This window comes from Ambystoma mexicanum, chromosome 6q (genome assembly GCF_040938575.1).
Source record: "Ambystoma mexicanum isolate Mex_15411 chromosome 6q, UKY_AmexF1_1, whole genome shotgun sequence".
NCBI classification, from domain to species: Eukaryota; Metazoa; Chordata; class Amphibia; order Caudata; family Ambystomatidae; genus Ambystoma; species Ambystoma mexicanum.
In genome coordinates, this window is record NC_090937.1 from 107,363,760 (window position 1) to 107,435,848 (window position 72,089).

Genomic DNA, 72,089 nt, shown 5'->3' on the forward strand with positions numbered 1-72,089 from the left:
ATTCTTCCTGTCTAGATTTGGCAATGGCTAGTGTACACAGTTCTCTCTAAATATGGCACTGGTTAATATTTAGAATGTCTAGATGTGAGGCGAGCTGATATTCACAATCCTATCAAGATATGACAGGATTTAATATTCACAATCCTGTCTAGATGTGGCAATGGCTAGCATTCACAGTTCTCTCTAAATACGGCACTGGTTAACATTTAGAATCCTGTCTAGGTGTGAGGTGAGCTAATATTCACAATCCTGTCAAGATGTGGCAATGGCTAGTATTCACAGTTTTCTCTAAATGTGGCACTGGCAAACATTCACAATCCTGTCTAGAGTCGACACAGGCAAACATTAAGAGTCCTGTCTAGATGTGACGCAAGCGAATGTTCACAATCCTGCCTAGATATGATGCAAGCTATATTCAAACTCTTGCCTAGATGTGGCAATGGCTAATATTCAAAGTTTTCCCTAAATGTGCCCCTGGCTACCATTCGCAATTTAGAGTTGATGCAAGCAAACATTTACAATCCTGTCTAGGGGCGACACAAGCAAACATTTACAGCCCTGCCTAGATGTGACGCAAGCTAGTATTCACAATCCTGCCTAAATGTGGCAATGGCTAATATTTGGCATTTTCTCCTCTAAATGTTAGCCTGGCTAACAGTCGCAATACTGTCAGAGGCGACACAAGCACACATTTACAGTCCTGTCTAGATGTGATGCAAGCTAGTATTCCCAAATCCTGTCTAGATGTGGCAATGGCTAATATTCACAGTTATGTGAAGTTGTTAAGCCGGTTAGTATTAGTATCCTGGTCTGATATCTTCTGGGGGTAAGTTGAGTCGCAGGACTTCCGGACAAGAGTGATTGCTCTACACCAGCCCAGGCCACACCTACCTGGATGGTTGCTGCTGGTTGGTGGTTGGCTGCTGGCCTCCCCTGCTGACACACCCTGGAGCCGCCACTGTAGGAGCCACCCTTTGCCTCTGGGCCCTTAGCCGCAGGGTCTGCCGGGCAGAGGGCTGCCCAGGTGAGGTCCAGGATAAGGAGCGTTGGGCCAAGAAGGGCCATAGGGAGGGCGCATGAGGCAGGACTGGAAGGGGGAAGCTGGCACGGGGCATCGCGGACTGCGAGGGTTGTGCCGGGTGAAAATTAAGTGGCATGCTGGTAAATGGGGCAGGAGAACCACAAAGCAAACACTTACATGATTGCCACAGTCTAAATGGCTCAGGAAGCAGGTATGCAGAGGGTTAGACCCTCCAGCACAACACAGCAAATTAACCAATAAGGGCCAGGGGAGCACCGTGAGGCAAGACTGGAAGGGGGAAGCTGGAACAATGCATTGTGGACTTAGAGGGACGCGCCGGATGAAAATTAAGCGGCATGATGGTAAATGGGGCAGGAGCACCAGAAAGCAAATGCTTACCTGATTGCCACGCTCTAAATGGCTCAGGAAGCAGGTATGCAGAGGGTTAGGCCCTCCAGCACAACACAGGCAAAATAACCAGTAAGGGCCAGGGGGAGGGCGCATGAGGCAGGTCTGGAAGGGGGAAGCTGGAACAGGGCATCGCGGACCACGTGGGTCGCACTGGGTGAAAATTAAGGGCCATGATGGTAAATGGGGCCGCAAAAAAGAAATGCTTACCTGATTTCCAAGGTCTAATTGGCTCAGGAAGCAGGTATGTAGACGGTTAGGCCCTCCAGCACAACATGGGCAAATTAACCAATAAGGGCCAGGGGGAGGGCGCGTGAAACGGTACTGTAATGGGCAATCTGCAACGGGGCATAGCTGACTGTGATCGTCGTGCAGGGTGAAAATGAAGCACCATTATGTTATATGGGGCAAGGGCACCAGAAAAGAAAAAAAAACAAAAAACGCTTACCTGATTGCCAAGGTCTGAATTATGACGTACTGCTTTGTGTTGCCCCATCTCCATAATTGACACCTCGGTCGGCTGTTTTGAAATTGTGTCAGCTTCAACAGGGGTAATCATAATGTGAAAATGTTTAGTACTTAGAATTTAAACCATTCTTTACTGAGCAATGATAGCACCATTAAGGAGAGTGGGTCAAGTTGTAATGCCCTCTTGGCATTGTCCACCAACTTAAACTCAGGTGTTTGCATTCGGGCAGGCAGAGTTTGGGGTGGAGTTGCAGCAAAGAGAGAAAGGAGGGGGCAGATCAAAATAGAAAATGACATAGGTGCCTCACGTGTACTACTAATTAATACAGCGGAATCGGGGTACGGACCCCATAAAATGAATTGGGATACAAGCAGCACAAATGAGGGAGGCACAGTTTGGCAGTCAGCGTGCGAGTTTGCAAGGAAGTTGGACAGTGGTGACAGGGGTAGAGAAAACCAAAATGCCGACGGGCGAGAGGTTAAGAAGGAGCAGTGGCACGGACAGTTAGGTGTAGCCTGACAGGGGCGGGGTGGGGGCACGACAGACTCAAGTTGACCAGGAGTGGGGCACGAGGTACCAGAATGTCTACAAGGGCAGTGCACGAAAAAAACACAGAGATGTTAAACAGGGTAAGATGACCCTGTTCCCAATTATTACATACAACATGAACTTAGAAAACAGTTTTATAGTGCAACTAATCATGCTTCAATTAATATACATGTGTATGTTGATGCTTTTATGGTACAAGCCGAAATAACGTTTTAAAGAAGAAGACATACATCCAGCTATCCCCCGCACCCCCCCCGCCCCCCGAACTCCCCCCTCCCGTAAAGCATTGCTGTGACCAGACCATCATTAAATCACACTGATGCACTTTCGGTCTTCACGAGTAGGTCAGCAAACGCCATTTTGTATTTCCATCTATATAGTCTAGTTGAACATTCTCTCATTTTAGAGTGCTTAAAGACCACGTATGAAAAAGGGTAGATACATATACCTTGAACAAACAAAGTAAGGGACAAGGCTTGGAATGTTGTATGCATGTGCAAACGTTATGTTTTGTGACAATAACGGCTTGACAAATTAATGAGGCATATTAGCATCATCATATGGTGAAATAATGTATATTGATGTGTTCAAGTGTTATATTTCCTATTTTTGTAGATTGCATGTCATCCATGTGTCTTAAAAATAGGTGTACATTGTATTATGGATTTGTATTTATTTGTGTTCAAACTATTTACACAATTCTACAAATAATCATAATGATATAAAATAAAGGTGTACATGAGAAGACACTATGAGTCTGTAATGAAATGAAGAAGTGATGCTTATTAAAAAAAATTCAATTCACCACGTTCTCTTAACTCTTTACACAATGACTGCCTGACAGACCTTCAGGGCATCTGCAGAATGAGTAAGTCCCCCACACCCCCCTTCAGTTAAATATGCTGATGAAACAATCATTGAACCCATCTTCGCACTTGTCACGAATTTCACGCCTCGGAAGGAAAAGTCACATTAGTTATGAAGACACAACATCTGTGTGACCTCTGTGGATGGTGCCCACACAGCACATCTGCTGGCGCATTAATGGAGACTTTCCATGTGCGCTGACCCAGGCCACCCACCCATAAAAGAAGCAACCCGCATGTGAAAGTGAACGCATCATAAGGTTTTACTTTTACTTCGGAGATAAACTCCTTGGACCACTGGTTAATATTTAATATCCCTGCTGCATCCCCGTGACGAAGACTTAGCAGCTCATAAGCTTCCGGAGAATTGCGATGTCTATGAAATGCTTACACACTCAACTCCTCCCATAACTTCACATTGGGGACAGCGCTTTAGAATGGGCAGCCAATTAAGTTCATGAATTTCAATAGAATGTGCACCTATTTTTATGCAATATCATCCTTTCATAACTTTCAAAACCCTCTCAGCAAGTATGTGGATTTTAGATGGGCATCCATTGCTTTTGGACTACACTGATAATAATAATGATATAAATACTATCAATAATTATAATAATACCACTACTAGTACTACTACTACTACTGGTAATAATAATGATAATAGTAGTTGATTTAAAAAAAAAAAAACATTTTAACACCTTTGTTTGGAAAGTAATGAAGTGATGGACATCCTTATGGGTCCCAGACCTACAAGTGACTGTCACTGTAGCAGGAAACAGTCCTTGCAACTTACAATGTACATAGTTTACGTTGACAGTTAGCCAGAAACAGAAAAGGTGGAGGCCTTGAGTATCAATAATAATATAAGGTTGTTTTATGGAATTGCAAATGTTGGTGAACAGGGCCGGACGTCCCAGGCTCCTCTGCGATTTAGGACAAGCCGATTGTAGAAGGAGATGTCGCAGGGGAACTAAGAGAATGTAAGGGGGAGGAGGGCACCGGAAGCAGCTGGAGTTTAGTGGAAATGCACCTGTGGGGGGAATCTCCATCTTAGAAGTTAGACGGCATCTTGAAATGGAGGCCTAGCGCCATAGTTATGTCAGTACTCTTACATCGCATCCCGATGGTTAGAAGGGTGTGTGTGTGTGTGTTTTCTGCTCACAGCCCTGACAGGCCTACAGAAGGTTCATTTCTCGAACACACACAGTTCCTTATTGTGTCTTATCGTTAGTGCATGCATCCTAGGAGGAATATGCCCTGAGAGGCCAAGAGAGGGCCTGAATGAGTCTTCCGAAGAGCTATCCATGAACAGGAGGTTAGGGCTTTAGGCCTTCTCCAAGTCCAGATCTCTAAGTTATAGTGGCCCACGACCGCTGGGCAACAGACACAAACATTTGACTGCACTGACCAGCCCAAGACCCCTGGCCATGTACCTGAAAAGTCGCTAACCGATCAAGAAGACCAGAGAGCGGTGACATGCTGCCACCACCATCAGTTCATGTAATTTGTGTTGCGAGGTTCCAGGGGAGAAGGTACCAAATTAAGCAGCAGGTGGGGAAGCTGTGGAGGCACCAGCATGACTGGGATTGGAGCCGGGGTTCACTTAGTGCTGAGAAATTATCACGATCTCAAAAGTATCTCCCTCACTCATGTCCTTTGTACCAGGTGCACTGTAGAAGTTATGAACTAATGAATGGTGCAACTGAATTTGCCAATTAGAGCCATTGTACCTGATGATGGAAGAAGATACCCACGTGGAAGAAGATGGACAGAAGATGTTGTGACCAATCGCCTGGCATCCTGCATGGAGCAGGATATATGTGTGTAGGGTCGCACCAACCAGCTACCTGGATTTGTAACCTACGTGATGTATGTCACTTGTGACGATGTATACATTTATAACCCATTGCTTATTGTGTTTTTGTCAGAGCGCTCCATGGCAGCAGAGTTCTTTTCGGTCACATACTTGTATTTTATGAGATTAAACCTTCTTCTCCTTGCAAGAGGTGTGCTGGGCCTTTTTTTCCCTAGTGGGTTGTATGTTTTCTGGTGAGAACATTGATGGGGTTATTTTACTTCAATGATATGGTATACTACTGTCCGTCTCAGTGTCACTCTAGCCATCAAGGACACTGGAACAGCTCAATAGGGTTGACTGGGATTCACAGCTCTGACCTTAACGTTGCACACAGTTAAGGAAAACAAAGCTACAGATGTACAGTTATAACAGTTACAGTTTGGTTTGGTGTCCTTAGAATGCTGAATGGAGGCTGCTCCAAAACAAAATTGCCTTTTGTAGGCCACCTTGGAGTAGCCCCCAGCAGACAGGATTAACCCCCCCAAATTCCCATGGAATAAGCCATTACAAATGGTGAAAGACCATATGGAAATCAGACTTGGTCCCACCCCAAAAAGGACAGCCCAGCCTGAACCTCTTGATCACATCCCTTCTGCACAAGTCCACAATAATCACCAGACATGTTTCGGCCTCATTGGGCCCCTAGACCCAGCATGCACGGAATGTACGGCGGGGCATACCCATCCCCATCATGGTACAATAGCTGAAATGTGTCTGGGGATGCTTGTGGTCTCGTGCAGAAGGGATGTGATCAAGCAGTTTGGGCTGGACTGTCCTTTTTGGGGTGGGAGCAAGCCTGATTTGCATATGGTCTTTCCCCTTTCTGTAATGGCTTGTCAGGCGAAGAACTATGGTCTGGAGGGTTGCCCAGAGCAATGCCAGAGGTTAGGATTCATTCTAAATCTTCCAGCCATCAACTCTTTTGTTTTGCTATACGCCAATAAAGCATGAGTGGAACCAGCAGTGCATCCCACTGTCTAGTAAGATATATGATTGCAGCTGCTCTCTAAAAACTGCAAAAACAAACCCTTTAGACCACCCTCCCTGTCTCCATCAGTCACACTGACAGATATCTTTAAGTCATTTCAAGCCAAGGAGCTGTTTCTGGCATAATGATCACATCTTTTTACCGTTAACCGCTCCATTTTCCTTAACGTGTGTGGTTGTTGTATGTTCTCATGTTTAGCATATTGTGTTACATTGAAAATCTTTCACAGTGCTTACCAGCATTTATTAAATTAACCCTGTCATGATTTTCATCATGCCTGCAATCCACAGTCTAACCTTCACCCCAAATGCAGTTCAAATGCGGACCTAGGGAAGTGGCAGTTTGTGTGGCAGACAATAGTGGTGTACCCAATGCAAGGCTCTGAAGAGAGTTGCATCTATGTGCTTAGTGCAAGAGAAACCACTTTCCCGCGTACCTGACAGGCTTTCTATTGGCCAGCAATTTAGCTGTGTATCTACGTTTAGAGTCGCTACAAACCATCGGTTAATACCGGTGCGCGAATTATAAACATTAGAAAACACGTTTATCACTTAACTAACAAGTATTTACACTTATTATATAGTGCATGTTATACTCATACGTAAAACACATTAAGAATGGCTCACTATTTTGGTTAGCATGTATGCATAGGTATTATCTTGTAGAGATAATATATGAGCATTACCAATGGTATAGCCCAACAACATACACTGTCCAATCTGAGCAATAAAGTAGTTTAATAGATTACCAGCATCTTTCTTTTCTTTCCACTTCTAACATGTTTACGTTACCTACAACGAATAAGAAATGTGCTAGTGTGGTACAGAACAAAACTAAAAACAACCACAATCATAGTGCTGTTAGGATTGGTGAGCCAGGGGACAGGTAAGGATATATATACCAACACCTGAATGACAATTACACAGGAAGAATTAAAAAACCTAGGACCAATAGATATAGGAAAAATGAATAAAAATAACTTATTTAAGCAGCTGCTAAAATAATGAAAAAGTCACGAAACGGTCCAGTTTTTGGGCCAAGCACTGTCATGACTGATGCATTGAATTAGCTGTTTACTTTCTGTTACACAGGAAGTTAAGACTTGTTGAATCAGATGGCTCCACCAAACTCAGCCTCCATCTGGTCTTCTCAGCGACAGTGCCTCTGGCTGCTTCTGGAGTTGTGTCCCTTGCTCTGTTGTTCAGGTGGTCACATAGGCCTACGCCCACGCCTTCAGGCACATTTGAAGCACCTGTTTTTCTTTGGTAGCCAATCTTCACTAGTGGGTGTAATTGATTTTATCAGTGGATTCAATTTGCTGGGCTTACATTTGAGGTTGTGTCCTATAGGAATAAAATTAGATTTGCAAAACGTGTACATTTCAAGCTGTCCTGCATCTTGGAAACACATCCAAATAACATTCCCATCCAATTTCGGCTGATATCAAGTTTTCTTCCTCTGCTGGGCCTGAATGTGGAATCCATTGCCCATTGGAATGAGATTGATTTTGCATTTATATTTCATTCACAACTTTAGATTGCAACCCGCATAACCCTTCTTTACACTTGCAGACAATTTGAAATTGCTTCTTGAGAATGATGCTGCATGACTCAGCGTTGTCTTCTTTCATGCTATCACATTTTTAAGATTCAAATATTTCCAGATTTACGATTACATGGATCATATTGAAATGGGAATTATTCAACTAACTGTCCATATTACAATAAACAAAGATTCCTTTTCCAGGAAAATGTTAACATGCTTTTCTTATAGGAAGCCATGAAACATTTCAAAATAACATGGCATTTTGAACAGACAGCCCTACGTTTTGAATCCTCTCACTCCAGTTTCATATTAAAATAAGTACAGCTGTTAACATGTGTTCTGGATGTACTCGTTTTAGCATTGAGCACAAAACAATGTTTTTAAAGGATGATGGGCATGCAACATAGGATAGACATTAACCCTTTCACATTTCTTCGTGTTCTGTGCAGTTTGCATGGAGAAAATGTATTTTAAATGTATCAAGGCTTTTTCTGGCATTGTGGCTCATTCCATGTCACTTACAGGGTAAATTGTTTTATTCAATCTTTGTCAAATGCATTGGAAAGCGGTTTAATCACATTTTGTTTTCTGTTTGTTATTTGTGTTTGCAAGCAGTCCATGTCAAATCCAATAGGTTTGAATGATGATATGTAAATATGAATCACTCTCTATGCATTTACTAAAACCTGTCAAAATCAATAGGCAGTATTGCGCATATGTTCCAGGCGTATGAAGCTTGACTTGCTTTTCAATTCACATGTATATATTTGCTCTGCAACAACCCATGTTGTGAGGCAATAGTTCTAAATGAATGATGCATCATGGCTCAAGGATCAATAGACACATTCATATCCAGTGCAGTTAAACATGAGTAATTGTAATATAAAAGTTCACCAACGGTTTAAGATGGACTAAACTTAAGAAGAGAGGTATTCAAAGAAATCAAAAGTGAGAAAGTCAAATTTGCTTAAGTCTGTCCATTGTTTCTCTTTGCCTATACTCCCTTGGGGTCAAGTGAAAGTCACTCAAAATCTGTGGCATTTTCAATTGTTCCATGCACTTCTTTCTTACCTTTGCAGAGTGGTTGCTTTGTCATTTCTTGGTCAGGGTGTTGATCTCACAAGTGGACATTTCTACTCTGCAAGGCTCAATGAACCTAAGCTCATTGATCAGAGTTGCCAAGCTGGAATGAGGTGGTACCAAACAGTCAAAGCTGTGGGAATGGTGGTACACAGGTAGCACAGTGTGTTGGCACTTTTGCACAAATTCCAGTCTAACATTGATCTTGCTTCACTGATTTCCCTTCATTGTGATTATTACTTCTTGCTTTTCTCTGCTAAACAGCAATGTTTTCAAACTCTTTTTGACTCTGTTTCTTCTCATCCACATCGGTTAATCCAGATTCTCAAATACATTCTGTCTTCTCCACCGTTAGACCTTAACTAACTTCCTAAACTTTCGGCCTCTGACTTTGCCAACTATTTCTCTTGAGAAATCTCCCTTCTTTGCACTTCAATTATTCCCTCTGAAGCATCATCTCTTTCAACTCTTTCTTCATCTTCCCACCCTGTAACGACTACTTTTAAATCTCACTATTCCTCCAAACATGCATCTATTGTCCATAACCTAAACATTCTGTCTCTTGATCCCTCTTTACCATCTAACTTTCACCCCATCTCTCTTCTTCCTTTGTTATCCAAACTACTGGTAATTATTATTCCCAGGTGTCTGGTTTGGCAAACACTCTTTCACTCTCTCTCCTTCCATCTTTCGAATCTCACTTCCATCCTCAACATTCTTCTGACACTGCCCTCCTAGCTGTGTCTGATTCTTTCTGACTGCATGCTATTCTAAACTGTACTCTCTTCTTGTTCTTCTTGACTTGTCGGGCAGCCTTTGACACGGTTGATCATACTATTCTTCTGTTGTCTGCACCAACTCGGTTTTCATGATTCTGTTCTTGAAGGGTTCCACTCGTATCTTCTAATCGCTCCTACTCGCTGGTCTTGCATGTTTTCCTTATCCTCTTTCCAAGATCTTTCTTAGGTCCTCTTCTTGTTTCTCTTTACACAAAATCTCTTGCGACTATCATCTCTTCTTTTTCTACTGCTTATCAAATATTTGCAGACAACTCCCAAAATGTGTTCTCCTTTTCATCACTCTCAGACTATATGCACTCTGCCCTAACTGCTTGTTTGCTCTCCATTCAGATCTGGATGTCAAACCACTATCTACTCCTCAATCCCTCTAAGATGGATGTTCTTTTCTTTCCTGATTCCACTATTCCTCACCTCCTTCCTCCTTCTTCCTTATCCTTTTCCCCTTCAATTATTCACATCTCTTCCTCAGCTCATAATCTCAGCATGATTTCTGATTCTTCCCTTTCTTTGTCCACTCACATTTTAACTATCTCCTGTTCCTGTCACTTTCTTCTTTTTAATATTCACAAGTCTTGTTGATTTCTCACCTTCAAGGCTGCTTAGATCCTTATTTTATTCTTTAGCTTTTTTCTGCCTTTTTGTTTCTTTTCTCTCCTTCTTGCTCTCCCCATTTATCCACTCAAACCTCTTTGTTTCATATATTGCTCGTCGGTTTGCACTGAATGTAGCCTAGCCCCTTGCGATTCCATCTCTGATTTATTATTTTCTCTCTGTTGGATCTGTTTTGAGTCTCACCTTTCCTTTTCTTTTTTCTCTGTTTTGTTTTCAGGTTTCTTTATGGTTTGGCCCCTCCCTATCAGTCTTCTGTGGTCTCTTTTTACTCTCCACCTCGGGACCTCCACTCGCAGTCCCTTTTTCTTTTGTCCACTTCTTGCCCCCCTTGTGCCTCTTCTCGTTTTTTCTCCTTTTCACTTCTGGAGCCTAAGCACTGAAATCTTCTCCCACTGCCATTGCACTCTATTTCCTCACTACCTCTTTTCAAATCTAATTTGAAAACCTACCTTCTATCTAATTATCTCATACTGCTTTTCATGTAAATGCATTGTACCATTATGACTACTCTGTAAAGCGCTATGGCGTCAAGCGCTAAAAAAGCTGAATAAAATATTAATACACTTTGCCACACTCGGCTAGTAGAAGGCTACTTAACGTGCAGGTGCATTTTGTCCTGGACCCACCTCAATCTCCTGGCTTCGCTTCAGCTGTCCACTCTTCTTAGTTTGTTATCAATATCCTGACACCTCCTCCATATCTGGCAATGATAAGGCCCTGTTCGCCATCCCACTTACTTCTCTTTCTCAGCCTCCTTCTGTCTCTTCATATGTTACTTCTCCACCAACTTTACCCTCATTTTCTCTGGTCAACCAATTTTGCGTCCCCTTCTTCTGTCCCTCTTTCCAGTTGTTGCACTTCTCTTGCCCTCCTCCATGCCTTATCTCACTTTTTTCTCCTTCCTCCTCATTACCTCTCTCCCAGCCATGTACTATGCAAATGTTATGCATCTCTCTACATCCCTGACTCCATTTGACTGTCTTCTTTGTCACGTTCCATTCTTCTGCTCCCATATTTGTTTCCAGCATCCCCCTCTCTTTATTGTACTTTTCTCTCCCCCTCTTCTGGCACTAATATCTGTATTTTATTTTCTTTGTCCTCCTACTTCAACTATTTTCTTTCAACCTACTCAGTCCTTCTCACCATCACTGCAAATGTCTTTCATTTTTCTCCCACTTCCACATTTGATCCACTTCACTTTCTTTCTCTGCATCCTCTGTTTGTGCTGCTTCCTTACATGTTTTCTCCTCCTCCTCCACTTCTCCACATTACTGTCCTTACCATTTTCATTCACAAGCTCTTTGCTGCTCATTTTCCATCTATGAACACCATCAATCAGCATAGAATGCTCTATGTTTTTATACCAGTACAGATCTATGCCAGGGCCCTGCAATCAATTTAGAATTCCCAGCTGTGCAACTTGCAGAGCTGAGCATGGGGATGTGTCCTCCTGGCTATCATCTGGTACTTTTGCTGATCCAGATTGAGATGAATGAAAATACATGTAGCAGGAGACTGGAACATCAAAAGGGCTAGCCTCAATCTTGCTTGTAAAATCTTTGTTGTTCCTGTCACCAACCATCATCAATGCATTTGCTAACAATTTTATTTATTCATTTGTATTTTTAAAGCACTCACACAGCCCGGGGGCAACAAGGCGCTTTTACAGGAATATGTTTCTTAGTTGTGTATTTATAATGCGCTTAGTACCGAGAGGTTTCTAAGGGCAGACCTGGGGATCGAACCTGTGTTGCTTTGTGTCGTCATGTTTTCAAGGCGAGCACGTTGCCACTGAGCTATTCACTTGGGATACAAGGCAAGCTGTGCATTACTTCTCCAAGCTTGCAGGCCCTCGCAGTGCAGTTGATATTTGTCATAACATTTGGTGAATCAAACCTTTGTTTTCTTGTCCTGACCTGTGGTTTTTTTACATTTCCTTGATCCCACAAAGGTTCCTTTACCATTGTCTGCAGGTCTTTGGTGCTGGCATTTATCTCAGCGCTAATTTCCTGCATCAAGAACTTAAAGAATGGTTGTTGGTTGAAAGACAGATCATCATCTGGTAACTGCCAGTGTCTAAGCAGAGCCCTATGACATTCCTTTCTTCTAGGGGCCCATCGGTCACATGCCTGGGTAGGATACATGCAGATTGGGAGATGTAAAACAGAATAGGATTGGGGAGGTGCGTAGACAACCTTTGAATTGGGTAAGGAAGACTGTTGTTAGAAGGGGCAATGCCCTTTTGGTGTAGGAGTTATGGGGTTTATGAGTAATACATTGAAAGTGTCGTAATGTGTATTTTCCTGCCTTCCTTATTTCTTGGCAAGTTGGACATCTCTTTCGTCACTACCAATCAGATGCATTCTTACACACACTGGGGAACCTCAGCTCCTGTGGTTTCCAACCCTCACAGTGTCCTGATGTAGCCCTTGTCAGGGTTCTTTAGAGATTGGTTATGTGGTACAAAGTCTAAAGCTGACGATGGACTGGAGAGCCTGGAGGATCCACCATTTAACTCTTCAGTCCCTACATCACAAAGAAGGTGGTGGCGCACTGTCCCCATGGTCATTCTAGCCCCATCACATTGCTTGAAATATGGGACTTCATTGCAGAGGCCTGTGTAGATTACACAGTAAATTACCATCCCTCTAGCATTTCAAATGACATTGAATATTCTAAAGTTGTGGCTGTAGGCAATGCTATAAAGAAGGAGGATGTCCCTTCAGAAACTGCCAAGCAGATCTGCAGGCCCATCAAGTGTTTGGAAGAAAAAGACTGGCTCAGTGGGGAAGCCTGGAGGAAGAGGCTGAACATTGACTTCAGGAACAGTGGTGTGATGCCAGTCAGAGGTAATGTACAGCACTGTCAAACCTAAGCTCAATTATTTCATCAACAAGTCACTCGTGGGAGATAAATGCTTTGGAGATATGAGCTCAAAATATCTTCGCTTGAAGGAGGCATCCTACTAAGCTCTGATTCTGTAGATACCTTTGCAAAAGAACAAACTGTAAGGGAGTGCAGTAATCTAACGGCGGTAATCTAACAATGGAGATACATTACTTTAAAAAGAGACATTTGGACATATATCTCCTCTTACCCCAGAACTGGTTGTTTCATTGACAGAAATCACAAGTATTCTGACACCACATTCTCCCCAAGGTCTGGCTGATAAAGCTCTGTGTGTTTTTGTTGATTGTTATTCCACTAGGTTACTCCTTGTCATTTAACAGAGGTCAACATGTCTAAAAATGCATGTAATGACCACAATGCACAGGGACTCAGTTCTCTGCCTCTGAAACACTTATGTGCACATTATAGCCATGACATTGGTGGACCCTAGCTGGGCGCAGCCATACAGAAACTGCAGCGAAAGGTTCCCACCATAATGGCATGAACCTAACTGGCAATGCCGAAATGTCCTGCTCCAAGCACCTTGTTTTATGGTTGGTCTCTTGGTGACTGTTGTGATACATCACATGACCCCAATTTACCACATTTAAGCAGCACAGAAACAGGGAAAAAATGACAGGCTGCAAAAACAACATAAGCCTGGGTTCTTTCTACAACCATAGTGAAAATCTAAAGCTGGTACCAATGAATATACACACAGTACTGCTCAGCTTCAAAGTGAGAAAGGGGCCAACCCCCTCAGGCCATGTTGCTCTAAGTGGTCTTATAATATTGTTTCATTTGTTAGGCACCATGGCCTGAGGGGGATGGCCTTAACCTCATTTTGAGGCTAAGCAGGGTCAGTCCTCGTTACTGCATGGATGGGAGACCTGGGTTATCAGTGATTTTTTATCCTTGGTGTCACTGTACAAAAATCATTTTTTTTATATGTAAAACATTGCAGGCTTGAGAACTCCCAATGTCTTTAGTTAATGCCCTGTGCGATAAAATGTATTGCTGAGGATCACACACGTCGGTTAAGAAGCGTGCTACAAGCCCCTTGTTTTATGGCCAGTCTCTAAGTGACTGTTGTGATACATCACACAACCCCAACTACCCGCATTTAAGCAGCACAGAAAAGGGTAAAAAATTATCGGCTTCAAGAATAACATATGCCCAGGTACTTTTGCCCCCATAGCAAAAATCAAAAGCTGGCACCCATGGATATACGCACAGTAAGTGGCCACATATTTTAAAGTGAAATTACATGTAGTTCAATTGACTTTCTCCTTAGAAGAAAGTGCACAAGACAAAATAGCATTGGACATTTAAACAAAGTAATGAACACCAGAAAAATAACCTGACAGAGGATATCTTTCAAACATATGCTGCTAAAGTATAAAAGATGCTCACTTTTTAAACCCAGCAATCTGTAGTGAAATATTCCATGGGAAACAAAATTCCAATATGAAACAAATGGTTCTGGTCTTGTGGGTAAGTGTCTGGTAACACGACAACCTGAGCAAAATCCTGGTATCCAAATACTTGAGCAACTTTACCAACCTCAAAAAACCCCAAGTGGTTGCACCCACCCTCTGACAAAAAGTTATGCTGTCCACCCACATGTTTCCTTTACTGGTGCCTTGAAAAGCAACCACAATCAGGGGAAAATAACTGCACCAGTGTGCAAGATTGCAAACTCTCTTGCCAGATTGTGGGCAAATACTCATGACTTACACACCCTCTCATCATTTCCCCTCCTGACCCCATGGCTGTCTTTCAACAATACTCTACTTCATAAAGCTAACTTCAAAAGTACACATACCATAGTGTCACTCAAATATATACATCCTTATAGAACTATGTTAGGCAAACGTGTACAAATATGGCATTACTCCGCCCATTTTAACTGTGAGACTACAAATACCAGAATGCAATTCAGCAAAAGGCAGAACATTGTATCTGAGTGCAAAACCTTCAAGGACAGACAGTAGCACAGTTCAAATACCTAAATAATTTAGATGCCAATTTGGTCGTCCATCCATGCAGTAACTGGGACCGACCCTGCTTAGCTTCAAAGCAAGAAAAAAAAGGGCTGGCCCATTCCTCTAAGTGGTCTTGTAAGTTTGGCTCATTTATTAGGAAACATGGCCTGAGGAGGCTGGCCCCTTTATCACTTTGAAGTAAAGAAGAATCTGTCCTGGTGACCGTATGGATGGGAGATCAGTGATTTTTCACCCCTAACATCATTATTGTTATAAAAATATCTTTAAAAATAAAGAAAAATGAAAAAATGGAACTGCAGGTACCGAACTGCACATATAGCTATAGCTGCGAATATCGGCAAAACAGATGGAATTAAATGCTTCCCAGGCCATCCCCAAGTTGCCCCCTCATCTGTGCCAGCTCACCCCACTCCCCAGATGGCCTCTGCACCTCCCCTGTCCTCTCCATTTCACTGCAAAGTACATGCTGTACCTGTGACATGGTTTGCTTTCAGATGTCGGCTGTTCGCGGCTATAGCCGAGGCTACAGAAAGCTTTGTGTTGCAAACTCAGTCACTGGACACCCTCCAACTCCCAAATGTCACTCAGTGCTTTATAGCTATCCCCCCACCTCTACCCTGATGGCATTTGTATGGTTTTTGACCTGCAAATAACTTTTTACTGCATTTCATTTTCCCATAACCTCGATTATAGACTCGAATATCTCTTGCATCGAGAGAAAAACAAGATGGTGGTCGTTTAATTTCTGAAAACCATGATCCTGCAATGCACCATGGGAGATATAACTATAATTTTTGGAGAAGGGGGTACCCCATTCTCCGTCAAATTTTAAAATAACCACAGCACGGAATAACCTCAAACAACGCATGGAGTGCAAGTCAATTCTTCGTGTCCAAATTGGTCATGGTCCAAATTCTGTCCAGCAGTTTGGGCTGTGTGCTTTGGCAAAAATTGACTTTTTCTGTCCATGGGAAAATGAAAGGGAAGTAGGGTGCAGTTTTGGAAAAAATATATTTGTTGACGCTTAATAACTTTTTGGTTTTTATGAATCTTTACGAAAAGGTACAGTCTGTGGGGATAGGGGGGTCACAGATGTTTAATCATTTTCGAAATTACGCCCAAATCCGTTATTCGAATCAAAAGTTATTAACAATAGAATATGGAGGGGTTCCTACATGTCTCCTACTCACCTTATCTATAGGGCAGCTATCGAGCCTGCGGTAGTGGTCCTGTAGTTATGGTTATGTTGGTCAACCAATAGGAAGAAAACTTTTTGGCCGGCTTATAACTTTGCCCCCATGGACGAATCCTCACAAAACTTTGCACAATTAGTATATGGCCCGCTCGATATGGTTCTGCAAAGTCTGGTTTTGTCAAGGGAGGGCAAGGTTATAAAGGGGTCCCAAAATTTGTGGAAATCCTCATAGACGTAATGGAAAAAATGTTTTGCTCACGTCTACAGCCCAAACCACTGGATGAATTTTCACCAAATGTGTGCTAGGAATGGCGGCTTGATCCCAAAAATGTGCTTTTGTAAATTTGGTGTAAAACTGTCCTGTATTTTTTTTTAAACAGCCAAAAAGTAGCTAAAGAAAATGATTGATATCTGGGTCTGGTCCGCAGACTCACTTCCCTATTTGGTCCGTGGACAGCCCCCTGGACAAATCAGGGGCCAGCATGATATCTGCGGACATCGATCACGCCCGTTGATTCAATGATAAAAAAGCATGAGGTGCATCACACTTTTTGAAACGGTCACCATGTCGTATCTGCAGACAGCGCAGTGGAGGAAAAGTTTGGAAAACACATTTGGGGTTATTTGGTGGTCAAAAGAGGAGCTAGAAAGGGTGGGTGGTGAAGTAAAGGTGAAAGGGGCTGAAGGGGTAACAGAAGGGCATGCAGGTGCTGCGATAGTCCACAGACAACACAGTAGTCCTCTGACTTTGGAAAACACATTTGGCATTATTTGATGGCTGAAAGAGGGCATGGAAATGTAGGGGATTCGAATAAAGATGATATGGATGGAAAAAAGGGTTTCCAGTTGCCTTCAAGTCTGCGGCAAAATTTTAGTGTCCGCAGACATCATTTCAATTGCAGGGGTTTCAGGGCCATTTTGTTATGTGAAGGTGTATTGTACACACTTGTTATATGGTTTAATTATATTATGGTGGTTGCGGCCAGTTTCCAGAGTCATGGGGCATGGCCACAGGCCATGCCTCCAAGTATCTGGGCACAGGCCACACCCACTATGGTAATATGTGTGTAGTTATTATAGGTACTGTGGGGGATTATACAGCATTTTACTAATATGGTGGGATTATATAATTTAAGTCTATATGGTATGTATGATTGTAGTACAATTGAGGATAGTGCTTATGGAATATGTACTTGTTTAAACTTGGTATAGTTATTTTATTGCATACAGTAATCAAGCTGGAATCTCTGGTTCTTTTTCTGTGAAAAAAACAGTATCATTTGTTAAGCCACATAGTTTAAAAGCTTTAATCACATTCAATTTTAAATATACATTTACTTTTTTTTTAACCTCATAAACAGTACATCCTATGTACTATGTTGTGCTGTGTTGGATACAACATTAGTGTGTCCTACACTGTTGTTGTATTGACATGAAATAATTATTTGGTCATTCGTAAAAAAAATTCCACAGCGGATAAAAGAAAACGATTATAGTTATGTTAGTGTAAATGGAATAGTATGTTTGTTTGAAGTGTTTTGTAATTATGGAATATTTAAAGTAGCTAGATACCCATTGGTGTATTTTAACTATATCAAACTTTACGAGATGTTTTGTAGTAACATGAACTGTGATGGCGTATTTCAAGTGTATTGCTATGAAGGGTATTTTTTAAGTATTTAGATACCTGTTGGTGTATTGTAGTGTTATGGATGTAGTTAGATACCTGTTGGCACATTCTGTTTATTGTGCTACAGTTTACTGAGCACATTTGGGTTGAAGTAATATAGATTTGCTAGTAACCTATGTTTTGGAGTAACTGAAGTCTCATTACATTCAAACCAACCACTTTTTTTTTTGACATATGCAGTATGGTGACCTGGAGTGGTTATGGCACCAGTGTGGTATATTATGCCTACTGTTGTGAATGTTTTCTTGCCAAGAGATACTTGACATATTAGCATATTAGAAATTCTGCAGAAGCTGGTAAAATGGAATTGATTCACAATTTGGTATGAATACATACACAAATCTTTCATTAGGGATGTGCTGTTGTGAAACATAGTTGCAGAGAGTGCATATATGTTTCCACGTGTATGGAATCTGGAAGATTTCATGAATAGGGATGTTTTTGGTTTCAAGTACTTGTAGCAAGTACATTAGGAATTTGTGTAGATCTTCCTGTGTGTATATGGTAAATGTTAACATTCCTGCACAGTAGTCTAATTCTTGCCTTATATATGAGACACTGTAAGTGTTGTCAGGATTATTTGTGGTATTTCTATGAAGGGTTAGTATTTGCAAAAACTGCTGGTCCGAGTCGTTTAAGTAAACGGTGTGAACAATTGGTGGGATTTGGAAGGGAAGATTGATTGTTACATTTGCATAGAAATTACTACAGTTGTGTTGCTGAATTTAAATGGACCAGAGAGTTGTGCCTCTGCATCGTTTGATGGGCCTGCAGATCTTTTTTGAGAAGAGATATGTGTCTCTTTGTCTTCTGATAAATCTGCAGTTTAGTTTGCACTAGACAGTTTTCTGGTTGTATCATATGATGAAGAAGCAGTTGGTTGTTGTTTCTTTAGCGGTATTGTTGGGAGATCTGTTATAAATTCTGTTTGTATTTGTTTTTTTTCAAAGGTTTGATGTTTTGAAGTACAGGGTACATATCTAGTTGGGGTATACATAGCATGTAGCCTGTTGTATTCTAGGATGCAAGGAATGTCAGCATTGACTTTGTTTGCAACAAAGTTAACTAGGAATAGACCACCGAGTGTTGTCAGGAATCGACTCACCCGCGCGTGCAGGCTTGCTACTGTGCCTCCTGGCATGACCCATAAGGATACAGCTCCACTTAAATTCTCGGGAACCCTTTCTCGATAATCTGGGTTGTCACTGTCTTCCCAGTTCCAGCGGAGAGCTCAGTTTCTCTTGCGCTACCTGTTGCCGTGGTGACGATGGAAGCATTTCCCTACTAGTCATAATGCTGGTAGGAAGAGTATGTCTCCTGCTCACGTGGTACAGAGACACGTGACCCACTGCGAATAAAGTCTGCCCTCAGTGACAGCCCAGTGCTTCTGATTGAAGTTGCTTTGGACTTCCATGTTCTTGATCACTCTTCACATATCTTTGACATTGCTTTTGTTACCCAGACTTGCCTTACCTAGTGCTCCAGTACTTAGCTCTTTGCCTGATATCTAGTTGACCCTGCTTGGTTATAGACTGCCTTTGCCTGTCATCTTGCCACTGTTTGCTGCCCGCTCAGTCTGTTTCTATGGATTGCTTTGCCAGATGAATTGTACCTGTTGCCCGCTTGTTGCCGACCCTGCCTGTCTTACAGACATCATACATTCTACCTCACCTTCTGAAAGTGCACATTTGAGACCTTTTCCTCTGTGCCATCTATCAACAAGTCAGATGCACACATATGCTTCCTCCTCATCTAGGCGTCCTCATGCATCGGGGTAGGTCCTTGGAACGTCCATGGATTCAGGACAGCTGTGGTTGCAAGGTTTACCTTTAGGCATCCTTGTGCCGGCGGGATAGAACATTTGGAACTGTACTTTGGATTCTGGATTATCAGCATTGGCACAAACCACAATATTGGTGAGAAACTGTATGCTTTTTTTCTTGACTATAGCCCAAAATATTTATTTCGGTTAGTTCATGGTCTGTTCTTGTTATATATGAGACATAGTATCAACAACCACCTATCCAGTTGTTACCGGCTTGGGTTGTTTATCACTGGTTATAAGGTTGGTCCCTCCTTTCTGTTTTAGGTGTGAGGTTGGCCGCCAATATCCCAGTCATACTGATTCTTCCTTTCTTGTTTCTACAGCCGGCGTGTCGTGGGTGTGTGTCTCCTCATCTGACTACTAGATCCTTCTTCCTGTTACCATTAAACAGCAGAGGGGTACAATAGTAGGAAGAATTCTTCAAATAACATTAGTCGGGTGTGTCTTGTCCACGATCCCCCCACACTGTTCAGCAGTAGGGGCGATAAGTTCTGACAAGTGTAGAGAGACGTGAAAATAATGTAACTAATACCTTCTTTAAAGACTGTGCTGCCAATGTCAATCACTGCGTGATCTAGGGTTAGACCTTGCAATTTGTGAATAGTGACAGAATATGCAAGAGATAGGGAGAATTGTTCTCTGTGTACATACATGTCTTTGAAAAGAAGGAAACATACTAATGTGCAGCCAATTTGTTTTACTTCTGCAAGTTTGACAAAGTGGATGTTGTCAAACTGAATGTTGTTGTCATGTGGATATGTTTGGAAGCCAACAACTGTACTAATTGCTCCATTGACTAAACCTTGTTCTAGGTCAAGGTACATTTTAGAATTACTCTGCAGTTTAGCTACAAAGGTAATATTTTTTTCAAAGCAGCTGTATTGGAGATACATTTTTATAAGCTATTTAGTTGTGCAGTTGCTTGTTGACACATATGGGGGTCTCATGTTGTGCTCTTCTAGTTTGTCTGTTAAGCTGATATGCAGTGTGGGTTGCATTTCCTTTTTAAAATGTTCCCATTGAATTCACTACCTCTTATAAAGGTTGGCATTAAGGACATGCATTTTATATTTTATTGAGTTAATTGTTCAATGACATCAGGAGCAGATGTGTTTTGCCCCATATAGCTTATGGATTGGTCTACTATTTAAGATGGATGTGCCACATCCAGGTTTTTTGAGGATGCCTGGCATGGAAAGTGGACTGCGGAGACCGCAGACAGTTGTGGATATCCGCGCACATCAGCGGATCAGCGAATCAGGTTTCCTGAATTTGGTGTGTCGTGTGCAAGACTAGGTAGCAAGATTTATCTTTGTTGTGTGCAGTGAAGATGGCTATGGAAGCAGACTGACTGGATTGTGGGAGACTCGTGGGTCCATTGGCTGAAGATGTATTCTGAGCACTGTGGATTGTCTCACAATATTGGATCTGATGAATTATAAGTTTCATGGTATGTTGTTTGACAAATGAAGTGGGTGGATTTCCTCCCGTTTTTTTGAGAATATTGTTAACTTGAATCATCCGGAGTTCATTGTAGTGCACTGCGGCGGCAACAGTTTGGACTTTGCTACCAGAATTTATTTACAGTTTGCAATGAAGGATACAATTGGAAAGTTGATGGAACTGTTTCTACATTCAAAGAAATGTTTTCATGGATAGCCCAGAGACAAAAGTAGATGCGTTCAAATTTATTTTGTCCACAATTTGAAAAAAGCAAAACATTCAAAATGCAATGAAGCAGTTTTTGTGAACATATAGAATATGGATTCAAGTATTATTTAGTAGTTGAAGTAAAGAAAAAGGAAAAACAGAACAAAATTAGAAGCTTTTTTGTGAAGGTTTGAACAAATAATTAAGTCCATTAGAATAATTGTTAGTTGAGTACATAAAAACAAAGAATAAAACAATATATATCTAAGCTAAAAAGAGGAAAAAGGTTATTTTAAGAGAAACCATTTTTGAAGGAAAAACTATTTAAATGTTTTTAATTTCCCCAACCCACGCCTGGAAGTTTTCATATGTCGCACACTACCCTGCTCTGCAGGGACTATGCAGACTCAAAAAGGTCCTGTACATGTTTCTTTTAGTTCTATTATTTAACTGTAAAAGGTGGCTCCTAAAGGAACAGTTTTTGGGGATGTTTTGTGATTTTGTATTTTTTTTTCATTTTTTTAGGAGAAGCAAGGTAAGGTAAGGGGGGAAGGGGCTCCAACCAAAGAGACGGAGGGTCAGATGGACAGAGGAAGATGTTGGGTGAGCCTTACATTTAAGGTGGGGGCAGTGTTTCCCGTGCTCCTTGACCGCAGCCTCAAATGCACTACAAAGCTGACCCCATGGAGATTGGTGCGTTGCAATACAAACATAGTACTGAGACCCTCTAAAGGTGAAGGTCAACACGTTCTGTATGGCCTGCAAGGTGGCCGCTGGGATCCTCTTCCCCACAGGAGTAGTCTGTGTGGTGACAGGAGCGGTCGAGGAAGATGGGGTAGAGGCTGTAAACCTGCTTCTCACTGAAAAAGGTAAAGCATTTTTCAGAACTCCCGGGTGGTTGAATCTGGTGTGGCCATGCATGGAGGTGGTCCCATAGGAGTACAAGCCAGGTTTTCCATGACTGAGTACAACCTTGGCTGCCCGACACTTTGGAACACCCCCCAACGGTGATGAAAAAACTCCACTCTGTAGACTCACTCCAGGTGCTAGAGGTAGGCACTTCGTCTACCTCATATTTGTCTTCCTCCTCATCCTCTTCTGCATGCTTGCACCTTTTCCTCTTTCCAGGCCCTCCAGATGGTGATGGTGGTGGGGGTTACCGGGGAGGAGAGATGGCCATAAAAGATTCCTTTGGATTGAAATGTAGCTGTTCTGCAAACCAGGTGCTGTGAGCTGCTCTCTGCTGGATAGCCAGATTGAGAATGACTATGGGTGGGTCACTTCAAATGAACTGTTCGTGGAACGCACAACTGTCCACAGACTACTGCATCAAAAACAGGCCTTGGAAAGTTGTAAAAATTTGCAAGATAAACTAAGAATGGGTCTTGGTACTCTGGAAAGGTAAACCTTCAACTTGAAACACCCTAAATTGGTGGGACATGCCGTTTTAAACTGTCTGTGGAGCATGGCCACTGCTCGCGCTCAGGCCATCGCACTGCACTGGTGCAGTCACATGATGACATCCGGGGATGTCCACAGCGCTGAAGGCCATCCCCGGACACCACAGGGCACGAGACACAGTGCGCATGCGCATGATTGTCTGAGGAACAGGCACGCAGTCTGCATACTAATTAAACATGCATCATGTCAGAACTGACATTTCCAGACATGACGCGATATCTGCGCACACCTCCAATTTGAGGACGGACACTTGTTATGTCCGCAGACTAATAATTGGGCTTTTAAAAAGAAAAAATGATTGCAGAATTATATGCAAGACATTTATGGTATAACAATTATTTATGAAAGGGATGGGTTATCTGAATGGAAAACATACATGGAAGGTTTGGGATTTTCTAAGCAATCATCATCAGTGGAGGGAGGGAGTGATGTTTCATCAAAATATCTTACATTTTTATTTTGGGAATTTGATGTGGGTGATTGCTGGCGGAAAGGGGAACAGTTGCAAGAATGACAGTGATTGTCAAATTTTAAATAATATGATTTTTAACATTTTATGTGCAGTTGGGGATAGAGATTGTCTTTATGATTCTTGAGACTCTCCATAATTAAATTGGGTCAATGTTTCTTCATGTAAAATATGTTGCTGAAATTCACCAGTTAAGCAACCATAACTCACGCCACCACTGTGCACTGCTAAGCCTAACACCCAGGACATCAAAGATGACATCACAAATGTCATTGGAACAAAAGTTCTCAATGAATCTCTCACTGGGATTTTTGGAGACGCCTTATGTGTAGTAAACATGAATGCGTAAAAATCAAACCAATTGCTTTATTAGTTTAATTTTAATACAACCTATAAGGTTGTGTCCAAGTAATATTCCTCAACTGTTCATATATCTTTTTCAAGTGCTTACTTTATTTTGAAATGTTATCTCATTATAGCAGAGACCCCAGCCAATGCATTTCGGACATACTGGCCAGCCTCAGAGCGGGTTCTAAAATGTATAAACTGACAGTTGGTTATATTGACCCTCAATACAAATTTGGTAAATAATACACTGTGTCACAGCTATTACAAACTCATACCTGTATTAGCACTTTACTTCCTTTCAAAAGCACATACTTCTTTTATATTTCAAATGGCTTGTACGTGGTCATCTCACTGAAACAGCACTCTAATTCACAATGCCATGTCCACCAATTATGTGTCCCATGTAACGCAGCAAATATCACTGTAACAATAAAGAAGAACTACTTGTACATGTTGTCATTTGCATACCACCGCCTCTATAATGATGCACATTTCTATTATGAGTTGTAATTACTGCTATCATGCAGTATGTTGGTGTGTCTAGAATCTTACCTCGCTCCAAAGTGTGAAACACACGTCTCTGTTTAGTGTTGCGCTGCAAGCGTGTGGTAAATTGCTGGCATGTTCTTCAAAGTGGGTTCTATGGTTACTGCATGCCTGGCCTCAGACCTACGGATTAATGTACTTAATATAAGCCCGTTTTTCTGAAACAGTTCATTGTTCACTGCTCCCCTCTTCTTGTCTAATTATGTGTCCCATGTAACACAGCAAATATCACTGTAACAATAAAGAAGAACTACTTGTACATGCTGTCATTTGCATACCACCACCTCTATAATGATGCACATTTCTATTATGAGTTGTAATTACTGCTATCATGCGGTAGGTTGGTGTGTCTAGAATCTTACCTCGCTCCAAAGTGCAAAACACATGTCTCTGTTTAGTGTTACGCTGCAAGCGTGTGGTAAATTGCTGGCATGTTCTTCAAAGTGGGTTCTATGGTTACTGCATGCCTGGCCTCAGACCTACGGATTAATGTACTTAATATGAGCCTGTTTTTCTGAAACAACGCATTGTTCGCTGCTCCTCTCTACTTGTTTGTAATCCTAGATGTACCTGTATTTCTCTCGTGGCACCTTCATCAGCCTTAGTTCCAACCGCAGCGTCCGTGTTGCCAATGGTTACACAGCACTGCAGGTCACTTTACTTACTTTTGAATGATAAGTCAGCACGTGTAACCTTTGTAATACGATGCAAGCCAGCGCACTGATCATGATGTGATTGCTGCGTTCCCTAGGTAATGCTACTCTACACTGTTACGTTCTATTCCTCTAATGTTTAAGCAAAGATAAACAATATGGGTACCTCACCATCGTCCTCAACAAAAGATATAACAATTTGACCAAGCATTAATACGCATTGTAATACACGTTATCCTGAACCACATCATAATTTCCAAACAACCACAAAAAATACAAATACCAGCTTTTGGGTTATGCGTTGAGACATGAAATTTATAGTTTGCATTTTTTAAACAACCAAATAAAGAAAATAAAAAAGTACTTGTACTGAAATGTTCATCCTTTGGAGGTAATAAATCAACCCTTTCATTCAGTATCACTGCTTGCTTGTTCTTGGTGGTTTCCCTGGTAAATCCTATATACAACCACATGCTCAGTCCACTCAGCGTATCATCTGGTGACAACTTCTCTTTAACATAGCAAAAAAAGTGTTTAATATCAGAAAGCATCCTACTCTTAATATTCCTTCTGATTGCAGACCGCGTGCTAAATTTGGCTTTATATGTGCACCTTGAATTACATATGTCATTATGAACTAAGTCTTTTAGCGTTCTTCTCCATAAGGTATTAATTCAATTTATTCTTTTTTGTTGTTACAAAAAGCAATGTATACTTAATTCTTCATTTAGCCCGACAGGAGCCATTGTGTCCAGTCTATGAATCCAATAACCTTTGTGTTGCTCCGATCTTGTGCTAATGTTCATGCATAAATGTTTAGCGTAGACCACTCCTAGAACTTGAAAACAAATCTGTGCTATTTGATATTTAAATAAATTGAAGTGTCTAGCAACAGGTGAATTCCGATTGTTGGCCCTTATATTGGATTTATGTTCATTCCATCGTACCTTTACTTTCCGACTTGTTTGGCCAACATAGGTGAGTCCACACTGACATTTTAAGGTGTAGATGAAATTTTGAGTATCACAAGTAGCATAATCTTTAAGTTACATTTTTTCACCAGTCTTTGAGTGCGTGAAGATGTTGCCTTTAGTAATGTTATTGCAATTGCTGCACGAAATGCAAGGGTATGTTCCTGAGTGCTTGCATGCTTGTTTTGCTGTTACCTCAGATTGCGTTTTGACTAACAGTCATGTTCTCACTTCTTTTAAATGCAAAAATTGGTTTCTCGATGAACTGATTTTGAAGTCTTGTATCATTAGATAGCATAGGCTAATGCTTTAAAACAGTTTGCTTGATCCTGTTTGTTTGGGTGCTGTACTTGGTTACGAATACTAGAGGATTTTCGGATCCAGTCCTCTTTTCCTTAGGGTTCAACAAACTGTTGCGTTCCTGTGTACTTGCTTTCAATTTCGCTTTGTGTAGTTCATCATCATGGTAACCTCCGAGTTTAAATTTGTCAATCATAGCTTCTGATTCAGTCTCCCAATTGTTGGTTGTGCTTATTTTTTGGTTGTGCTTATAATCCATTTTACTCGTAAAAGCTGACTGTATGGTAAGCTCTTGATAGTTGATGGTGGATGCAAACTTAGTCTGTGTAAAAGATTATTTCTTTCAGTAGGTTTTTGGTAAATGTTCGTAACCAGATTTGAAGCTGTTGGTGTAACTTGTACATCTAAAAAATGTAGACCTGGGTTACCAATTTCGAAAGTAAACTGAATTCTTGAATCAATACAATTGAGATATGACAAAAAGGAGGTCAGATTTTCTTTTTTCCCACTCCAGATCATAAAAATATCGTCAATGTATTTGCCCCAATGCTTAATGTATTTGTGCCATACCGGATGTTTACAGATGTGATATTCTTCAAATTTAAGCATGAATACATTGGTGTATGCTGCCGCCATAGTCCATTTACAATTTCCACAGAATTTCATGGGTTTTATCAGTGCAACTTGACCATAACATCTCTTTAACAAAGTTTTTTCACTGATATATATTATATATAACAGTTTATCTAGTTGTCTAGTTTGCCTCGCTCTTGCAATATGGATTTGCAATTCTCCATGTATTTTCAACTCCTTAGCCAGAGATGAACAAGTTACTTACCCCTCGTAACGTTCTTTTGACTGATTTACTCCCACGTAATCCTCATTTTTGATGTCTCCAATATCCAGCTTCAGCTGCTTCTGATTCTTTTTTGGCAGAGGGCGCTGTGCGTCAGTGCAGTCAGTTGACTTGATGTCTCTCGAGGGCGTCCATCTTGAGGATGTTGTCACCGAAAGCATATATAGCACACACAGCGCCCGTTGACCAGATCTGTTTTTTCGTGTCATTCTTAAGTAGAACTACCCGCATCAAAGCTGATTTAAGCATACTAGACTGTGATGGAGCTAAAGCTCCAATAACATGGGAAATTATATTAAGGGGTAGGTTGGGAGGGGCAGCGAGGAATACGTGGGAGGAACATCCAGTCAAAAGAATGTTACCAGGGGTAAGAAACTTGTTCTTTGAATGGCTTGTGTCCTCCCGCATATTCCTCATCTTTGATAGACTCCGAAAGCAGTGTTTGTTTTGGGGGAGGGAATAAGAATGTTGTCATTAATGGTATCCATGAACGGAATGAAGTAATGCCTTACCAAAGCTTCCATCTGACTTAAGGTGGAATCAAGGCAGTAATGCTTAGCAAAAGTGTGAATTGTAGACCAAGTGGCTGCCTCACAAATGTTTTTAATAGGAACACCTCTTTGCAAAGCAGAAGAAGTAGCCATGCCTGTGGTGGAATGGGCTCTCAAGCCTTCTGGAGGGCCCTTGCCGGCCAGCCTGCAGCATTCGGAAATAGCTAGAATAATCCATCTGGACATGGTCTGTTTTGTTACAGCCTGTCGAAGCCTATGACCTGTGTATCCTATGAATAATTGTTCATCCAGACAACATTTTGACAACCTTGAAAGGTAGAAACTCAGAGCCCTTTGTGGGTCGAGCCTGTGTAACCTCTCATCCTCCTTGTCCAGATGAGGAGGAGGGTAGAAAGTGGGTAACACAATCTATTGTCCTAAATGAAAGTCTGAAATGACCCTAGGTAGGAATGAAGGTTTGACTCCCAGGATGACCTTGTCCTTATCAAATACTGTAAATGGTGGTCTATAGGATAGCACCTACAACTCACTCACTCTATGGGCTGATTCCAGTGCTACCAACAGGATGGTCTTGAACCTTAGTAGTCTTAAAGGACATGTATTGAGTGGTTCAAATGGTGCACACATAAGAAACTTTAACACTAGATTAAGGTCTAAAACAGGAAATTGAAAAGGAGTTTGAGGGACAACATTAGTGAGGCCCTTCAGAAATTGTATCACCAAAGGTATCTTAAAATATGAAGTTTCCTCAGAAGAGCGCTTGAAGATGGAATGCATTATTAAATATCCATAATGGTCCCAACCTGGAGGCCCAGATTGACCACATCAGCAGAAAAGATATCACCTCCGGTGTCTTGCATAGTAAAAGGTCCATATTCTTGTCCCTGCACTGGCAGCGGTACAAAGATGTTGTTGCTGGCCTTCTTGTCGAAAGCAAAATCTCAATTATGTCCTCCAGAAGGTTCCAATACTTGTGCTTCAGCCTCTCGGATACCATGCATGAGGGCTGAGTGTCTTGACCTCTGCATGGATAACCCAACCCTCCTCTTGGTAGAGAAGGTCCTCTCTTTGTGGAATATGTATTGGAGGGCAGATTGACATGTTCAGAAGGTCTGTGTACCACATCCTCACGGCCTGATGCGGAGCAATTAGTATAATGGATTTCATGAACCTCCTGATTACGTGAGGAATAACAGGGACTGGAGGAAAAGCGTACAGGAATGGAAACTGCCAATCCACTATGAAGGTGTCTCCTAGAGCTCCTCTTGGGGAAATTCCCAGGAGCAGTACAGTTCACACATCCAGTTGACACTGGCCATGAACAGATCCACTTGAAGGATTCTCCAAAGAATGAAGATCTCTTGAAGGACTTCCTGAGCTAGTTCACACTCTTGGGAGACTGTGCTCTGCCTGCTGAGAGCATCTGCCAGCGTGTTCTCCTCTCTGGCTCGGTGGACTTCCAATAAGGAGACTCTTTCTTGAATTGTCCAGAAAAAGAGCTGCATTGCCTCTCTGCACAGTGGTAGTGAACGTACACCTCCTCTCTTGTTTAGATATTACATGACCACCATGTTGTCCTTCATTATCAGGACATTCTTTCCCCACACAGAGGGTAGAAAGGCCTTCAGCACTAGTCTGATTGACCTCAGCTCCAAAAGGTTAATGTGTATTTTGGACTCCGATGGAGACAAATGACCGCTGATTGTCAGATCATTGGCGTGGTTTCCTCACCCTGTTAGTGAGGCATCCGTCACTACTGTTATCTGCAGCCATGGTTGCCAAAAAGGTTCTCCCTTCAGAATGTTGTATGCACTGGCCCACCACAGTGTATCCTGTGTAACCCTGATTGGAACCTGAAGTAGGTCTAACATGTTGCCCAAGAACTGAGACCAGTGTGTCCTGAGAGCCTTTTGAAGGGATCTCATTCTCAGGCGAGCCTCTGGCATCAGATAAATGCAGGATGCCATGAGGCCAAGCCACTTTTGAGATGTATCATGTGTGACTTCTTGTATTTTGAGGGAGAGGCCCAGTCTATGGGGGGAGTGGCAGATGACACTGAGATGATCCAGTGCTTGTTCGGGAGAACGTGCTCTGATCAGCCAACCATCTATGTAGGGGTGTATGTGAATCCCCCCTCTCCTGAGACTCGCTGCCACCACCACCATCAGTTTTGTGAATACCCTTGGGGCGGCGGTCAGCCCAAATGACAGAACTTGAAACTGATAATGAGAACCACCAACAGCGTAGTTCACAAAGAGTAATTCTACTCAGAAAAACAGGCGCTGTGCATGCTATATGTGCCTTCAATGACATCATTCTCAAGATGGAGGCCTTTGAGGGACATCGAGTTGACTGCATTGATGCACAGCACCCTCTGCCAAAACAAAAGGAATGATGCAGCTGAAGGTGGATATTGGAGATATCAAAGATGAATACGTGGGAGGACACAATCCATGCGAAAGAAGATCTTTTCATATGGGCCTCATGGCAGCTTGACTTTTAGACTACAATACTTTCAATGACTGACAGTAGCATGGTTTACAAAAAATAATGCGGATGCTATATGTTTTCTTTGTGTGTTAGTGTGTTAGGAGATATTTAAAACGAAGAAAACACATGGCATCCAGGACTGTGAACTGTTTCCCATCCATGAAGTAACCGGTAGCGACTCTGCTTAGTTTCAAAGTGAGGAAGGGGCTGGCCTCCTCCGGTCATGTTTCTCTAAGGGGTCTTGTAACCTGTTCTCATTTATTAGGCAACATGGCCTGAGGGGGCTGGCCCCTTCCTCACTTTGAATCTAAGCAGGGTTGGTCCCCATAATTAATGGATGGGAGTCCATGTTTCTTCTATAACTGCGGCTATGAACGACAAATACCCTTGGTTATACCCTTGGTTATTATTTGTAGTCCTTATACCCACAGGTATCGGAATAACAGTGGAGGAAAAAATGGTTCCCTGTCTTTCAAGACCTTCACTAAGTGCCATGCACATCTGTGCCAGCACCCCTGACCCCTCTGATGGCCTCCTCATCTACTCTACCCTCTACAATTCCCACCAGAACACTCGTCATTTGGGTGATGCAGTTTCAGTTGAGATGCCGGGTAGCCGGGCTTTTCTGTTCGATTACCGAGGTTACAGAAAGGTTTTGTGTTGCAAACACAGTGAATATACCTCCTCCACTCCAACTCCCAAATTTAAGGTGGTGTCCTATTATACCCTACAAAAACAATCAGGGAATCTGATTGGTATTAGCGAATGACCTTAAGTGTTAAATAAGGTACCTTTATAACACACAAAAACACTTATGAGGTAGAACGTATCTTGTTATCTTATTTCTTCAGTACAGTGAATGTGTAGACTACCGGAAACCCTAGACTGAAGAACACCCTTTCCCTGTATGTGGTGCTTGTCCCTAGGAAAGAGATGGTGGACTGCTTATCTAATAGGGAAAGAGAGGAGGAAGCTATTCCTGTATCTACAATGTATACAATTCCGACTTCTCTCTTGCTAGTTATAGCTATAACATTTTTACATGGATGAAAGTAGAAAGTAGAAAGGACATAGTTCTCCTTTTTAGCTCATCCATACAAAAAAGTTGGCTATAACTAGCAAGAGAGAAGTCAGAATTGTATACATTTGAGGTTCATGGACAGGAGAATAGTCCGTGGATGAATCCTCCAAAGGGATCCAGCCACATCGTTTTGTCATTTTCATTCTGCCAGACCAGCAGACAGGTGGCCGTTGTTTGGAGCTTATCAAAAATTGAAAATACATTGTCCCATGGCCATCCCACCTACGCAGGATCCACCAACTGGAAGACTTGCAATCAGCTTTCTACAATTCAAATCACTTGGTATTGAGAAATTTGATTTATACAAAAATAAAACGTACTGCTGTTTCTTTGAACGGGGTGAACGTAGCACTGGCACTGTCCTCACAGTGCTTACTTGTCAGATGTAACTTTGAAGAACATTAGTGGTATATATAGGGGTTTGTGTAAGTGTATAAGTGGCGGTGCAAACTATTAATGTCATCAATGATTAATACATATGAATTCAACAAGAGTGTACTACGCACAAATGTTGTACCAAACTTAGTACATACACAGTGCTACTTATGAGGGTGAAATAAAATAAAAGTGTACACGTTTAACTAATTGTACTTTGCAACATATGTCCTATAACTAATGTTATTGTATGTTCTTTTCAGACCGAGAAGTGAAAATTATACCCCCCTCACCATATCCAAATAATTGGCTGAACTAATATGAGGTTTATTGCAATGTGTAAGCCCAATAACCACATTGTTCAATTTACAATATTCATTTTATTACATAACCACTTAGCACATATTACTGTGCTCTTGGCCAGTGTCCAAATTCATGGCCTATGGTCATAAACCCAATAATGTGGATACTTGCCATGCCCACAACTATACTCTTTAGCTATGGTATAACCTGACCATGGCCACAACTATACCTTTCTTGCAACGTGTGTTGATGATTCATTGAATGGCGCCAAAGTTAGCCTCCCTGTGTGGTGTGGAATTTGTTGTAATTGTTTGTTTTCTTTAAATTCTTGGGTTCATGATTTGTTTTCCTTTTTTGATGTGGAGGCAGCAACGCCTAACTACTCTTCTCAAGGAATCGGTTTCTACCTCACAACACACTATTTCAATGTGTTCATTGAGCAATAATGTTCAATTACTTTATAAATGTTTGCAGACACCAGTTAAAAAGGATTGTCATTTCACGTCTAAGTCATCCAGAGAGCCCAGATTGTTCGAGGAAAGCCTTATTATGGTGAAGATTTCTGGATTTCAATTTTAACTATCAATCACAGTGCATATATGGAATATACTGTATTCCCTTTTACAGTTATGCAGGCTGTAAACAGGTTCATTAAAAGCATTTTAATTGCTATATGATTTATTTAATTCTTGGCATATTTGTCTAGATAATTTGGGGTAATTGAAATCACTTTTGGTTTGTTTTTTAAATGACCAGGCCAAGGAGTGACATAAACCTGCTTCAGTAAACACTACCTGGTATGTTTTTCATTTCAGACTGACCACATGCTTGAGAAAATCATCTCACAAAATGGTGCTCTGCCTTGGGAAAGACCTCTGCATTCAGTCACCTATGGCAAAGGCCCTCTTAAGGGATTTTCCTTCCTTTATTTTCCATTTGAAGTGGTAGCCAGCCTTTCCCCTGTTGCACAGGAAATCTTAACTTTCTGATTTCCCAAAACACTCTTCCCTTCCTATGTGTTTGATTTTAAATAACCAGCCAAATAGATCCATTCAGCATCATGTGCCGTGGCATTTTTAGTCTCAACAGTTTCCCCTCACTTACTCACACCCATAGGGTCTTCCATAAGACTTGTATTGGTCCAATACTTATTATATGGCATAAGTAAATGTGTTAACAACTAAGGGCCTCCTTCTGTGTGAGTGAGTTCAAAAGCTGAACAGACCATTTCTTTTTAAAACACATTTTTCATAGTGACACATGATAATTATGAACATTATATATTCAGGGTTTCAATTTGTTTTTTAATCTAGAGACATCCTTTTTGTTTTTCTTCTTGCATCAAGAGTTACTAAAATATGCAGAAGTATGCATAATTCATAAAGTTTCATAAATCCATTGTCATATGCATGTAATCCATGTTTTCCCACAGAATCTAAATAAATGTATGGAACAAAACATTGCTTTGGACATACATTGTCTTATTTGCCTTTTCTTTTGGGTGTCTTGTCTCTTTAACAACATACACCGTGAGGCCTAACAGAACATACACATTCTACATGATGCCTTATTGCTCTGCCAGGTCGGACGTCATGGTCTGTGCACCTAATGCAACTCATACAAACATTAATATTCTCCCAGCGTGGACTTAGACATTAGCTTAGAAATCTAAGTCCATGAAAACCCTGATCCTGTAATATATACTGATATTTTGAAAACAGACCGATTGCCCCTGGTAAACACATCTGGACCCAATTGCCCTTTTAATTCTTGATCAAAATGATGGATAATGGATCAGTAGATTCCAGATTTCAATAGAGCCGACTTCAGCAGGAAGAGACTATGTGCTTCAAACACATTTTATATGTTGACGTTACTTGTATAAATAACATGTTCTTTGTGGCATTTTTACTTCTAATTTCAATCCAATAAAATGTATCCCTATAACAGATTTAACATAATTCATCCAGGGGTTTGTAATAAATATTTCCTGTATCATGACTATTGGACAGTAAAATTCAAGTTCAAGGTTCTTATGCTAGCAAAAGGCAACTCATCATCACCTACTATGTCTTCAAAGTCAAAACTGTATCAGAGAGATTGTATGGTTGACCAAAGTGTACACCTCTCCCCTTCTCTTTCCTAGCTGTTAAGCCCAATACATTTAGGATTCTGTTCCCGTAATTTGTTTTGTTAGTAATTTATAGTTTTCAATGTTACAAGTTGCATATTTATACGTTATTTGAATTTGTCAATATGTTGTTTTGTGTTTTGTAATACGATTTTGCTATTCAAATACTTTGTTTTTTTGAGACTGACTGATAACATTGCAGTATTTTTTAACCTACTGGATGTGCATGATTAGACAAAACAGTGACTAATAAGAAACCACTGCGACCTTTTGGGAACCCATTCTTAACAAGTGTGGGGCAGGTGCTTTATAGGTTACCAATCATGATATTTTCCAGGGAACTCCTCCTTTATCCAAGAAAAAAACAACATTTTCAAATACCATAAAAGAATGTCTTTAAGTCTTTAAGTATCTACATGAAAGGAGCTCTTTGAGTACCATTCAGATCCTGTTTAAAATAAATCTGAAAACTAATGCAGCATTTGAAATGTTCCATGAAGAAAGGCTCTCTCTCAGATACTCCCCATCAGTGTAACCAATTGATAGGTGTACTTTTAGTAATCATGTAATTGCAATTGGTTATTTATAACACGTTTCATACCCAGAGGTTTCTAAGAACAGACGCGGGAATCAAACCTGTGTTACTCCACGTCATCTTGCTTTCAAGACGAGCACGTTGCTCCTAAACTATCCTCCCAAGACAGCATACAGGAACAGGGTGAGGGGACAGGCCATGACCCTCCCAGCTCCCTTTCCCCCTCTGACAGGATCATGTCCCTGAACTTTTCACAATATATACTTGACCGAGTGTTCTTTTCACATAAATTCTTCAGACACCCAGATTATTTGTTTATGTTATTGTTCACAATTATACATTTTTTACAATGTATGATTTTCAAATCAAAGTTCATTTGTTTTTAGTTAAAGAGTAGCCTTTGTTTGATCCAAGGCTGTTGTGAAATCATTTTAAATGCAGAGGATCAAACTGCTTCATACAGAAAGAGGGCTTAACATTATTTAAATTAGATTATATTTAGCATATATGTTGGACCCTTACGCTTTACACCAAAACTGTATATTCTTTTGAAGTTCTGACATCTCGATTTCTAAACTGTCTTTCACATGATGCATGCTTGAAAGGATAGCCAAAGCAGCTCTGCAAGGGTGAGCGTGACGTGGTGGAATTAAATTATCCTATAAAGATGTGTCTTGTAGTGTGCTGGACAGCTTTCAGAAGGCCAAGTTGGCATCTTGGACTTTTGGAATTAGGGTGCTACCATGACTCAGATGAGTAATTACCAGAACTTAGACCACTGCTCTGGAACACTGGATAGGGATGAAATGTTTGAAATTGTGGAGGAATGCAAACTGATAGTGTGCTACTTGTGTCATCCTGACAATGCGTGTATTAAATGGCACTTCAAAGTCCCCCCTTCTGGCCCTCCTTGGTGTCCCCCAACTTGCTCTCCCTGCTCTCTTCTCCCACCTCCCCCATTCCATCCCCCCCTCTTATTCATTGCAGGAGTTGTCTTGATTCATGAAGGGTTCACCATCAATGTCTTTTGCCAACGGTCGGATTTGACTTTTGGTCACATTGACCGTTGTGCTTCACCCCCTCAACTTCCATGGTTGAACCTCCCCTGGATCTCACACTGAGGCTGGCCCTGAACCATGCTGTGCCCATCGTCACAGTGAATCCGTGCCTTCATTTCTGTTCCCTTGAAACATTTATGTTTTACTGACCTCTGCAACTGTTTTTGCTCTCCCCTCTGCTTCTCTGCTCTTTCACTGTTTTTATTCTCTATTCTCTTCTCGTCTCCTGCCCTCTTCTCTCTCTCTCCTCCCCTCCCTTACTTTTCTCTATGCACTTACATAATTGTTCCTGGACCTAGTATGATAGAAACAAATGTCTGTCTACAACCCCCTTACTTGTTATTCCCCCACCTCCCCCTCCAGCACTATCTGAAATGTTGTCAGTCCTAGTACGATAGTCACTTGTTGTGTTCCTCTCCCTCGTCTCTACTCCCCTCTGCCTCACCATGTGTAATTCTCCGGCTCTACCAGAAATGTCGTCAGGCCTAGTAAGGTAGTCAGTCGCCCTTTCCTTCCTTTCTGTGTCTTAGCACTTGCACTATCTGAAATGACACTAGGCCGAGTACGATAGGTTTTTTCACATTCTTGTTGTTCATGATCAGTAAGAATATTTTGTATTTTCCCTCCCTTGTCGTGAAGCACTTTGAAACACATCATGTATAGGCGCTATATAAATAAACTATCATATCATATGAAAGTTAATGGCAAAGCTGAGAGATTTTTCACTGGTCGAGGGTTGAGGTTGGAATCCTTTGAGCTTCACGTCAGTCAGCCAGTTCTGGACTTTGCCATGCTTGAAAGGGTTTCTTTGTTTACTACTCAAACGTATACATTATTGTATTTACATATAACTTTAGAAACAAAATAAAAGTTAATTTTGCATTCTGTTTCAGAGAACGTCCATATCAGCTCTAATAATGTATTCAATACTGCTATCTGATTTTGGATTCCTTTAACCTTTGGCTGGCAGAAAATGTGTTGACCTTTTCAGCTCATGTTCACAGAAAATGTCATCCGCTTTAATAAACAATGCCCACGCTTCGGTCAGTTGGTCAGACTGTAACGCCACTAAAGGTTCACGAGCTATTCAGTTTGACCGAATAACGGTGTCTGGACCTACTTAAGAATGGAACATAGAGATCCTGGTACCGCTTATGTAGAGCCCGGCCATGCAAATGCCCTCTTGAAGCTTACAGTGAAGTGGAAAACACCTTATTGCAGAGGGCAGTATTTCACTCATAAAATAATACTGAAATATAATTAGCATTCTTCTTGGTCCCTTCACCTTGCATGTTCAGTCAGAATTGCATACACAGCTTAAAGAATTCACAGACAGTAGCTGGCACAACATATGCCTGTGTAATCCAAATGTGAAATGGCCATTTATGATCAGTCACAGCGAAAGAAGCATCTTTGACTTAATGGGCGGGAGAGGCGTGGACCTCCAGATGCAACTACTTTGCCTGTGAAAATGATTCTCAATGAAATTGTGCAGGCACATCATTCATTTGCTGTGTTATTTAGGGAGATGTGAAAGCAGAGATCCACTCAGGCCAGAAATCCGACATTTGTATCAGCGTTTGATGTGGGGGCGCAATGGTTTACGCAGCCTTCTTCACCGGCCTCCTTACCGGCCTCCTTCACCGACACACTACCTGCTCCTCATTTTCTTGTGCCACCCTACCGTTGGTGACAGTGCTGCAACCAAATAAAAATCACAGATATGTTGACGAGGGAGACTTCTGTGTTTTATATGGTTGAAAGTAGAACGTGAGTAGCAGCGAAAAAGAGGCATTCCCAAAATGATCTGTATTTTCAGTGAAGGAAATGATAAAAATCACACTATTTACTCAATCCAACATTGTAAACTGGGTCGTTTTAAAATGTTACAATGATAGTTCCCAATGATCACTTCCATGATAAATTATAGTCATGCTAAGAATGTTACACTTCTCTTAGAAACCTAAAAATAATCAGACCAATTAGTTCCTATTGTCCTTTTTGAAATACATTTATGAGGCAGGGGACAGTGAAAAATAACAAGAGTGTCAGTTCCTAGCTGCTTTGCAACAATAGATGCACATTTTGGTAATATATATGACCATGTTCTTTATATTTGATAAATATGTCTGAGAACATCGATGTTTGTTTTGATCAATAAGTATATATTGCACACTGGGCTCGGTGCTCATTTCTACGCTTACCTTAACATTCAATTGTGTGTATATTTGTACCAAACATACTCATTCCAACAAACTCCATGTGTGCAAGTGAGGATAATATTATTGCAATATATGTCACTCCATTGGCTTGCTGAATTTTACTGACATGCACAGACATGTGCATACAAATATAAAGACACATGTGTGTTGCCTCCATGGACTTGCAATTATTTTTTGGTGAACTATGTCAATTTTGTAATGCAACATGTGTCAGATGTCTCATGGCGCATATGGATTCTTAGTGAATCACCATGCATGTGAATTTGTGGATGGTCACATGCACACATTTCTCCGTCAGCAATATACAAGCACAAATGAATGAGCACATGTGTCTTTTTTTTTTTGCTTCGATTATAAAACGCTGCATTAAAGCATTCGAATGGTTTAGGTCACAGAAATAGACAGATGTGTTTATCCTTCTACCAATATACGTGCAATGTGCTGACGTGAATTTCACTTTTGGTGATTTTCACCTCTTGCCCTGAAGGAGGGTAACTATCCGCTGGGATGAATATTACAAAACCTGTATCAAAAATCAAAAATGATATTGATTGCTCAATTTGTATGTGCGACCTAATTGTAAGCCGTACTCGCAGAAATGTCAGACACCGTCCAAAGGTAAAATGTAGCTTATCCAGCTGTCAATACAACATGGAAAGACTGGCATGATCCTGTGAGTCTGTCTCTACATCCCATACATGATTCTCAACAGGAATTCCTTCTAATGCTGAAAGGAACTGGCCTGTCTCAAAATACTTACCTTACATGTGCATTTCTTTGGCAATACATGCATCCATTTAAGCTCAGACATCGGTCTTTGTTTTGAATGAGTTGCTAGAAAACTAAGTTGGTATATTATATTTATTAACAACAATCAGTCTTCCAGGTTCTATTTACCATCTCAATTAATAGAACACCAAACACATTGTAGGTTGATTGATCTTCTTACAAAAGATATCCACCCTTCGTGAATTCCTTCTTCACAATAAAATACTTGCAATGGTTGCAATAGTATTTTACTCTTCTTAAACATTTCTGTCTGTTTGCACTTGACTTAAAGATGTGGTGCTGCACAATGAACAAATAGATTGAAACTGAATCATGCTTAGGGTATTGGCCGCAATACAAAAACTGAAATGCAGGCCTCTCTTGGTGTGCCTATAATGTAGGTTTTCGGAACTTCAAAGGAATGTGCTTGAAATTGATCATTATATCTCTATACTTAGTGCATTGTGTAAACAAAAATTAAAATATCTAAATAGAACTTCTGAAATGCTCCCATGTATCTCACTCAGAGTTCTAAAATGTGTCCTTGTATTTCACTAGGACCTCTGAACATGCTTCGTTGAATGCCTTTCTTTGCACCTGTTTGAATAGTGTTAATTATTAATGTAATTTGAATAGCACATTATTGCTTCTAAAAAGATAATCCAAAATATGTAGTTTCTATTTAGGATTGGCTTGATCACACCCATTTCTAAAGTTGCTTGCATATTATTCTTGGATGTCTCAGTTATTTGTCTCCCATCTGCAGATCTTCTGGACTCCCTCCTGCATGGGTGGTTTCAGCTATTCTTCTCTCATCTTCAGATCTTCTGGGCTTCTTCACTAATATGCCTGCTGTGCCTGTCTGTGTGGCATCACATTGTCCTCCTTCTTCTTCGGATGTTCTAAGTCTACACTCTAGAGCTAATATTATGCTCCCTTCATATACTGCTTTGGGGGCTCATTAAATGCAATCTCAAGTGCCAAATGCTGAGTCTTACATTATCTCATATTTTAAGGGCCAAATAAATGTAATGCGTAACAAAAGTTTTCAATAATCACAATGCAATAATAATATTAACATTTTACAAACATCAGTACACTCATTTTCTAAACCAGAATGTTTTAAACAATTTCTTCAACAGAAAAATTGATGATCAGTTTCCTTAATTTACTGAAACAGTTTTATATTTATCTGAAGGCTGAATGATATCCTGATATCTAAACAGGGAATAGCTATCTGAAAAAACTTGAGGGTACTTCACCAATCTTATACTACGCATTTTGGGCTTTAAGCCCTTCTTCATGTATGGATATCGTGGATAATCTTTCGGAAACTTTAACAGAAATGAATAGAATTTAATTTGATAATAACTAAATGTTAATTTACAATAAATCTCATGTTAATGTTAATTTTCAATCAATCTCAATGATGAGTAGTATTTCAAGGGGGTCTCTTCACTAACCTCTAAGAACACTCATATGGAGCTAGAATATTGATTGTTCACTGCCTCAATGTTATTCCAATCCTAGAGATAAAGATAGAAAATAAAAGAGTATAGCCATCATAGTCAAAATGTCTGAGGCACACTTCTTCAATACATCTCCGAAATGCTTCTCATTTGATCTGCGGCAGGACCAGTCGCTAACAAAAGAGCTGTGTCCCGCTCAACAAACAGACCAGCGGAGAGGAAGGAAGGGTAGATATTGTTGTTAATAACAATTTGCAAGTTTGACTCACCTACAGAGTGGATACGTTAATCTTCCCTTGCTGGGATGCAGAATTATTGAAGTATAGTGCTGTTTTTTCGGCTTTAGAATCTCACCTATTATTTGTGGACTGGCTGCAATGCAATGTAAATTGCAATCACTCTCTGGCGGTTCACATATCGCATATTTTAAATCAGTTAGATATCATAACTGTGCGTACCTTAATGCGACAAAGTCACCTCCAATTAAATCCCACAAAGAAAGATCTCAAAGGTGCGTGTAATTCTTTAGAAGCTCCACAAATTCTTAAATGTATCTGTAAGTTCTGTTACATCTACATCATTTTGTCGCTGTAAAGGCAGCATTCTGTAACTCGACTCGCCTAACACAACGTGTCGTGTTTTTTACTGTGGAATATATATAGAGCTGTGATATGATCACTTATCCCGGCCGTGAATCACGGAAATTACTTTTCCGGCGGTAAACTGCGGGAAGTTAAAGATCGGGCGCTGTCATTTGATTAACATGATTTTAGGTGCTCTTCCGCAACATTTTTTAGATTTAAAAATAGCCAGATAATACCGTCAGTGACCCTCAGAGCCTTCTTTTGATTTTAGAACCTTTTCGTAAAAGCGGGGGTCAGTGTACTTAGAACCTCAGAGGTGCAGTTGCCCCTAAACTAGAAACGCAGAATCTACTCTGTTCTTCCAGATCTTCCGCACGTCGCATAGTGACAAATCTAACCAGGCTTTTTAATGAAGACTAGACGTTGTATCTGAGTAGTTATACACTGCCATCTTGGAATAGAAAATGGCTGTGTATCTTTAAAATGTTGATTTTGGGAATTCCAAGATGGCGGCCGAGACGGGTAGACGTGCATGAGCGTGGCTCCGTCCCCAAGCTCGGGCCGCGACAATAAAGAAATGAAATATGCAGGCACTGTGCCCTTCAAGACGAACCTTCCTTCATTGGACAGCGAAAAAGGGGTGAACAGGAGCCGGGACGAACAGATTGTGGGCGATCGAGGGGTGCCCCCGGTCCTGACCCGGGACAGTCTCCCCGCCGGGGAAGGCCCGAGACGCTGCGCCGTCAGGCCGAGGAAGGCACCTCTGGCGCAGGGCCAGTGAATACGTCGGAAACAGAGGAGCGAGCCCTAGATGGGACATCCGGACCCCCACCGGAGTGCACCCCTAAGCGAATCTAGGCCACGGTCCCCGGGAGGCACCAGGCAGAAGGAACCGCACCCCAGAGCTCACCGACAAGGAGTGGACGGCAAGGCCCGGCACACTGCGGCGGATACAGACGGAACCCAGTGATCCAGGCGCGATAAGCAGGTACGAGGCGGGGCAGGGTTCCAGGGATGAGCGGGGAGGGCCCCCTCAGCGCACCCAGCTACGCCACCCCACCACGCAGATTAGGGGCCGAATCGGTGGTCCCACAAAAACAGGCCACACTGGGAAAGGACCGGGGCCACCACCACACAACAGACCCGTGGGGAGCATTTTGGTGCCCAAAGGAACAGACCCCCAGGTACTCATAAGAAACTCGCAACTCCGAGAGCAACAATAGAGGTGGAACCCCACCAGAGCCCCCCGAGAAAAAGACCTCACACCAGAGAAACGGCGGGGCACAAGCCCATGGGGGGGCGAAAACGACCCTACACAAAAGTATCCGAACCAGGGAAGCCCAACGAGAGAAAGACGCAGGGATAGCGCCCCGGGCAAAGAAGTCACACACATGTCCAAAGCCAAGGCGAGGCAGAGGTCACAGGCTGCAGCGACAAACAAAAAAGGAGCCAAGCAGATACAAGATCTGACACACATTTGGGGAACTGGAAACGCAGGACAAAGACAACTAAATAAACAGAATAGTAAAGAAGCAGACCCAATAGAGCGTAGCGATGAACTAGACATGGCCACTCGGGAAGACATGAAAACATGGTTTAAAGAATTCCAAGACCAGTTTATCGCCTCAACTCAGTCACAATTCAATGAAATGAAAGGGGAACTAAAGCAGGCAGTACAGGAACTAAAAGAAGACATCGAATCCCTAGAGGAGAGGACAGACAACCTGGAAAAGACGGACCAGAACATGGACGAGGAGGTGACCCTACAAGCTGAGGCACAAGACCGCCTCGCACGCCTGGTGATGGAACTTGAATCACAATGCGAGGACTTGGAAAATAGATCAGGGAGATCAAACATTCGCATCAAAAATATGCCGGAAACAGTAGAGGATAAAGATCTCCGCTCAGCAATGCAACAAGTATTTCATGATATTCTGGGGGATGTTCCCGGGGAAGATATCTGCATCGATAGAATACACAGGGTAGGCCCCAGGAGAACAGGGGATCCAGGATCCCGTCCCAGAGACGTCCTAGTGGCCATGACTAGCTACACACAAAAGGAACAGATTTTGAGAAAGGCCAGGACTCTGGATCAAGTAAGAATGAATGGCAGAGAAATACTACTGTTCCAGAACCTGGCTCAATCCACGCTCAGAAAGAGAACAGAAATGAGTCAATTGACCAAAATCCTATCAGAAAAACAAATCTGGTACAAATGGACATTCCCCTTTGGCCTTCTATTCTCATTGGAAGAAAGGCAACATCGGATCACTACATGCAAAGAGGGCCTCAGGATTATGGGATGTCAGGAACTCGAATCTGATCATACTAAAACAAGAGAACCCCCAAAACAATGGTGACAACCAAGGGGATGGCAAACAGAGAAAAGAAGGACAAGACTCCAATCACGCAATCCAGAACAAAATTAACGCACCAGAATCAGTAGCTCCAATGCAGACTAGGAGGGAGTACAAACACCGGCACGAACATCCTATCAAGGGCCAGTGCCGAAAAGTAGGTGCGGCAGAGCCACGGGACATCAGTGGAATTCGCACCACAAGCAGGGTTTAGGATCCCCTGCGAATAATCACCCTTAGACTTTAGAGGGCATGGAGCAAAGGCACCACGCCGGAGCAACCATAGGGCCCAGAGCCCTCCTCAGGGACAATGTTGGGGGGAAGAAGGGAGGGGCGAGGGGAGGGAGTTCAAGGGGAAATTCGGGGGGGAAGACTCACACTCCGATTTAAATGCACCCCATGTCAACCCACAGGAAGGTCCCAATAAGAAAACCCAAGTTCAGGTGAAAGAATGGGGCTGAAAATCCTAACGTTTAACATTCGAGGACTGAACACACGGGTGAAGAGGAAGAAAACTGAACACTTCTTACAAAGGGAAAAGTTCAACATAATATCGCTCCAAGAAACCTACATTCAGAAAAAGAGGAAAAGCCTACTTCGGATAAAAGGCTACAAACAAATCATCCAATCCAACAATGACGAGAAAAAAAAAAGGTGTACTCTTAGCCTTCGCCAACCATCTGCAGGTCTAAATCAAGGAGATATTAGCGGACAAAACCGGCCGATACGTATTTGTGAAGGTCCAAAAAGACAACCGTAAACTAACCATTGCAACCCTTTACGCCCGAACATGGGCCAGGAAGGATTCATCAAAGCAACAATAAACTCACTAGAAAATTTCGCGGAGGGAGTGGTGATCCTAACAGGAGACTTCAATCTAGCGTGGAATCTAACAGAAGATTGTTCGAATCCCAAAACCTCCCAACAAAGGGCTCCGTCGCACGCACTCAGACAGACTATGCAGAATCTGGCATTAGAAGACGTGTGGAGAAGACTCAGAGGATCTACTAAAGGTTACACGTATCACTCACAAGTACACGATACTAGTTCTAGGATCGACTACATATCGGCCACAGCAGGCCTAGCCGGGGAAATACAGGACATAGAAAAAGGCACAATCTCACTATCAGATCATGCCCCACTATGGATTACCCTTCCTAAACTGCGAAAACAATCAGGCCTATGGCGCTGGACTTTCCCTAGAGAAATGATTCAAGATATAGCGACAAAAGAAATAATCAAAGAGAAAATTGAGGAATACTTTGAGAATAATGTTACCCCGGACGTCTCCCCGAGCACCACGTGGGAAGCCTTCAAAGCGGTGATAAGCTGACATCTAATAGCGTTAAAAGCGCAAAAAGATAGACTTTTACACAAATGGGAAGACGAGCTGGGGGTCAAACTGGAAGAATTAAGGGAAGAAATGACCAAGAACACCTCAACGAAAATGAAGAGAGCTTACCGTCACATACAGAGCCAGATAGAACTGATAAGAACAAAGAGAGCTGAAACGCAACTACTTCACACCAAACACTGGTATGCGATGAAATCGAATAAAGCAGACAAGCTACTAGCGCAACAACTCAAAGGCAAACAGCAAGAACAAACAGTGAAAACTCTGACAGACGCACAGGGAGTTAAGAGAACATAAACGAAGGATATAAAAGAAGTTTTCCGAGAATTCTACCAGAATCTGTACACGTCACAGCGTCCGAGCAAAGAGGCACAAGCAGCCTTTTTGTCGGGGATACCATTACCCACAGTGGCTCAGGCAGAAAAGGAAACTCTCGATCAACCAATCACAACAGAGGAGGTGCTGAAGCCAATAAGAGACCTTCCTAAGAATAAAGATCCAGGGACGGACGATTTTATCGCAGCGTTTTACAAAACATACGCGGACACTTTTTCGCCCTATCTAACTACGTTATTTAACACCTTCAAGTCAACGCGCAATATTGCAACTTCCATGAATGACGCCAAGATTCTAGTCTTCCATAAGAAAGGGAAAGATCCAGAAAATCCGGGCTCATATCGACCAATCACCTTAATCAAAGTCGACGCCAAACTCTTACAAAAGTCCTAGCCAACAGGCTGGCACCCCCGCTCCCCAAATTAATTCACCAAGAACAATCAGGCTTCATCCCCAACAGAAAGACCCACGACAACAAAAGACGAATAATCCACCTTATAGAAAAGACCGGAATCATGGAAATTCCATCGGCAATAATAGCACTGGATGCTGAAAAAGCATTTGACCGGGTAGAGTGATCGATGCTATTCGCTATACTACGCAAAATGGGCATGGGGGAGGATTTTATTGGTATGATCCGTGCAAATTACAACTCACCAAAGGCCAGGATTGCAGTCAACGGTGAACTCTCGAACAAAACAAGGATGCCCCCTATCGCCCCTACTTTATGCAGTCTTCTTGGAACCCCTTCTAGCGAAGATCAGAGCGGCCCCGGACATCAAGGGCATAGAAATGGGAGGACACACGCACAAAACGGCGTCATACGCAGACGACATGTCGCTGACCATATCGGATCCAAGCAACACACTACCCCTCCTTATCCAGCAGATAGATGACTATGGAGCGATATCGGGGCTGAAAATAAACAAGCAGAAATCGTCGGTAATGGCCCTGGCGGGAGACACAGAGGGAATATACAAGACAACTAAATACCTAAACCTACTAAAGGCCGAAGGAGGAGTGAAATACCTGGGAGTAACCTTGACCCCTAAGATAAAAGACCTCTATAACAGAAACTACCCTAAACTTATGGAAGAAGTAAGAACCGACCTAAACAGATGGAACCCTCTATCAATATCCTGGTAGGGCAGAATAATGGTCATCAAAATGACGATATTGCCAAGGCTCCTGTATTACTTCCAAGCTCTCCCCATCCAAATCCCGGCAACATTCTTCAAGACCCTCTCTAAAATCATTACAAAATACATTTGGCAAAACAAAACACTGAGAATGTCCCAACAGGTGCTTTCTGCACATAAATCAGATGGAGGAATAGCGCTCCCACACTTCAAAAAATACTACGAGGCGGCACAACTGTGGGTCCTACATGAATGGATCACAGACAACTCAGAAAAATGGTGGGAGGTACAGGACAGAGCCGTCGCAAGATCAAATCTGTGCCACCTTCTATGGAGGAGACCCGAGCACAGACATCACAACATCAAACTCAGCAAAGTTATGAACACCACCATGGAAATATGGAACAGAGCAACCAATAAGGAAACCCTAACGAAGGATCCCGCCCCCTTCATGCCACTTTTCGACAATGCAGACTTCCCCCCGGACTGGTGAAAGGATCCTTCAGGAAATGGCGTGAGGCTGACTGCACAAAGGTGGGCGATATGATAGAAAGCCAACAGATCATACCCTTTTTAGATTGCTGGGCCTCACGGAAAGGGATAGATACCAATACGAGCAGCTCCACCACTGGCTTTCAACACCAAGAATAACAACAGCATGGACAAGGGACCTCACCCCATTTGAAACATATATGTTGACCCAAACGGGGGGGAAAACATTTGTTTCTTCACTCTACAAATTTATAAATGCCCAAGAAGAAAACATCACGTGGCAGTACATGAAAAAGTGGGAAGTAACCCTAGGGAAACATATTGATCGGGACCAGTGGACATATCTCTGGCTAATAATCCCAAAATGGACATGTGCAGTTCAAACGAGGGAAGCCTGGACGAAAGTGATGGTCCAATGGCACTACACGCCGGAGAGAATTCACAAAATGTTCCCAACAACGCAAGGGAAATGCTGGAGGGGATGTGACTCCTTGGGAACCTGGGGACACATCTGGTGGGACTGTATAGTACTGCAACAATTCTGGACGGAAGTGAAAGCACAGATGCAGAAAATCTTCGAGGGCGCGGCCAATTTAGGAGAGGAGGTCTGGCTGTGTGGTATGTGGGCCCCCTGAGATAAGTCCCTTACGAAAACTCAAAAACAGAACTTTATGGGCTTCCTAATAGCAGCATGGCTAGCCATTGTACAAAAATGGAAACAGAAGACCCCCCCCAAAAACACAAGAATGGCTCAGGAGGATCTGGAACTATGTAGTCATGGAGAGGATCACCTATAACCTTCAAGGAGACAGACAGAATTTCACCACAGATTGGGGAGATGCCATAGACTTCCTACAAAGTGATTATATTCTGCAATGGTGCCCCCACAACATCCGCATTCTTGATATGTTTACAGCTTAAAATGAACACTTCCGAGGGTTGCAAAGACAATACATGGACATTAACCGGGGGAGAGGGAGGCGGGTGGGAGGGAGACTATGGTGGGACTGTGTTGTGTCCCGATGTTTAAGTTTGAAGAAATGCCAATTAAAATATTTTTTTTAAAAAATGTTGATTTTGCTATAGCTCTCTATATGTTACAGTGACAAGCTCAATGTTGTTTTTTGTTATTACAACCCCAATTCGGAACAGCATTATTTATTAACCTATACTGGTCGCCTCTATGCTTTTTAATGGCGTGTAAATCCGAACCTCTCTCTATCTGACAAATAATTATTAACAAGGTCAATGCAAGCAGACAAACCGTTGTGATCAATTATTTAGGACATTGTTAAGGGTCCTCTTTTGCCATAATCATCTTCATGCAAGATAAGAAATAGTTTGCAGTTAGTAATCTGGATTTTGATGGTACACAGTCATAATGGTCAGTAGAATACTAAACAGGCTTCGAGTCATAATATTAGATTTTAAACGCACCGGTATTGTACAATTTCAAGGTCCATCAACAGTGTATTAATTCAATAAATACTTCAGAATCGATGACTGTAATTATGTTGCCTCAGCATATTCACTCATAGGTAGCAATATAAGTCCCAATTGAGGTTCATCCCTCTGGGGTACATTGAATCCAATCTCTCAATCCAAAATGTTTCCCTTTGTTGCATTAATCTCAGAAGATTACCTCTGTGTCTTGGCAACTGAACATGTTCTACAATAACAAACTGTAACTGGGCTACTGAGTGGTTTAATTCCTTTAAATGTTGTGCGACTGGGGATTTTATGGATCCCATACGTACATTAGATTTGTGCTTGCCTCATCTCTGTTTTACTTTTCTTCCAGTAAGGCCTACATAATAGAGGCTGCATGGACCCTTAATGCCGTAAATAACATTCTTCGTGTTACACATGGAAGTATGTTTCAATACAATCTTGTTTCCTTTGTGGGGGTGATGAATATAATTGCCTTTAATTATGTTAAACACACTGATGAAGAGAATCGCATGATAAATTAACTTGCCCACCTTCTACATGACCTGGAACCCCCTAGAGTCCATTTCAACTATGACAAAGTGCCAAACTAGGGTATTGCAGGGAGCTCTGCCAGGCCTGAGCTCAGGGTCTCATTGCGTAATCACCTCCAGCGATGAGCTGGCGCAGATTTTCGTAGTAGCTCCCAAGGAGCTGTTCCCGTGCAGTGAGTCCATCTCAGAGTATAGGAAGAGACTCCAGTCTTTGACCATAACTATGAGGGATATAGCTAGCGATAGCTTAAAAGGTTCAAAGGGTACTCTTCCGGCACTTGTTAACATAGGGAATCTAGTGCCTGGCTATGTGATACCCAACCCCCCTTTGGGGGTAAAGTTGCACTATCCCTGTATGCAGGGATGTAGCCTTGTCTGAAAACTAGGCAAGGGAATTGAGCCACCAGGGTTTACCAAGGTTACCAACCGGTATGCCGGGAATATGGTATATGCATACCCACCTGAATTAACAATAGACAACTGGTATAGCCTAAAGACTAATGGGGTAAGCAGGTATATACTAGAGAGGAGGGGGAATTGCTTGTGAGCCCATCTGGTTGTTAAACAATGATTTGAACAATTTGGGGGTTTGTGGTGGTAGTCGCTATTGTGAAGGATGCTGTGAGCTTCACCCAGTGTAATTCCAACTCAAACCAGATAATGAGGCCCTAAGCAGGGATGCTTTGGCCATGATTAAACATGTAGGAAATCTGCAAACTCAAATCGATAAAAATGCTGACACCTTGAGAGCAAGCCCCCCCTGTTCAAATAGCCAAACCTGTATTTTAAGGACTGATTACGGCGCCCACGATTTTAGATAACGTAACCAATGTAATTAAATAATAAATAGACCCACAGTACCTTCCAGGTCAACTATTAACTCTGGACTAGTGGGTTGCATAGGGGGAGCAGGGTAAGCAGTACCTGGGAGGTGGTCCGGGCACAAAGTGCTGCATAAACCTGGTGAAGGTCCCGAGGGTGGATGCTGGAACTAAGGAGATGAGTGATTCCTTAGTTAACAAAGCTGTACACTGGCTTAAAAAAAGAGGATGCTTCAGCATTATCAGCAGCAATATTGTGAGTTGCAAATTGCAATCTAATGGGCTCCAGCTCATTGGATTATTTTAGGGTAGAGCTGGCCAAGGAGGATTTGGTGGCTGGAATTCTAGCTATGGAGCAACAGTCCTTTCCTCCAAAAAATGTGGGCATTTTTATCAAATTAAGCACACCAGTAATTCAACAACCCCAGAAGGGGGGTGAACAAGTGGGCAGGGTACAGTGTGTCAGCTTAGGGCCAAAGGGGGCAACCAGCCTATGGCTGATCACCACAATTTACTAATCCTACACAAACATCCAACACTCAAGCCCCTCTATGTACCAGTGTGTAATATCTCGAGACATGGCACAACCAGTGTGTGGGGGTAGTGGAATCATATCAGGGGGCCATGATCCCAGTGGTTCTCTTGGTTGACAGATTATGCACTGTGATTCTGATGTAGAGCCCCGAGCAATGATGGGGGTGACCAATGAGGGGTCGTGGGTGCACACTCTGTCATGGAATGTTTCAGGGCTTCGAAGACATCTTGCTGAATTGGATTGGGTAGACATTCTGCAGATAAATGGATTGATTTGTGTGGTGGAGGCAATTCACCTTCAGTGTTATACCACCTATGCTAAACCAGCCAAACAAGGGAGGGGTGGGAGACTAAGTGGGGGCATTTTGGTATGGGTGGATCACACACTATATGCTACCACAGATATTTTTGGAAGCTCCAGAGATAACATTTTGTATATTCACTTCAAACGTGCCATGGGACTGGATGGTTACTGATTAACCTGTATAATTGCCCAACCGGGGACGAAGGAGATAGTCTCTTCACTGTGCTTAAGGCAAGGGTTGACTATTGGAGGGAGAAACATCAGTGGACTCCAAGATAATAGAGGTTGGGGGCTTTAACATGAAGCTGGAGCACCTGGAAGGTATGGAGCGGGTGAGTGATGAAGACGACTAAGAAGAGGATAAATAAACTTGCAAAGGAGGTTGCCAGAATACTCTTGTCAGTAATTATAAGGGCATGCAATGTCTGCTTGTCTGGTGATCAACCGGCTAAACACACATTCCAGGCTGGCTGTCTCTCAATTCTAATCAATTACATTTTGGTTAATTAAGAAGCCTGGAGTTTTGATAGGGAGTTTCGAGGTTTGCAGTGCCCTGAGAGCGATCACCTGCCTCTCATTCTAAGTATGGGTTGTGCACTTGTGGGAACCAAAAGCATAACGGCAAAACCATCCCTATGTCTCCATCCAAGTATCAAGTCATGCAATGTGGGTGGTCATTGCTTAAAGGTGGATACTGATGCTCTTCTTCCATGAATTTACAATCAAATTCTGCCAGCTTGGAAGTGTTTTCAACACTCTCCATTGGTGATGTCAACACAATAGAGGAGGTGTTTGAAAACGTAATCAAAAGTCTGGGTGAGCATGTTTCTGTACCGAATTCAGTTGTTAGGAAACATTCACTTAGGGCCCCCTCTTGGTATGATGGGGATTGTTATAGGGCTAAGGGTGTCTATGCGAAGAATGTCTGGACTGGGGGTACCCAAGATCTCCAAAAAGATATGAGTGTTTACACAAATTTGGTTAAGAAAAAGAAGGAGGAATATGCCCAAGATATTTGGGGTAAAATGCTTACAGCCATTAGACATAAGGATTCACAGAATCGTTGCTACTTTTGTTTAAGGTTAACCCTCCAGAGTCAGGTCATTTGAAGGGATGCATCCCAGAGGCGGCATGGCATGACCATTTTAGGAATCTGTACCAGGAAACCTGCAATCTTATGAAATGGGTAGTCGAGGATACAAGACTTATTCTTGCAGTGAATGAAACATCATTGGAATGAACTGAATTGGAATTAACTGAGATGGAAATAAGCCATGCCCTGCTAAGGCAGAAAACAGGTAAAGCACCTGGCCCCAATAGAGTGCCAGTAGATATTTTCTGAGTCGAATCTGGGATCTAGGTCCCTTTTTTTTACCAAGCTTCCTTGGCAACGAATAGGGTGCCACCATCTTGAACTAGGGCAGAGATCATCCCCATTTCTGAAAAGCCCCCAGAGATGATCCTGGAATGTATCACCCTATTTCCCTGCTAGACACTGAGTGGAAACATTTTTGCAAGGTGTGTGTTCAGTAAGTTGGAATCCTGGCTGGATGAAAATAATGTCATCGACCATTCTCCAGGCAGGCTTACAAAGTTCTATTAGTACAATGGATCAATGTGTGTGCATCAAACTGCTGTTTGATAAGTATGTAGTATTGACAAAGATGAATATTTAGCAGCATTTATTCACCTATGGGTGACTAGGACCAGGCTGTCCAGGGTGCTATCAGAGCTTAAAATCCCTATGGCACTGTTAAGGGCGAGCCAAATGTTATATGATAGGAATGAAGCAGTGGTCCGAAGGAACCTAGATGGGTCAGTTACTAAGGCTATTAACATACAGATGGGCGTGAGCCAGGGATACGTTTTGACACCTATGTTATTTTGTTTATCTATCAATGGGGCATTTCAGCATCTACTAAGCATTCCTACTGATGTACGACGTTAACCAGGGGCAGGTACCCCAGCATGCTCTTTGCTGATGATGCTGATCTGTTGTTATCCCTTATTCTGTCTGGGCTCAAGCAACAGTTCAAAATCGGTAAAGAGTTATGTGCAACCAATGGGCTATCGATTCATCCCAGAAGACCAAGACCCTGGTTCAGAGGGCCAACGCCCAAAAGTAGAATTTGAGTGGGTCTGATGTTGAATGACGAGGTAATTCAGCAAGTGTCTAGCTATGATTATCTTGGTTTAAGGACCACAAATGACTGCAAGTGGAATGCCCATCTTGATGTGGCAGGTGCAACCTTAGTGAGATATAGTGGAGCATTAAGAAGGTTTGCAACAGATTCTGGGAGTGGGGCACAGTGTTATCCTATAAGTGTATAAATTACAGCCAAAACAGGCTGTCCTATATGGGGCTGAGCTCTGGGGTGCCAATAACTGTAAGAAACTCTCAGTCTTGGAAATCAAGTTCCACAAGAACATCCTCAAGATAGGTCTTTCCCCTTTCTGTAATGGTTTGGCAGGAGAAGACTTCCAGCCAGGACCGCTTTGTTTTGCTTTGTCACCCAGAGTGGAATGGGAATGTGCAGATGTGGGTCCCGTACCTGCTGGGCTTAAAGGCCTAAGCAACTCCTCACTGAGGATGCTCAATGGGGAAGAAAGATGTGTGGGGATGCTTTTGGTCTTGTGCCAAAGGGATGTGACCAAGTAGTTCAGCCTGGACTGCCCCTTTGGAGGTGGGACGAAGTCTGATTTCCATATGGACTTTCCCCTTTCTGTAATGGTTTTGCCAGGCGAGGAACGATGGCCTGGAGGGTTGCCCAGAGCAATTGATAGAGGTTTCCGATTAATTCTAAATCATCCAGCCACCACCTCTTTGTTTTTGGTCTAACCGCATTGTGCACCAAGCATGCATGTCTTCCTTGAAACAAACATATCCAGGATTGAAACACTATGTAAATCCAGGCCTATGCACCTTTGGATTAGGATTTGGTCTACTACAAAGCTGGTCAAATTTAAAGAAGCTCTTGAAGATGTGATGAGCCAGAATGGTGGTTGCTCCCTACCATGGTTCGTACATCTACGAGAGGAGTTTAATAAGCTTGGCAAGATCGCTTGTTGGAACATGCCTTGTTGTGTGAGCAGGTGCACCAAATCACTTATCAGAAAAGCCTATCAGGACAGGGCAGAGGCTGATGTGCAAAGCATGATTAACAATTCTGCTACACTCAGTGCTTTCTGGACAATCAAGCAAAACTTCGACTTTGAAGTGTGCCTAGATGAAATGATTCCGAAGCCTATGAGAGTATTATCTACTAAGCTTCAATTTGTTATTCTTTGGTTACTCTCCGCAACAAGTGGAATACCAGCAATTCACCTTTTTTCCATTATCATGTAACGAAGAGCGAATGCCTGGTACACTTTTTGTTAATATGCCCCTTATATCTGAATATACGAAAAAGCTTGTTGAAGCTGCTATTTCTTGCAAGTAATATAAGGTCTACTTTGAAGGCCGTGGATTTCTGTTGCGCAATGGGTGATGATCTAGTTATCCATAATGTTGTGAATTGCCTTCTTAGAGCCTAGCGGAATTGGAGTCTGGCTCATAATTGATCAAGCTCGGTTGTATGTGCGTATTTGTACATATTATGAACTTGAGTTTTAACTGCATTTTTATACACTCGGTGAAGGGGGAGGAGGAGTTCCTAGGAATTGAGTTACGAGCATGGACAATATAATCTCTGTGATCGCCTTGTTTACAGTGGGTCTGAAAGTGGTTTTCCTGTGGACCTCTAACATTATATTGGGATGCGAACTTGCTTATCTGCACATAGTGTTTTATTGGTGAATTAATACTGTTTGACATATTTTGAGATGTTCTTGTTCTGAACTTAGGTTTTAAGATTATTGATGAACATTTCGTGTTAATGTATTTGAATGTTTGTGCTTTTATGTCAATGCCGAATAAAGCTGAATCGAATTCACATTGATGTCTTATAACATCTGGGTTAAGCATGGAATGAAAAACCGTATGATAAAGAAACTTTCAAATTGATCACATTTTTAAAATTTTAACCTGATCAAATTAAGGTGCAATTAATGGAATTATCGACTGCATGCGGGTGATGATAAATATTAGCAGGTCATCTGCAAAAATCATGATTGCGATGTTATACGTGATGTTCCATTTTATGTTACTTTTTTGAATTTGCAAAGGCAGCAAGTCAATAAATTTAGTTTATCATGCTGAATACCATGTGTAAACTAAATGGTTCTTCAATTCATTACAGTTCAAACTATTTGAAATGCATAAATAATATGTATAAAATGTTACCAACGTTGAGTTTCTTCTTTAGTTTACCTTTGAAGAATTAGTCTTATGCACCAAATTTGGTCATATTTGTCTCTGGAAAATTTCATAGCTAAAAGATATATTTTCTGCCATTGTTCACACCTGCAACATATGCTGGAACAGACAACTTTAATCTCTCTACTTGAACATGTTCAGTATTACAACCAACACATTTCCACTGTTAATGATATGCCTGCTGTGTCCTTACACAAATCTTGCTTTCACTTTCAAGTCAAAACAGCATTTTGTTTGCTCATTTTCAAGAGACCCAAATTGTTTGCTCCCAAAAGACTGCTCACGTATTTTGTTTTTTATAATGTGAACTTCCATCCTATATAGACACTCCATGATGTTGATCCCCAATTCAATTACTTTATGCTTGTCTCCATTAACACAGAATGGTCTCTCCCTAGAGAAATCTTTTACTTTTCTTTGAAAAAAAATATAACTCATTTACAAAGCTCTCTTTGTGGTACCTACCAATGACAGATCATTGTACAAAATGTCTGCCTTGTATTTAGCCTCTATCCTTGTCTACTGCTGAAACCTGCATATGTCAGAGAAAGAAACTGACTAGAGAGCCCCTGAAAGGGAAACAAGCTGCACTGACACTGGAGCAGTGGGGATACTGGACCCTGGCGTCACCAAGATACCGGAGCAGAGTAGCAGGGCTGCGGATCGGGTGGTGGATGGCGCTTGATTGGAGGTTGCATGCTCCAGGGTCAGGCTGGCAGCTGGGCTCTGCCAACCAGCTCGGAGCAAGAGCGACCAGAATGAGCCAGAGTGAGTCGCTGGAGCACCAGAGCTGAGCATTACTGCGATAGAACGCAACACAACTACCCTTCTGTGACTGCGTTGCATGAGTGCAGCACACCAGAGGCCCCTGGAGGAAGCACGAAGGACGAGCTGGGCCCAGGGCATGGGATAGAGGATCCTCTGCAGGGCGATCCCCGGTGACCTGCCCGGACTCATGGGCACAGGATCCTGATAATACAATGCGGTGGCTGGGCTTCTCCAACCACCTCAGATGCAGGGGCCAGGGGCCCTACCATGTGATAAGACAGAGCTGTGGTCCAATTTAGGAAATTAGCTTTGATTTAATTGAAAGGGCAGTCAGTCTCCAGTCCATGAACTTACCATGACTAAGGGAGGTGGTGTGTCCAAGAAACAAAGCAACATTGATGCTTTTACAAAGAAACACGTGTGGCACCTTGCAAGGCATTTGCGCAGAGAGTGTAGATGAATCAGGAATTCCAGACCTACACCAACTATTCAACAGCATGCAAACTGGGTTTCTGTCTATCAGTAACACATTAGAAGATATAACAGGCAGCATTGGCTCCCTTAAATAGAGCAAGAGAGCACCAGAATAACCGAAGCAGAGGTTAGAATTAGTACAGCTGAGAATGATATACTAGAACTCAAATCACAAGTGACCAAGACTACCAGGAGTTAAAACGGCGCGGTAAAAATGTGACGGCCTAAAATCGAGATTGAGGCAGAACAATATTTGCATAACAGGATTCCCTGAGAATATAGGGCGAGGACCGATGGAGGAACTAATAGAATGCCAACTGTGACAAATCCTTGATGAGCCGACATTCTCCACTTAATTTGTGGTGAAGCAAGCACAATGCACACCCACTAGGAGTCCAAGACTGGGAGCTGTGCCAAGACCCATCATAGCCGGGCTATTAAATTACAGAGACAGCGACATGACCCTGCGCTGGCTTGTGAGAGGGGACTATTGCAGTACAAGTTGAGTAAGGTCCAAATATACCCTGACTTCTTGACAGCGGTACAGCAGTACAGGCATAGTGCAGGTTGTTTGCAGCGGTGAAAACATTGTTAAGGGATAGATCCATCCAATATGCTGTGCTCTTCCCAGTGAGGCTCCAGATACAGTGCAAAGACAAACCTTTCTTCTTTGTGATATGGGAAGAGGCAATGAACGTATCCAGGCAAACATACTGAGTCTTCAGAGAGAGAAGGGCGCACAGGCGAACGATGATGTGTTGGAGATGGAGGGGGAAGTCTGCTAGTGAGCCACACAGTTATTCTGGAAGAGTCTACACGTATTACAGTCTATCCCGGGAGGATATTTCAGTGGCAATGTGCTCGCCTTGGAAGCAAGACAACACGAAGCAACACAGGTTAGGTCCCCGGGCCGGGAAAGACACGCTTAGAAACGTCTGGGTATTTAAGTGCGTTATAAATATGCAACTAAGACAACAACAACAAAAAAATCTGTAACAGCGCCTTGATGCCCCCGGGATGTGTGAGCACTTTAAAAATGCAAATAAATAAATAAATAAAATTATGGAAACAATGGAATCAAGAATCAAGATACTGCAATGTAATGCTGTACATGGAGCATTTTCTTTTTGCATTGAATGGTCACAACTGGATTATTAAGGGAAATTAGATTCTTAGTATGAGCAAATAACATAACTGGGACATTAACATCGATAGCAGCTTCCTCCATGCTAGGTTGCTGGCTGTTGTCGGGGGCGGGGGGGGTTTGATGAGTGTTGTTATTTGGGATGATATTGCCCTGATTGAGTGGATGACGGAGCAGGGACCAGGAGGGATAGGGTAAGATATAAGTTATCAAACGTTGTGCTTGACATTGCTAATGGTGTACACAGTGATGGTAAATTCCTTGTAACACAGGTCTCAACATACATTGCATGTAAATATTGCCATTACAACTACGCACCACTTGATAATGGCTGATACTTGGATAATTAGCTGGAATATTAGGGGATGGGAAACCCCACAAAATCACGAAAGCTCATGGTCTATGTGAAAAGACATAGAATTAGAATCTTCTTTCTTCAAGCAACACACACCACTGGAAAGCTAAATGAAAATGTTGCCAAAGCAGGGGGTGGCAACAGATATTTCACACATGTTTTGACTCAGTATCAGGATGTATCCATTTGAGTACACAAGTCGCTAGTATTCATATATTACACAGCCACAATAGTGGCTGTGTAGTTTTGGTTAAGTTGCTATTCCCATAGGAAGAGCACTTTTTGGGTGGCTTATAACTTCGCTCTTCCTGGACGAATCCACACCAAACATTGCATTATATGGCCCACTCTGAGTTTCTTTGCAAAGTTTGATGAGGTTTTGTCCAGGGGGGGAAAAGTTATAGTGGGGGTCCCAAAATTCTTATTTTTTCCATAGACTGTATGGGAGAAAAAATGTGTGCACGCCTACAGCCCAAACCGCTGGATGGATTTTCACCAAATTTGTGGCAGGAGCAGCGGCTTGGTCCCGAAAGCGTGCTTTTGGAAATTTGGTGAAAATCCATCTAGTAGTTTTCTTTAAAACGATCAAAAAGTAGGTCTAAAAAAATGAGTGATATCTATGTCCGCTCCGCGGAGACACTTCCCCATTCTCTCCGCGGGCAGGACACCATTTGGCTAATTGGCTCACGTCGTGTCCTCGGACATGCAACGTGTCATTTGATTGGCTGGAATGAGGCGTGATGTGCGTCAGATTGTTCCGATGCGCCCGCCATCTTGGATCCACCGACAGCGCGGTGGCGAACAGAGGTGAAATGCTGTTTTGGGGATTGTTTTGGTGTGCAAGAGTGCTTGGGGAGGTTTGGGGAGTAAGAGACGGGTGAAATACTGTATTTGTTTAGGTGTCAGGTGTTACTGATGTATTCGGCATGCCCGCGCTGTCCGGGATGTTCATAATTAGTGAAAATGAGGGCTGTCCTAAGGATAGTATTCCCCTCCATGCTCTGCGTGGGTAAGTTGAAACTGTTCTAAGGACACGCGCAGTGTCAGCAAACATTCAAATTGACCATATGCCGCAGTTAAAATGTTTAATCTATGGGTGTGATACTGAGTTATAAGCCACCATGGGTGTGATATGCTGCGGTGGTTGTGGCCAGGGCCTAGAGTCTTGGGTGCATGGCTGCAGACTCTAGGCCCTGGCCACAACCACCACAGCATATCACACCCATAGATCACACCCATAGAATCGAATATCTATCAGGTGGTTGTGGGCAGCATGGGTGTGATATGCTGCGGTGGTTGTGGCCAGGACCTAGAGTCTTGGGTGCATGGCTATGCTGTGGTGGTTGTGGTTGTGATATGCTGCGGTGGTTGTGGCAGGGCCTAGAGTCTTGGGTGCATGGGCAAAGGTCATGCACCCAAGACTGAAGTTATATGCACTGAAGTTATTAGCCACCATGGGCGTGATATGCTGCGGTGGTTGTGGTCAAGGCCTAGAGTATTGGGTGCATGGCCAAAGGCCATGCACCCAAGACAGAAGTAATAAGTACTGAAGTAATAAGCCACCATGGGTGTGATATGCTGCAGTGATTGTGGCCAGGACCTTCGGCCATGCACCGAAATCCGAAGTTATAAGCACTGAAGTTATAAGCCAGCATGGGTGTGATATGATGTGATGGTTGTGGGTGTGATATTCTGCGGTGGTTGTGGCCATGGCCTAGAGTCTTGGGTGCATGGCCGCAGGCCTTAGGCCGTAGGCCATACACCCAAGACTCTAGGCCCTGGCCACAACCACGCAGCATATCACACCCATAGATCACACCCGTAGAATCGAATATCTATCAAATTCTTGAAATCTACAGTTTCTGTACTGTTTGATTTGTATAGTTTGTATGTGAAGTTTTGGCTACGTCATGTCAGTAATATTGTAGAGTTTGGTAACAAGCACTGTAGTATAACATATCCATGGAAGTGAACATTTTGTATTGTGGTGTATGGTTAGATATTTGCTTCAATGGTTCTGTTATGCAGCAGTATTTATGCGTTCTATTAGAATATACTTACTGTTTGATTTCTTGAGATTGGATATATTGTTTTCATGAGTTTGGTAACTGGAGTACATATTCATTTTCAATTTCTGTGATAAAAGAAAAGAGCATGTAGTGTATGTATTTTATAAAGACTTATTACATTGCATAATAGACATTTCAGCTTTTTTTAGACCCTCATATTTAGTTTACAAACCAGTGTACTGTGCAATTTGCTCAGTTTCTCTGTTTGTTTTTCAAATCATTGGGTCTGTGGAAAAAAAAATCCATGTTGGATTAAAAAAAAAACGTATTTTGTTATGTTACAGTCTATTTGTTTGTTTGTTTTCGGTGTTCACTTGTTTTTTCTGGCTAATGTTCTATCTGTTGGCTTTTTGCAGATTTTTGGAGCAGTTATATAACCTATTGACGTATTCTAACTGTCTATTTTTTGTTATAATTTAGTGGTATTCATTTATCTGTTTGTTTGTTATAGAATCTTAGGGCAGTTAGATACCTGTTGGCATATTCTAACAGTTTATAGTTTTTTAATTTAATTTTTGTTAATGTTTAAATGCAGATTAGTTATTAAATTTTGGTTTTAAGAAGATTAAATAAGCGTTTGTAAGATTTGCTGGCAATCTCTGCTTTAGAGTAATGGTACTATCATTACATTCAAAGCATCCACATTTCTTTTTTAAATATGCAGTGTAGTGACCTCCATTGGTTGTGGCTCCTGCGTGGTAGATTATACCTATCGTTGTGAAGGTTTTCTTACCAAGTGATACTTGACCGTGTGAGAATACAGTCAGCTTGTAGTTGTTTTTGGTACCATCTGCATTGTAACGTAGAAGTATTAGTATTCCGTAGTTACTATGTGTTTGTATTAGTAAGGTGGAGTGATTATCTGAATTGCAGGTAGTATATAATCTACCATGGTTTGTATTTTGTACAAGTTGCTGAAATTGAACGGATTCACAATTAGGTATGGATACATACGAAGCGCTCATTAGGGATTTGTTCCTGTGTCACTTTGTTGCAGAGAGTGCATGTATGTTTCCACATGTGTGAAATATGGAAGATTTCATTTATAGATATGTTTTTGTTTTCCAGACATTTAGTAAGTACATTAGAAATTCTTGTGGATCTTCTTGTAAGTTTATAGTGAATTTCACATTCCAGCACAGTAGTCCAATTCTTACATTTATACGTGTTGTCAGGATTGTTTGTTGCGTTTCTATGAAGGACTAACATTTGCAAACACAATTGGTCTGTACGTTGTAAGTAAATGTTGTCAACAATTGGTGGCAAGTGAAATAGAATATTCATTGCTACATTTGCGTAGCAACTTACACCAGTTATATTTGAAAATTTGAATGGACCAGATAGTTCTGTGTCCAAGTCATTTTTTTGGAGTGTGTGTTGCTTCTTTGAAGAAATACCCGAGTTACTTTGAGTAATAGGTTCTTCTTTGGTTGTGGTAATTGATTAAGTATTAGCTTCTTTTACTCTCTTTGGAAGATTTGCAGTCAGATCCTGTTGCATTTCTGTTTGAATTAGTTTTCTTTTACAACGTTTTCCTTTTTGTGGAACAGGATATGTTTTTAGATGGCGGGGTGTATATTGAACATAGTCGATTGTACTCTAAAATGCAAGGAATATCAGCGTTTACTTTACTTGCATCAAAGTTGATTAAAATCGACCGTGAAGTGTATGTATGCGTGATAGTGCTACGTAGCTCATGCCTTCTTTAAAGACTGTGTTACCAATATCTATCAATGCTTTGTCTAGGGTAAGACCTTGTGATTTATGAATGGTGACTGCATATGCTAGAGTTAGAGAAAATTGTTCTCTGCGTACATACATGTCTTTGAAGAGAAGGAATCGAGCTGTTGAGCGCCCTATCTTATTTACTTCTGAAAGTTTGTCAAAGAGAATATTGACAAACTGAATGTTGTTGTCACATGGGTATTTTTGAAAGCCAACAACTGTACCCAGTGCTCCATTAACAAGTCCTTGCTCCACATCAAGGTTACATTTAAGCATCACTCTACAGTTTAATGATTATTTTAATATTTTCTCCAAACCAGCTGTGTTGGAGATAGAATTTTCTAAGGTATTTAGTCTTGTTGTGGCTTTTTGACACATGGGTAGTGTCATACCATGTATGTCCAGTTTGTCTGTGGAGCAAATTTCAATTATTGGTTGCATTTCTTTTTTCAAAATTGTTTCATTGAATTTGGAACAGCTTGCAAGAGTTGGCATTAAGGACATACAATTCCCATTGTTGTGCGCTAATTGTTCCATAACATCAGTAGCACATGCATTATCGCCATAAAGTGCATGGATGTGCCAGGTTTTTAATATTGCTTGTGCTTCTTGAGATAGTACACCAATTCTAATACTTTTTAAAATGTTGGAGTAAGTGAGGTCTGCAGATTGGCACTTTTTTCTGTTAATCCTCTGTATTGGAAATGTTGTCAAATGTTGACATTTCCTATGCTGCCAACAGTTTTACGGCAGAGTTTATGTCCTAATGTTTTAAAAATAGGTTAAACTTTCACTGATGTCAATTAAAGAAGATCTCCAAAAACAATAATGTGTTTTCCTCCAAAGAGCTCTTCTTAGTTTGTTTTAAGTATTTCTTGCAATCTGAGGTGAATCAAAGCCAACATTATCTTGGAGACCATGCTCACTTCATCTATTAGTAGCATTTTCATTTGTTTTAACCCTCTGCGTAGTTCCATTGCAGCTTCTGTAGAAAGTTTGTAATAGTCTCATTTGTTTTGGTTTTCTACTGGAAGGAGTAGTAATCGGTGTAAAGTGACACCGCCTATGTTGTCGGCAGCTAAACCTGTGGGGCAGTTGCAAAAGCTGATAGTTTGTTGTTTTTCAATTGTTGAAGGAACTTGCTGATGATTTTGATTAAGAATGTTTTGCCTGAACCAGATTCACCACTGATCTATAGTAGTATAGGTTTGTAATTTTGGCAGGTAGATTCTTTATTTCATGTTGTACACTATGTGCAATTTCTTTTGTTACTTCTTCAGAAATGGTGCACTGTTCTTTGTTTAGTTTTGATTGTAGTACAGTTAAGTCTTCTGTGTCTTCTTCATAGTGACACATGGTGTTTTCTACTTCTGTCATACCTAATACTGCTTCATTTGCAATTAGTGGCTGTCTCAGTGGTTCTTGGCTTCCTGTTACAGAAGGTTGACTACTGTCGGGAGTGTCCTTATCTAGTTGGGCCTGGAGTTCTTCTTTGTGTTGCTGTTCATTGTGCAACATTGTTTTGTACTGCGTAAAGTTTACATCGGTGATAGTGCTTCATTTGCTTTGAAAGCATCTTCATAGGAGTCATAATTATCTAGTATCTCTTCTTATTTTCTCCATGGTTTAAAATGTTGTAGCAGGGACATGTAATATAGTTCTTTCTGTTGAGGAGATTTAATGACAATTTGATGTGATTAATTTGTTAAGTTTCACTAAGCTGCCTTCACAATCTGTCTCTCTATGTCTACCTTTTTGTTAATTGGGTTTTATATTATTTTTGTAAACAAAGTTTTGGGCTATGTGGTATAGACACGTGGTTTCCAAAGTGGTACTCCGGTTCAGGTAGTATGTGTCTAGTAAATTGTTTTTCAAAATGTCTTGGCTGTTGGGATCATTTTTGGATATTGTTTCTATGTCCTCATATGATTTGAGAACTCTTTTTCTAGATTTATCAGGACCAAGACTTAGCCATACTATATTTTCAGATTTTCCATACAAAGCAGTACCAGTTAAAGAATCTGCAGCTTCATAGGAGCCACATTCTCTATGAGAGAGCATTTATATGCCTAAGATGTACAATTTCTGAGATAGTGTTTTGTATGATAATAGGTCATTCCAGAGGTCTTGAAGCTCTGTTTTATCTGTTTTTGTTAAGTAGGCTCTAACATATCGTGCAACTGCAGTGGAAATGTCTGCAATGTACTGCATATCTATGTTTGCATTCCATAAGAGGGCAATGATTTCATTGTAATCATTGATATATTTTGATTCTTCTGTTCTTTTTATGTAATATGTGTTCTTAGGTGATTTACCTTTAACACTATGTCTAACTGAAGAAATGAAGTTGTTCACTTCACCTGTTTCTGTAACTGGTCTAGGGAAACCAAAGCAGCATTTGGTGTAGTATTTCCCTTTGTTTTTGTATTTGCGACGACAATATTTGCCAAATTTGTGTCTTTGAAATTGTACAATTTGTGTGTGAAGGTTACTATGTCTCATTTGTGAAGGGATTTCACAAGTGACATATTTTTGGATGAACTGCAAAACAGTGGCATCACTGTCCTGATCAAATTTAGGAGCATCTTTAATCCATAAAATCATGTGGATATGTGGTGCTCCTCTGGCTTGGTATTCTTTTCTCCAAAAGAAGTGTTGCACTTCTCCGAGGGGAGGAACAATTTTATTACAAATAAAGTGTAGCATAGCAATGAAACGATGGTGGAAATATCTTGAAACATTAACAGGACCTAGAGAGCAAAGTTCTCCACGTGTTAGTATGTCTATGTCAGTTTTGTTTTTATTTGATATGCGTAGGAAATCATATAAATCTTCCCATGCATATTCTGCACAAATGAATGTAACAAACCAAGTGGGTGGGCCAAGGTTTCTTATCATACAACGTACATCTCTGTGACATCGGAACCAGTACTCTTTCGTACCACGAATGTTTGCAAACAAATTTGTAATGCTTGATTGTAAAACCTCATCTTTTTCTTGCATTTTTTGTATTAATTGCATAGCTAACATATTTTGAAAGTGGGTTCCTGATTTCAATATGTGTGCAACTCCGTAACATAGAGTTGATAGTTCCCTTTCAAAGAGTAGGTGGAATATGTATTCCACATTTTGTCCAAATCTGGGATCTTCAGAATACATTCGCAATGAGCGGTATTCTGATGCTGTTATCTGAGTGGGTCTAATCATCGTACCTTCCTCCTTTGCCAGTAGGAAATAGTAGAGGAAAAGCATGTGCTTCTCTACTTATTTCCTATGTGCTCATTGGTGATCCCTTGGTTTGTCACATTTGGTACGTTTCTAGTGCATCATCTATGGTGTCATTAGAGTGTAATGGATGAATTGTATAATGGTCTAAAATATTGGATACTGTAGCAGGATCTAGAAGTTCAAATTGACCAGTTTCTGGTGACTCTTGAATTATTTCAGTTGTTTCCCTTAAGTTTTCTTCAAATATTCATTAGTGTCTTTTAGATATTGCAAGGCTTGTCTAACTTTATGTAAGTCCACGAGTTGTTGCCAAATATTTTTTTTCTTTTGTTGGTACACCATTTACTAAGACAATTAAATATTGCTCTATTGGACGTTGCACTCCTTGAGTGTGCACATTTTCTTTCAGATCTAATGGTAAATAAACTACTTTGAAACAAATGCTTTTCACCAATTCAGAGGGAGGTAATTTTGCTGTTTTTGGTTGAAGGCGTATTATTGCTCGAAATGGGTGCACTGTTTGAATTATGATGCTCTCATGTAAATTGAGTTGTTGCAGGGGTTTTGGTAGTGGGAATAATTCCAAGTTATTTGTGATAGCACGTGAAGGAGTTTGGTTGTTGTCAAGTTTTGTAGTGCAGTAACTGCAAAGTATTAAGGGGTCAGTTATTTTGTATTTGTTTTCTGCTACAAGGTAGAGAGCTAATTCAAACCATTTGAAATCTTCATTGTCTTCTATTTTGTATGTTACGTCTATAGTTTTTGTGTTACGTTTGTAAAAAGTTATGCGGCAACACACACACACATGGTTTGGTACTTCAGCAGATGTACTTTTAAATTTTAGTATTTCTTTTTTGTATGTGGTAGTAGAAGGTTGCTATGTGCATAATTGTTGCTAGTATGTTGTAAAGCTATTTCATTGTGTAAGTAGCTTTCACATCCAAAATATTTTCTCTGGATTCGGTCGATTTCTTCTTGTAGGTCTTTGGGTGTACCATGTAGAATAGTGTTATTTAAATTGGCTTGTTCTGAACCAGGACTTTTAGCATAGTACAGTTTATAGTCTAGATTTCCTATAGTTGAATGGGGTGTTGATATCATTTTGATATCATGGAAGGTGCTTTTGCAACTACGTCCTGAAATGCAGGCTAATTAATGTTCTTGTAGTCCTGTGTATTTGCGCACTGGACAGGTATCCATATTTTGCAGCACTTTCATTTTGATTTTGTCTTTATCTTTCACATACTGATTGAGGAAATGGCGTAAAGATTTGAAAGATTTTTTGGGAATTTTACACATTGACGTGCATGGCCATTTGTATACTGGACATTCTGATTCAGTCGAATGTAGAGGTAATTCTGAGTTTCTGGGATATTTTTGTAAGCAGTATATCTTGTTCCATTATTGTATTATTATTTTTTTCATAACCTCGTCCACTGCTATGGATGGCAATTGTGTTTGTTTGGTTTTGTTTGTATGCTTCTATGCTTTTTCATTAAAATATGGTTCTGTGGTCGTGGTGTGACTCCATTCACCTCCACAGATATTTAAGAAGTTATTTTTGTTGTCATTCCGTTTATTGAGAAGTTTTTTTTGTAGTTTAGTAGTTGTTTTGTTAGTGGTTTCATCCTGTTTAAAACTAAAATTAATAACTTCCTTTTGAGAAGTATTGCACTGTCTACGAGAGCTTCTAGGATTAATTTTCTACGGTAGATTTTAAGGGTTGTGCATGATTTCTCGCCTGTTTTTATAAGATTCTGAAGGACTCTGTGGTGGAACATTTTTGCTAAAATACTTTTTTTGGCATGGTTACTTGCTAGTATATCAAGATTTATAGGAGCAGTTTTAGCAGTAGTGATAGCCGAATTCTTGTTAAGCATTTTTGTTTTGTTTTACATTTTGATAGAGTATGCAAAGTCTCTGTACTAGAAGCTTGTTTTGTTTCGCTAAATGACTGTATTAACTGTTTTGTTTGAATGTTTTGTACAAACTCTGGTAGAGATGATGCTTATTTTGGACACTTTTATTTTCATTTGCTCTATTTCTGCATTGCTTTCTATGACTTGCTTTTTGGTAGGCATTCTTTGGGGTCTGTTGAAAAAAAAAGAAGGCATGGGTTGGGCCATTTTGCAATGTATGTGTGCTGTGTGCATGAGTGTCTGAGTATTATGCAAAAGATGTATGTGGTGGTGAATGATTGTGCATTGGGCAGTTACAATTAGTTGGGAAGGATATTCTTCAATTTGTGTGTTACTAAACTGTGGTTCAGATGAGAGTAGAAAGTGAGCTAGTGTTGAGGAGAAGCATTAATAGTAAACGTAATGGTATAAAATTAAAACAGTTCTTTGTTTTGTAGTACTAACATTTTAAGGGTTGAGTATGTTTTTTGTGCCATTCTGCCTGCTAATCTCTGTTTAATAAATGGGGATTTGTGGGCAGAATGGTTCAGAAATCGCTTTTTTTTTGGTGTGCAAATTACATTAATGAACCACACAGTGTCTTTGAGGAACAGTAAGAATATTAAGGTAGTATTGTACTTACTCTTTTTTGTGGAATGAGCAGGTTTCTTCGCATATGTTGTTTGTAGTTTAGATGCTGCTGATTTTCAGGAGAGCGGTCTTCACTGCAATTGTACAAGAAAGAAGTTAGTAATTTTGTGTGTTTATAGCACTGATGTTAATGTAGACGTTCATTTTTATGTTTTTGTGGTAGTATTCTTGTGGTAGTATTCTTGTAGTAGTATTCTTGTTTGATATCTGAACATAGTGTATGTATGCATTTCATTTGACTATGTGCAGCCATTATATTTTATTTACAATACGTTAGTTCAACATGCTTTGCAAATGAGTAGAATTTTAAGTGCATGAAATTCACTTGGTTTTTTAAAGCTGTGTTGTAGATAGCAAACAGGTTTGGAAATGATAGTTGATTATAGTAGATGGGAAAAATGTCGATAAATTCATTTTATAGGTAGACATGCCAACAATCGGGAGCCCCGGAGAGGGAGATTTCAGCACAGCAATCGGGAACATTTATTTTTCTCATAGGATTGCATTGGGATTAGCATTAATTTAGGCGGGAGACAGTAAAAAAGGGTTTGATTTTTCAATGAAAAATCAGGAGTCTCGTGCCTAAATCGGGAGCGTTGCTGTGTATATATAGGCTATGCAGGTTTAGTGGCATTACACTGTTTTTATGGATTCATAAGAGTTACACATGTACTCTGAATACAATATGCATACCTGTAGTTTGTAATCATGCATGTGGATATGCATGGAGCTGTAAGTAGAAATCTTCGAGACTTGTACAGTAGTTTTTGTAGTAGGTGATTTCCAATGATATGAGACTTGTACTCAGAATGATCAACAGTACATTTGAAGTGCGGAACTCTGATAATGGAGTTAGATGTAGAGGTATTGGATGTGATTGGTGGATGGTTGTGTGACTGATTAGCTGTATACAATGAGGGAATGGCACCGAGAGTAATGTGGAAAGGGTACAAGGGCTGGCTAAGAGTTACGTGCCGCACAGACACCGCGGCTGTCCGTGGGTAGGGCGTGCCACATCTGGCGTTTTACAGCAAATCCAGTATGGAAAGGGGACTGTAGGAATCAACCAATCAGATGTTGACGCTGTGGATTTGTGTAGAAAGAGAGTGTGTGTAGTGAAGATGGCAGAGGTGAAGAAAGTCAGGGTGTTGGTGCCCGGAGATATGTTTGTCCATGGTTTACAGCAGTATTCTCAATGCAGGCATGTGGCAAACAATTTCAATATTAAAGGAGTGGAGGTGGTGTGGAGGGCTGTGCCTGATTGCAATGTAGAGGCAATTGAAGTTTGTGAAGATATGCGTAGGATGAACAGTCTCCATCTGGTAGTTTTGCACTATGGTGATTTCCATTTGGGCTACGTAAGTCTGTGGACAGCGCGTATTACATACAGGATTTCTGGGGTGGAAAGGCATGCAAATGAGAATGAGCGGAGCTAGGGATTGGTCAGTTAAGTTTAGTGGGTGTGTTGTGTAAGGAGAGATTTTTACTGAGAGAAGAACAGATAGCTATGGCTGTGTGTTTTCGAAAACAGATTATCTGAATTTTGGGAGACTCATGGGTACATTGGTTGGAGGTGCATGCAGAATGTTGTGGAGTAGCTGCAGATCTTGGATTCCCTCATGTGGAAGTGCACTGGCATGGAGTGCGTGGAAGGAAGTGGCTAGACGTGGTACCTCTCTATGCTACTTTAGAGACAGACTTCCGGTCATAGCTGCCCAAACTTGGAACAGACTCCCTTTAGATCTCAGAATGGACCAACCTTACCCTAGCTTCAAGTGGGAGGTCCTTGCCTGAATACGATCCAATGACATTTAACTCGACCACTTCTCCTTACTAGGACCCTTCGCCTTGCCACCTTTCTACCCGTTCCACTCTGCCCCGACTGAACTTACTTCTGGCATCTGCTGCTAGCATCTAGGAATGCCACTGGGTCCCACTTGGCCCTAGAGACCGCTGATGATTGTAACTATGTCACCTGGCTTCTGTTCAACCGGCTTTAACTGTACCTTCGTATTCAGTTTGTACATGTACTCTGCTTCCTAATCATACTGCATGACTGTAACTGTGACTGTAACCAAGTTCTCAAGTATCCTTGTAAAGTCTGCACCCAGCTACCCACGGGTCTGTTCTTGCGCTATACCAAATAAACAAACAAAGAAACAAACAGAGCATCATGCAGACATAATTATAATTCATTGTGGAGGGAACAGTTTAGGACATGTGTCTGGAATTTCTTTGAAATTTGCAATGAAAGAAGGACTTGAGAAGGTCATGGACATATTTCCAAATTCCCAAGTAATGTTTTCTCGTATTGCGCAAAGACAAATGTGGCTGCATTCTTCTTCATTTGTTCCACAAATGGAGAAAGCGAGGCGCAATGTCAATAATTCTGTTTGTGCCTTTCTGAGAGATGTTGGCATGTCCTCTTTTCACAATGAAAATATTATCTTTCTTAGCACATACATTTTTCGCAAAGATGGAGTCCATCTTACATGTGCTGGCAATCAGATTTTCCTGAGAAATGTACAAAATGCATTGCAACCTTTTTTGGAATTACAGTCATCTATTTTGCAGTAGATGTTGACGATTCCACGTTTTTCAAACACACAAAAACCCCACCAAAAGGCTGTTTTCAGAGCCACCACTTCCTCCCAGAGAAAAGTTCATTGGTTTTGCTAGGGCAGTACCCCAACATTTTATCTGTCCTAGGACTGTCCGCAGACTTTCAAAAAATGTGCAGGTCCCTGCACAGTTAATTTGACACTTCTATTTTTAAACTGTGAAAGGCGGCTCTGAAAAGAGCCTTTTCTTTGTTTTTTTTGTTGTTTTATATATTTCTTTGCTTTTTTACACGACACACTAGGAGAGGAGGGGAAAGGAGGGTAAGGAAGGGACACCAACCATGGGGATAAGAAAGGGCAGGTGGAGAGAGGAAGATGTAGGGTGGGCCTTATTTAGGTAGGTAGCAGGTCTTCTGGTGGTCAGTGACCCTAGTCTCGAAAGCACTTCGAAGACTCTCCCCCTGCAGAGTACTACGTTGCAGTACATACACAATATTGTGACCCTCGAAAGGTAAGGGTCAACAGCATCGCGAATGGCCTGTGAAGCAGCTGGAGGGATGCGCTCTCCCACAGGAGTGTCTCTTGTGGTGAGAGGAGTGGAAACGGAGGTTGCTGCAGAAGAACTCAACCTACTACGTTTATCATAATGTACAACCTTGCGAATGTCGGCACTGTGGAACGAAGTTAGGTGTCGCTTCATGGATGTTGTACCAAAGCTGTACGAACCACGTCTCCCACGACTCAGAACCAATTTGCACTGGTTACAGGTGACCTTGTTTGCACGTGCTTTTGGTACGTTACCATAAACGGTAAACAAGCGCCACACCCAAGACTCTCGGCGAGTGCTGTTTGTAGGGAGTTCCTCAACCTCATTCTCTTCATCCTCTTCATCCTCGTTCTCTACATCCTCACGCGTGTTACCCTCTGCAGGCCCTTTGGGAGGTGGTGGTGGTGGAGGGTTTGGGGGTGGTGCTGAGGCAGATGTAGCAACAGCAGCCATGGATGCCATTAGTGTTGATGAGATAATCTCGGCAAGAGCAACAAAGGCAGCAAAAGTCAATCTGCAATAGCCAGAAGTACAAAGAAGATCAGCTGTGGGGTGTGGCCTTTTATAGGGCTGGCTGGGTGTGCCTCGCGAACATATCGAACACTCAAAAGCGTTCAAAAAGTTACAAAAAGTATGTAGAAAGCCAGGGCCATTGTTTGGGACATGTGAAATGGTGAATTTTTACTGTCAAATAATTTGGATTGTCTGAATAAGTTCTTTTAAAATGTTGGGGAACCGGACAGGGTCCGCAAATTAGGACGCACGCTCAGCGTGGGTGCAGTTACATGATGACGTCGGGAACACATCCGCGAAGAGAACGGGTGTCTGCAGGACACCAAATGCACAGGAACGGTCGTGCGTATGCGCGCGGGTGTTCTACGGACAGAGTTCGGGTCCTGAAACGAATTAAAAGTGCGACACAAGTGAGACGGACAGTTACAGACAGGCGCGATGTTCGCAGGACTTACGGGTGTGGTGTGCATGTGCGTAGATGTTCTGCAGACTGTATGGCCAGGTATAGTGTCCTTAGGACACCCCCATTTTGTTAATTTACGGACATCCCGGACACCTGTTGTGTTCTAAGAACAGTTCCATCTTGGTTGCGAACGGTACGGACAGGTGTAGTGTCCTTATAACATCCACATTTTGTTAATTACTGACAGGCCAGACAGGCACGCTGTCCACAGCCATTTTAACTGTTTTTTAAAAAACAAATAAGGCACAAACAATTTCATTAAAAGAAGCATAACATTTTTTTTTATTATATACATATACACAATTTATGAAAGAGAGGGGGAAGCAGAAACTGATACAAATACAGGGGAATTAGGGGTTTGGAGAGGATGGATGAGAGGGGATGATCAAAACGTTTATCTTGGTGTTGAGGGTTTGGGGATAGTTCACTGGGACATGGAGAGGAGGCACAGGTACAGGTGGGACAATGGTATTTCATTTTCTCTTTTATGTGGTCCTCCACTAACTGTTTCAAAACATTGACATTTTCTTGAGCATGTCTATTTTCTGTTCCATGCGTTCCAGAGTCTTTTCCAATGTGTCTTTTGGTGTACTATTTTCAATGTTTGTATGGTCTGTTAAAAATAAATATATATATATATATATTAGGTAAACATAAAGTAATGATTACGAATTTGCATTTATAGAGAAGTGTCTACCATTATTATCACTGTCTTCAGACATTTCCTCACGTGGAAAATGTTCCTCAAGCCACTCCAAAGTACTGCAAATTTCTGTGTGAAAAACAAAAAAATATATTATTTGTACTGTACCTCATACAAAAAGTTTAGAAATATATAAGAAAAATGAAGTTTACTTACTTGTTATGGTAGAATCCATTTGATTACATATGGTATTTAAATGGATGGTTGATGTGTTAAATATGTAGGTTCCATTGCTTATTTATTATTATATATAATGTGTTTATGTGCTGCTTTTTGAACTTGTGCAGTGTTTATATGGTGTGATAGAACAATTTCAGATACCCCCTGAGTGTTTGGGTAGTGTTGATGTCGTCTGTGACCAGCCGTGGACATCCAAATCATTAGCGGGGTGTTCGGTATGTTCTATGTTACATGTTTATAAAGTAAGGGAATCCTAGTAAACATCTATCAAATTCATACTATGAAAATGTATATTCAGTAAAAAAAAAACTTTGATAAAGGGAGGTTATGGTTAAGTTGCGCTACTAAAAACCCTATGAAATTCAGTAAAAAAACCTTGTTAAAGAGACGTTATGGTTCCAAGTAAAACCGAAAACCCCCTGAAATTCGCCAGTTATGGTAAGCTAAGCAACCATAACTCGCGCCACCACCGTGCACTGCTAAGACTAACACCCAGGACATCAAAGATGATATCACAAATGTCATTGATTGCATCACTGATGACATCACATGTGCATTTACTTTCATGAAAAGTGTGTACAAGGGATTGATAT